General features: G+C 45.2%; 1 protein-coding gene across 1 annotated transcript; it reads right to left on the reverse strand.

Moving 5' to 3' along the window:
• Positions 1 to 13935: 13935 nt before the first annotated feature.
• On the reverse strand, positions 13936 to 43311 carry LOC143933690 (fish-egg lectin-like). Its single transcript, XM_077456672.1, has 4 exons — positions 43184 to 43311; positions 37160 to 37387; positions 16096 to 16429; positions 13936 to 14305 (listed from the first exon to the last, which is right to left on the reverse strand). Exons 1-4 carry the CDS (start codon positions 43233 to 43235, stop codon positions 14167 to 14169), a joined length of 753 nt encoding a protein of 250 aa, XP_077312798.1. The 5' UTR covers positions 43236 to 43311; the 3' UTR covers positions 13936 to 14166.
• Positions 43312 to 72089: the final 28778 nt, after the last annotated feature.

Here is a 72089-nt window from a genome sequence, read left to right on the forward strand (position 1 = left end):
GCGACTTGCAAATGACTTCTGTATAGAAGAAGTCAATGCAAGTCGCCTGAGGTCGCCCAAAAGTAGTACAGGAACCTTTTTTCTAAGTCGGAGCGACACGAGTCGCTCCTCTTAGAACGGTTCCGTAGTACAGAACGGGGGCGACTTGTCAGGCCGCGGCACGGCAAGTCGTGTCGCCTCGTGTCGCCCCCTGTGTGAACCGAGCCTTAAGCTGCATTTAGCAGCCTTTAGCAGTGTCAGATGATTTTACGTCATAACACTGAACCTTCAGAATAAGAATCACTTACCACTACACTCTGGATTCTTTCTTTTAGCCAGTTTTTGATCCATTTACAAACTGATCTTTCCAAGCCTGTAGACTTTATCTTACACATGAGCCGTGTGTGGGGAACTGTGTCAAACACTTTTGCAAAATCCAAGTATACCACGGCCCCCCCTCTGTCCAAGGTTTTACTTACCTCCTCATAAAAAGAAATCAGGTTTGTTTGACAACTTCTGTCTTTCATGAATCCATCCTGTCTGTTGCTTAACCACTTTCCGCCACCATATAGCAAAATGACGGCGGTAAAGTGGTTGTGATATCCTGACTGGACGCCATAGGATGTTCTCAGGATATCAAGCCGCTGTGCACCCCCAACGCGGTGATCGTTGTTGTGGCGTGTTAGTCTGACATACCGCAACTCCGATCTAGGTAAAGAGTCTCTGACAGAGACTCTTTACCCCGGCTGATCATGATGTAAACAGGAAGAGCCGCTGATCTGCATTTCCTCACTCGTGTCTAAAAGACGCAAGTAGAGGAGAGTCCATCGGCTGCTCTCCTGACAGGGGAGTCTGTGCAGATTGTTTATCAGCGTAGCCCCCCCCCCCCTCGGATGCCCGCCCATTACCAACAGGATGCCGTCAGGACCACCAGGTATGGCCACCACACTGGACCACCAGCTATGCCACCCTAGACCACCAGGGAAATGCCAATCAGTGCCCAGGCAGCTGCCAATCAGTGCCAATTAAAAATTCTATCCAGTGCCAGTGCCACCAGTGATGCCTATCAATGAAATCTATCAGTGCCAACCATCAGTGCCCATCAATACCCATCAGTCCTGCCTTTCAATGCCCATCAGTGCCGCCTATTAGTGCCCATCAATGCTACCCATAAGTGCCTTTAGGTGTCCATCAGTGCAGCCTATCAATGCCCATTAGTGCCACATATCAGTTCCACCTATCAGTGCCCATAGTCAGTGCCCATCAGTGTCACCTCATCAGTGCGTCTCATTGGTGCCACCTCATCAGTGCCACCTTATCAGTGCCCATCAGTGCAGCTTATCAATGCCCATCAGTGAAGGAGAAAACTTACATTGGGTACAGTGTAGCATGGCCGCGCAATTGTCATGTAAAAAGTGACAGCACTGAAAGCTGAAAATTGACCTGGGCAGAAAGGTGCGAAAGTGCCCTGTATTGAAGTGGTTAAAATATTTTTTTCAGCAAGAATTCATCTATGTGGTCTTTTATTAAACTCTCCAGTATCTTCCTGACTATAGAAGTTAAAATAACAGGTATATAGTTGGTAAAGACTTTAATCTCTTTTTAAGACACCACATTGGCCCTACGCCAATCCAGTGGTACTATTCCAGTCATTAAAGTGTTTCTAAAAATTAGATACAATGGCTTTGAAATGACAGAGCTCAATTCTTTTAGGATCCGTGGGTGGATGCCATCTGGTCCAGGTGCTTTATCCACCTTTATTCTGTTTAAATATTTCTGCACCATAACACTTTTGAGTCATTGTGGATCATATGGGAATGTGTGAATACCATCCCCATTATAGAAGTGGGCTTCCCCATGCTTCCTTGTATACACAGATCTAAAGAAATTATTTAAGAAATATGCCTTCTTCGTCCCCAGTCACCCACTCTAGATTATTTTGTAAAGGGCCTATATGCTTAGACCTGACCTTTTTACTAATAAAATATTGTAAGAATTTTTGGGGGTTTGTCCTGCTATCTTTTGCAATCTGTAGTTCGTTTGGAATTTTTGCGTCCTTGATTTCCTTTTAACATATTCTGTTATATTCTTTGCAACATTTAAACAATGCTAGTGTTCCTTCATTTTTATATTTTTTAAAAGCTTTCTTATTATTTATAGCTTTTTAACTTTGGCCATGAGGCACATAGGTTTTATTTTTAGCCTTTTAAACGTATTTGCCCATGGGAATATACTTTGCAATGAGTTTGCATACAGTCTTTTTGAAGATTTCCCATTTCTGTCCTGTGTTGATCAATGCCAATATTCCCTCCCAGTTTAAATCTTAGGCCGCGTACACACGCGCGGACTGTTCGCCCAACCTTGTTCGTCAAACAGTTTCAGCAAACAGTCCGCTCAAAATTAGCATGGACGGACATGGCCACACACGACGAACGAACAGTTTGCTGAAACCGTGCGCGATGACGTATGTCACGTACGACGGGACTAGAAATAGGAGGTCCAAGACACAGCAAAGCACCCTTTGGACTCCTTCTGCTGACTTTGCGTTAGTAGAAGTTTGGTTAGAGACGATTCGCGCTTTTCAGACTTCAGCTTAATTTGTCCGTTTACTGCGGCGCAGTCTACCTGTGAGGTTTGTATCTGTCTTTCGGTACGCGTGGATCAGTTGTACCTGTTATTAGGCGCTTCTGGTCCGCTCGTTTCTGGGTTTCAGGTCGTTCTTCATAGGTCTGGCTGTTCTTCAGTGCGTTCAGTTGAGCTTGTCTGTCCAGCCGACCGTTTCAAAGCCATGGAGTGTGGACGTACTCGGGAACGAGTTCGTGCTATATGGGGGCTTGGTGTTGGGGTTAATACTTTGACCCGAGCCCAGTCTGTGAACAGGGTGAGGAGGAGTTCATGGACAAAGAATTGGTTGCGCCAGCGTGACCAATTCTCTCATATGTCTTTACTCCGTGAGATCCGTGAGAATAATCCTGATGATTTCAGGAATTATCTCAGGATGACGGACCCCGTTTTTCACCGTCTGCTGGCTTTGCTGACCCCTTATATCAGCAGGCAGGATACCTGCATGCGGCAAGCCATCACTCCGGAGCAGAGGCTCGTCGCCACGTTGCGCTACTTGGCGACAGGGAGAAGCCTTCAGGACCTCAAGTTCTCGACAGGCATCTCCCCCCAGGCTCTGGGGATCATTATTCCAGAGACCTGTTCTGCCATTATTCGGGTCCTGCAGAAGGACTATATTAAGGTAAGTTTGTTATTTTAATATTGCATTGTATGTTTGTATTAATTTCATCATGACTTTTAATATCCATGACAGGAATATGATGTGAATGTCCCCTTTATATGAATGCATGCACTTTTTTTTTTATATTTTTTTTTTTGGTGTCATTTTTTTTTCTTTAAATGTATTTTTTTTTTTTTTTTGTGTCATTTTTTTAGCATTTTACCTTTTTTTTGTGTATACATCCTGTGTGTGGAGAGAGAGAGAGAGAGAGAGAGAGAGAGAGAGAGAGAGAGAGATAGAGAGAGAGATATAGAGAGAGAGATATAGAGAGAGAGAGATATAGAGAGAGAGAGATATAGAGAGAGAGATATAGAGAGAGAGATATAGAGAGAGAGATATATAGATATATAGAGAGAGATATATAGATATAGATATATAGAGAGAGATAGATAGATATATAGATATAGATATATAGAGAGAGATAGATAGATATATAGATATATAGAGAGAGATATATAGATATATAGATATATAGATATAGATATATAGAGAGAGATAGATAGATATATAGAGAGAGATAGATAGATATATAGAGAGAGATAGATAGATATAGATATATAGATAGAGATATGGATTGTCAACTCATTAATTTAATTATTCCCCCCACTCAAATTTGGTTCATGTGTTGTATACTTGGTAATTAGTCCCCCCCCCCCCCCCACCCCACTTACCCACCTAATTTATGTCCCCTGGTCCATCAGAGGGCTGATTAATCTGTGAATTGGTCCGCCTATTTTTTTTTTTTTTGGTGTCTTTATTTTTTCTTTAAATGTTTTTTTGTTTTGTGTCCCTTTTTTTTTCTTTAAATGTGTTTTTTTTTTTTTTTTTTTTTTTTAGCTTTTTACCTTTTTTGTGTATACACCCTGTGTGGAGAGAGAGAGAGATATATAGAGAGAGATATATAGAGAGAGATATAGAGAGAGAGATATATAGAGAGAGATATATAGAGAGAGATATGGATTGTCAACTCATTAATTATTCCCCCCACTCAAATTAGGTTCATGTGTTGTATACTTAGTAATTAGTCCCCACCCCACTCAAATTAGGTTCATGTGTTGTATACTTAGTAATTAGTCCCCACCCCACTCAAATTAGGTTCATGTGTTGTATACTTAGTAATTAGTCCCCCCCCCCACCCCACTTACCCACCTAATTGATGTCCCCTGGTCCATCAGAGGGCTGATTAATCTGTGAATTGGTCCGCCAATGTTTTTTTTTTTCTTGGCAGAAAACAAATTAGCAAGATTTCTGTTTAACTGTTGTTCCAAAATGTTTTTGAATTTTCTTTGTTATGAATTGTTTTTATTTAATGACTAATTTTTTTTTTTTTTTTTGTTTCAGCTTCCTTCAACGCCACAGGAATGGCAGACTGTGGCTTCCCAGTTCGCTGCCCGTTGGGACTTCCCCAACTGCGGAGGGGCCATCAACGGGAAACATGTGAGGATTGTGCCCCCACCCCATTCGGGGTCCTACTATTGGAATTATAAGGGGTTCCATAGTGTGGTGCTAATGGCGGTGGTGTCGGCACAATGTGACTTCCTTTATGTGGATGTGGGGAAGAACGGCCGGATGTCTGACGGAGGAGTCTTTAGGCAGACCGAGTTCTGCCACCGTCTTACCACTGGTGGCCTGGACTTGCCACCAGATGCCGAAAATGTGGAGGGGCTCCCGTTTGTTTTTCTGGCTGATGAAGCGTTTGGTCTGAGTGAACATCTCATGAGACCCTTCCCCCAAAGGACCCTCACCCCGGAGAGGAGGATTTTTAATTACCGGCTGGCCAGAGCAAGAAGGGTTGTGGAGAGTGCCTTTGGCATTATGGCCAGCCGGTTCCGTCTGTTGCTGACAGCCATCAACCTGGCAGAATATAAACTCAACTATGTTATTATGTGCTGCTGCATTCTTCACAATTTTTTAAGGAAATTTTCTGGTAACCAGTACCTGCAGCCTATTGGGCCTGAGGCCGGACTCAGGCTTCCAGAACTGACAGGGCTGGATCATGCCCTTCCTGGCTTAGCCCCCCAAACAGCACGTGAGGTGCGTGACCGCTATGTCAGCTATTTTAATGGTAGGGGGGCTATTCCAATGCCAGCTGACCAATAAAAAAAATATTTTTCTTGAAATATGTCTTGTCTGTTCAAATTTTTAAGTTTGGTTCTTGTTTGCTTTTCACGTTGCTTGTATCCTACATTGACCTAATTCAGGGATATGCAATTGGCCAACCTCCGGCTGGTGCAAAACTACAAGTCAATCATGCCTCTGGGTCTCATGCTTGTGGCTGTCAGTCTTGCTATGCTTCATGGGACTTGTAGTTCTGCAACAGCTGGATTTCCACTAATTGCATATTCCTGTCCTAGTGCATTTGTATAGCAAAGTGGTTTTTGACAATAGGAAATAAGGCCCTTTGTGACAGAAAACACAAAATGACTTTACAAACTAGTATTGAGTATTGAAAGAAGTAGACACACACATTTTTTTATTTTTTTTTTGATTTTTTAATAGTGCACATTCCAACCAGTGCCTCTTATTTAGATCTTTTTTTTTGTGTTTTTTTTTTTTTAATTTTTTTTTTGTGAAATTGGTTTTTAAAAATTATTTTTTTTTATATTTTTTTTTTGTTTTTAAAAATGTTTTTTTTTTTTTTTTTTTTTGGTAAACATATAAATATATCAAAAATACAATTATCACAAAAATTTAAAATAATAAAATCAGATTTTTAACTATTTACATAAAACAAGGGGTAAAGCCAAATTTTGAAGATGCACACCAAAAATTGGTAATGTCAACATGTGCTATGTACCATCATGAGTGATCAATGGACGTGTTTGGTGTGTGCAATCCCTTCCTCTCTCATACTAGAAGGAGGAAGGGTTTGCAAACACCAAATGCGTCCATTGCGATCCTCTGATGGCACATAGCACATGTTGACACACCGTGTGCATCTTCAAAATTTGGCCTCTAAAAATCTTGTAAAAACCTTAAAAACTTTTGGGCAAGGAAATGAAGGACATGATCGATTGTGGTTTAGGGGAAAAGGGGCTTATATTCTCCCTAAAACATCGATCATGTCCTTCATTTCCTGCCTCATAGGGACCAGCTGTTGTTGAATGCCCAGGATTCGTTGTTGCGTGGCCAGGATTTCTTGTTGCATGGCCTGGATGTTGCTCTCCATTAAGTCGATCCTGGCATTCCAGGCCATGATCTGCCCTATCAGCCTCTGGGCACTGTCCGCTGAAAAGGGCTCCGCAGCTTCTCCTACCACCACCAGATCATCACCTAAAAACATGTGTAGATAAAAAATTGGTTAAAATATACAGCCATTAATTGTTTACCTTAAGCTGGGTTGTCAGACACTCACTTTCACTTTGTGGGGTGTGTAACGCCACCTGCTCTTCCTCCTCCACATCTAGCCCTGGGCTGGGCTCATCCAGTGGAGCTACGGAGCTTGGTCCAGCGGAGGATACCGAGCTTGGCTGCTCCCTCGAGGACACTGGGCTGGGCAGCTCCAATACTGGCGCGGGGCTGGATGGCTCCATCACCGACATGGGGCTGGGGCTGGGGCTGGGGCTAATTGCCCAATCAGGCTGGCGAGGTCGGGGGGTCCTGGGCTGCTCCGCCTCTTGTCTGAGTCTTTGTTTCCCTATGAGAATGAAAAAAAAAAAAATACTTTTAAGCATAGTGATATTTGAGTTCAGAAATTTGAATATGAAACATTGGTTTGAAGTGGTGTAAAATTATTAGCTGGTTATTACAAGATCCTAGTTTAATACATCCTTAAAATGACTTTTTTTTAGTTAGGCTGTGTTCAGACTGCTGCGATGTGCGAACGCTGCAAATCTACTGTGGTTTCACGCATCGCATGCGGAGTTCGCACTGCCCTATGTGACCTGCTGGGAGTATCAGTGTAAAGTTTTATTGACACCTCCAAATTAGTTATCATTTCACAGTGCAATCTTTAAACTCGGACAGGAATCGGACCACATGGTGTGAACACCCATGTGATCCGATTTGGCTGTGGACTAAAAAAAGGGCCATGTACAAGTTTGGTCCGGATGCGATGTAAATTCAGCCATACTACATGCATGGCTGAAATCGCATCACACAGAGATCACATGTGATTTGCACTGCAGTGCGGTGCAAATCACATTTGATCTCGTACATTGCAGCAATGTGAACCTAGCCTTTAACCAAACTGTGATACTGTATATCTTTTGTCCAAGTTTCACAGACGGACACACTCGAATCAACGCCTGGAGTACCTGTGTGTGATTATGTCAAAAATGTTCTATGAAGGCCCAAACTACACTTATAAATGTTTCCTAGTCCAGATGTTGAACCAGCATTTTATCTATCTATCTATCTAATTTTTTTAATTGAGTCTACATTGCACTGAATAAATTTATGAAACTTTATTAAAAATTTATATCCTATAAACTGAGCGTGACAATTCAGTTTATCATGAACAAAAAAAAAAAAATAACTAATTAAAATCTAATCCAACACCAGATAAATTTACACCATACACAAATTCATGCTATTTACGCCCACATATACGAACAACCATATGCGCCATATTTTCATAAACTACCTACACGAACGATTACGATCTAATCCGCCAGATTTACACCGCCTACACGAACGATTAATATAAATCCGCCAGATTTCCAGTCACTATCTACATGAACGATTACGATCAAATCCGCCAGTTTTACATACACTATCTACACGTACGATTACGATCAAATCCGCCAGTTTTACATACACTATCTACACGAACGATTACGATCAAATCAAACGATTATGTCCGACAGTCACGAGAAACGCGGAGTTTACTCACTTTTTTTCAGGACCTTTTTGATGCGGTCATATTGGTCCGGCTCCCTGGACTTGATGTCCGACCATCTTTTCCGCAGCTGGTCCTTTCCTTTCCGTACCCCGAATTTTGACTCCAAGGCTGTGACCACCTCGTCCAAGATGGCGCTTTTCCTTATATTTGGTTTTGGGTAAGGGCCATGTTCCCCATCATAATCATCCCTCTTAAGGATAGCTACCATCTCCACCATCTCTTCGAACGCCATATTGGTGGCCTTATATCTCCTCCTTGCTTGGGGCCCATGGCTTTCCTCCGCGCTGCTCACGCTGCTAATTGAACTTGCATCCGCCATTTTCCACTCTCATACACCCACAGCGGAAGGAGGGTAAAAGGGGCGGGGAAACACGGTCGCAAGGAACGTCAGGGGCGGGCGACGCAGGCGGAGCCTGAGCGCATGCGCCGTATATAAAGCGGTACCACGAGGCCGTACGCTTGTCCGAACGGGAGCAGCGAGTGCTACACGCGACGGTAAGATAGTTATCATTTTATTTTCGGTTAATTTAAAGCCTGCGTTAGGGATATCCATATTGAATTTTATTCTTATTGATGTTTAATTGATTTCTATGTGGGTTGGTGGTTGAGTGGGCTTGGTGTTTTGTGTGGTAGTGTGGGGGTGGGTGTATAGGGGGTGGGGCTAGTGTGTGTGTGTGTGTGTGTGTGTGTGTGTGTGTGTGTGTGTGTGTGGGGGGGGAGTGTTTGTGTGTGTGGGAGGGGTAGTGTGTGTGTGTGTGTGTGTGTGTGTGTGGGGGGGGGAGTGTTTGTGTGTGTGGGAGGGGTAGTGTGTGTGTGTGTGTGTGTGTGTGGGTGGGGAGTGTTTGTGTGTCTGGGAGGGGTAGTGTGTGTGTGTGTGTGTGTGTGTGTGTGTGTGTGTGTGTGTGTGTGGGGGGGGGAGTGTTTGTGTGTGTGGGAGGGGTAGTGTGTGTGTGTGTGTGTGTGTGTGCGTGTGTGTGTGTGTGTGTGTGTGGGGGGGGGGTAGCGTGTGTAGTAGTGTGTGTCTCGCCTACATTGTCACAATATAGTGTGCATTTGGTCTGACTTTTTTTTTTTTGTTTTTTCTTTTCAGAAAATGAAAAAGTATACTGCAGACCCCTTTAAAGAGGAGGCCTTCCTCTCCACCTTTATAGATCTAGTGGAGTCCCACAGCAATCTGTGGGATACAAAACACCCCCAATACCCAATCCGTGCTGCCCGGAAGAAGACACTGGAGACAGTTTTGGCGTTTGTGAAAACCCGAGTCCCCCAGGCAGACACTGTCTTTGTGAACGCCAAAATTCAGAACCTGCGTAGCGCGTATAGGCGGGAGCAAAGAAAGATCCTAGAGTCCCAAACATCAGGAGCAGCAGCAGGTCAGGTCTATGTACCTAGGCTGTGGTATTATGACAGGCTGTGTTTTCTGGATGACACATCAGAAGCCAGGCCGTCACTTTCGACTCTTCCGTCTACCCGTCCCTCCACCCTTCCCTCCGCCTCAGGTGAGCCATCCCTGGAAGATCCAGACCCTTCCTTGCTGGACGAGGTTGATGCGCCCAGCTGGAGCCAGGTATATTTTAGTTTCTAACGTTTGGATTGCTCAAATATTAATGATGTCAAGTTCAATGTTTGAATTGCTTCCAAATCTAGGATTTCATCACAAATTAAATTAGATAGAAGGATACAGTAGTTTACACAAATGTGGCTCAAATCTTAATGAACTGATGGAAAAATGATGGTGTCAAAATGATAGCCTTTTGTATTTCAAGACAAATGTATTTGCAAGTGAGAACTGTAAAATTGTTAGTGATTGATGATTTCTAAATATAGACATATTTTAGTTATTGATTTCTTTGTTTTTTTACACAGGATGAGCTCACCCAGGAGGAGGCCGGGACCAGTGGTATGGAGGAGGAGGCCGGGACCAGCCACACACAGGAGCTAGCTGGGCCCAGCAGGAGTAGGACTGAGAGCCAGGTCCCTCCCCTCCGCCTAGCCAGCAAAAGGCCCAGGAGGATGTGCCGTACAGAGGAGGAGTCCTTGGTGCTGATACAGCGAGCCACCCAGATTTTGTCCAAACCCCCCAATCCGCAGGAGGCCTATGCCACTTATCTGGCTAGCAAGCTCCAAGAAATGGACAAACCCCAAAGAAACATGTGTGAGGCAATCTTCTTTGATGCCATACAACTGGGGCTGAAGGGTGAGCTCACACCCACCACGAAGCTCTACAAAACAGACCCTACTGCTCCTCCTCCTCCTCCTCCTCCTCCTCCTCCTCCTCCTCCTCCTACCACAACTCCACCACCAGAGGCACAGCCTCCAGCGAAGCGTGGAAGGAAGGCTAGACGGAAGAGTCGCAGGTGACTGCCTGGCTTCAGTCTGCTCTGAAAGAAGACGCAGGCTGTTGTAGTACCACAGTCTGGGGACATAGATCTCATCTGCTGCTTTTCCTGGTCTGTGGGATTCTAGGACCTGGTTGTGCTCCCTATGTACATGCTACGCAGGTTCGGAATTTTGGTGTCCACTCACTTGATGTGTGCCTGGGGGACAAAAGGCTTCACAAACGTCAAAATTGTCTCCAGTGTTGCCTCCCTTTTGTTTTTTGTTTTTGGTTCTGAGGAAAAATAAAAATTTATTATTTCAAAAAAATCTTGTATGTTTTCTTTTTTTTTTTATCAATATTTTTGTATAATTTTGGGTTAAAAAAACAAAGTTTATTTGTGAGTAGGCAGATACATGTCAAAAGACTCTGGGGGTTATTTACAAAACACATGTTCATGTAAATATGCTAACTTCAACTGCAATTTTTAAAGCACTGCAAGTGCACTTGGAAGTGCATTCGCTGTAAATTTGAGGCTTAACATTTGAAATGAGGGGAAGCTCTGCTGATTTTGAACATGCAATCATGTGTAGGCTAAAATGATGGTTTGGGTATCTATCTATCTATCTATCTATCTATCTATCTATCTATCTATCTATCTCTACTTGCATAGTCCTGCTTGGCCCAAAAAAATGCAAGTCCATCTTGTTTCAAACCCCCCACCCAAAAAAAAAAATAAAAAAATAAAAAACAATAGTAGTTCCAAAAATATATAGTAATAGATTTTTTTTTTTTTCTGAAATAAATAAATAAATAAATAAATAAATAAATAAATATATATATATATATATATATATATATATATATATATATATATTTATATTTATATATATATATATATTTTTTTTTTTTTGGGGTTGTTTTTTTTTTTTTTTTTATATAAATTGGGAATATATTTTTGCTATAATTGGAAGATTAATCATAGGATGAGGATGAATAAAAACATGTAGTATAACTCTGTGTGAATATAAGCAGCAAAGCTACTTCACTTTTCTTGCATTACGAAGAAGAAAAGAACGGGCTATATTAAAAAAAAAAACACAAAATTAGCAGCATGACGAATATGCTAGCTTCAATACGAACACTAGTTTTACAAGACCGAGCGCTTCCGCCCTGTAAATTCTTTCTGAGTATGCGCGGAACTTAGTTTGACGAACAAGCCTACACACGGGCGGACTGTTCGCTCAAACCAAGTTTCAGCGGACAGTTTTACGGAAATTCCGAAAAACTTTGTTCGTCAGACTGTCCGCTGAAACTGTCCGCTGAAAGCCCACACACGAGCGGACTGTCCGCCCAAACACTGTTCAGCGGACAAAGTTGGGCGAACAGTCCGCCCGTGTGTACGCGGCCTTAGAGAGCAGCCCTCATCCTTGGAAAATGTGCTCTCTTAACCACTTGCTTACTGGGCACTTAAACCCCCCTCAGTCCCAGACCAATTTTCAGCTTTCAGCGCTGATGCACTTTGAATGACAATTGCGCGGGCATACAACACTGTACCCAAATGAAATTTTTATCATTTTTTTCCCACAAATAGAGCTTTCTTTTGGTGGTATTTAGTTACAGCTCGGAGTATTATTTTTTGCTAAACAAACAAAAAAAGATGCAAAAAAAAAATAAAAAAAAAATCATGTTTTAATAGTTTGTTATAAAATTTTGCAAACGGGTCATTTTTCTCCTTCATTGAAGTGCGCTGATTAGGCGGCACTGATGGCTGCATTGGTGGGCACTGATGGGCTGCATTGGTGGGCACTGATGGGCTGCATTGGTGGGCACTGATGGGCTGCACTGGTGGGCACTGATAGGCATAGTTAAGGCGGCACTAATAGGCACAGATAAGGCGGCACCGATGGGCACAGATAAGGCGGCACTGATGGGCAAAGATGGGCACATAAGATGGCACGGATGGGTGGCACAGATGGGTGGCACGGATGGGTGGCACGGATGGGCACTGATAGGTACCACAGATAGATGGGACTGATGGGTACTGATAGGTGGCACTGATAGGTGGCTCTGATAGGTGGCACTGCTGGGCACTGATGGGCGGCACTGCTGGGCACTGATGGGCGGCACTGCTGGGCACTGATGGGCGGCACTGGGGTGCAGCACCTTTGAGGCAGATTGGGTGGCACTGTGGGTGGCACTGTGGGTGGCACTGTGGGGTGGCACTGTGGGTGGCACTGTGGGTGGCACTGTGGGCACTATGGGCACTGACGGGGGCACTTACTTTTGCGTTTTATTTTACTTCAGGATGGCACTGCGGGAGGCAGGTGGGCACTGGCAGGTGGCAGGTGGTCCCTTGTATTGATGGCCGTGATCGGGACTGATGTCCCGATCACGGCCGCCGGTGATCGGCTTTTTTTTTTTCTCCTCGCGCTGTCAGCGCGAGGAGGAATAATAGCCGATTACCGGCTCCGTTCTATCACATGATCAGCTGTCATTGGCTGACAGCTGATCACGTGATAAGGGATCGGGATCGACCCCTTGCACGGATCGGTGATCAGGCGAGTCTCACGGACTCGCCGATCACAGAGCGCGCCGCGCGCGCCCTTCAGGGTGCGCGCAGGCCGCTCGTATCCGGTAAATGTAGGTCCGCGCTGTTGCCGTCATTTGGCAATAGCGCGGATCTGTAGTGGTTAAAGTTAAGTGTCTTGATATTTGAGGAGGAGGGAGTGGTCAACCATATTAAAGGCAGCCAAAAGGTCCTTGATTTCCTTTTAACATATTCTGTTATATTCTTTGCAACATTTAAACAATGCTAGTGTTCCTTCATTTTTATATATTTTTTAAAAGCTTTCTTATTATTTATAGCTTTCTAACTTTGGCCATGAGGCACAAAGGTTTTATTTTTAGCCTTTTAAAGGTATTTGCCCATGGGAATATACTCTGCAGTGAGTTTGCATACAGTCTTTTTGAAGATTTCCCATTTCTGTTCTGTGTTGATCAATGCCAATATTCCCTCCCAGTTTAAATCTTAGAGAGCAGCCCTCATCCTTGGAAAATGTTCTCTCTTAAAGTTAAGTGTCTTTATATTTGAGGAGAAGGGGGTGGTCAACCATATATCAAAGGCAGCCAAAAGGTCCAGAAGTAGGAGTACAGAATAGTGTCCATTGCTTTTTGCTGTCAGTAAGTCATTTGTGAGTTTTAAAAGTGCAGTTTCTATAGAGTGTTGAGGGTGAAATCCAGATTGAAGGTAATCAAGGTTAAAATCCTCTTTATTTATTTAATCTGCACATGATTGGGTATTCAGAGTAAAGAGTGAAGATTCTCAACTCCTATAGAAAATCAGCCTCAGGGTCTGCTTCTCCATGTTTTACCTATTACACCCCCTTCTCCAGCTCCCCTCCAGACGTCATTCTTTCTGACTGCAGCTAAAACAGTATTGTTAGACAGATGCAACAAGATAAACAAACAATGTGTTTAACAATATTTTTCTGACAATGACAAATTACACAATTTTAGAGAAAAAAACTTTTATTTGCTCTGAAATATTTTTAAAACAATAGAGAGATGTGTGATGGACTGGAGATAGCATTAGATGCATTTAGCGGCAATGCAAAACATTGCAGAAATACAAGAATACACAAATACCAATTGGCAGATATGAATAGACAGAGCAGTCCATGTATTCACCTAGACTAAGATCACACTATAGAATGCTCTGGTTGGTCTTGTGTTATGGTCAAATCAGTTACATTGAACGATGTTATCATTATCGGTGATAAGCCACACTTTGCCATTGTCGTAAGTGATGTGTTTGACACTGAACCAGAGTCCCAGGTTTGTCCAGTCTGTTCCAGTTGGGTTGCTGCCACTGATTCCAACCCTAAAACAAAAATCTTTCTCAGTTATACAACATAAAAAAAACAATATAAAAAGTAATGTTTCCGCTAAGACCCCTTTTACACTGGGGCCGCAGCCACGCCAGTGCTAAAGCACCGCTCGTTTTGGCAGAACTTTAGCTGTTTGGCCGCTAGAAGGGTGCTTTTAACTCCAAAGAAGCGAGAGAGGGGGGATTTGGGACTTTAAAGCGGGAGTCCACCGGGACTCCGCGTTTTTTTTTTTTTTTAAAAGCCAGCAGCTACAAATACTGCAGCTGCTGACTTTTAAAATAGTGACACTTACCTGTCCAGCGCGCCTGCGATGTCGGCACCCGAAGCCGATCTCTAGGTCGTCTGTCGGGTCCTGCCGCCGCCATCTTGTGTATGGGAATCAGGAAATGGAGCCTTTCGGCTTCATTTCCCGGTTCCCTACTGCGCATGCGCGAATCGCGCTGCGCAATAAGGACGCTCCCCGCTGCCTCTGGGATCTGTGTGTTTCCCAGCAGGCAGCGGGGCACTTGCGGGAAGGGGCGGGCACTTGCGAAAAGGGGCGTAAGTTACGCCCCTTTCCGCAGAGAGCTATCCCGGAAGTGGGTGCAGTTACCTGGATTATCCAGGTAACTGCACCCCCCTCCCCCCTGAAAGGTGCCGATTGTGGCACCGGAGGGGGGGAGGGTTCCGATGAGCGGAAGGTCCACTTTAGGGTGGACCTCCGCTTTAAATGAAGCACAACCAAGTGCCTCATTCCCGGTAATAGGTACGTATAAAAGGGAGTTGGGACTTTAAATAAAGCACTTGGATAGTGGAGGTAAATTTTAACCATGTTTAAATATTTATTGATTGTAAAGTAAAAAGGCAGTAAAAAGTATCAATTTCATTATATGTAAAGGCATCAATATAGTATAGGCATGATATAAAGTATATACATACAACAGCGCATGACAATGATAAAGAAATAGTGTAGCATAATAGTGCCCATAACAGCATGCCCGATGTGGACAAATATACCCACATGGTAAGTATGCATCCACTAGATATAAAAAAGATTTTTTTGTATATAATTAAAAAAATGTATCTAATGATGAAATGAATATGGTTCCGTATAAAGTATGGCTGGGGCATCAAATCAAAATCTCGACGCGTTTCGTGGGTGTATCCCTACTTATCAGAAGCTGATGCGACCAAAAAGTTCCTATGGAATATAAATAAAAAGTATAATATACTAACCATATAGATAAATATATAAGTTAATAAACATTTAATGCGTGTAGATGGTGAGCCAGAACACACTCACCAATCCGGACGGCAAGTGCAGTGCACGGTGGTGGACGTAGGGTGGGCCAGGAGCATAATCCCTCCACGGGAACTGAGGCGGCATGAAAATGGCAGCGATATCGGGTAGAATATAGGAATACAAATATATAGCAGAGTATAACCAAAAATTGGGATGTGTTGTAGTTGTAGTTATATGCCCTCTCTCGCATATATATCGGGATGGAAGCACTTGGGTATATGGGATTGGCCAGCATTGGAATTACTAGGATAAGCTTTACAGACTAACCAAACGGTTGATGGATATCATTTAATGCCTATGTTGAGGGTTCAAAAAACACCATTTCAATTGAAAAGGGAACAAAAAGACCCAGAACTGATTGTGAGCATACATAGTGGTTGCTAAGTGATAAGCTGTAGCCTTGTCTAATTGGTTTATCCATAACATTTACTATTTCTTTACCAAAGTAACCCTTATTTACACATTACCCCAATGCAATTGCATCTATAGGTAAAAAATTACCTTCTGAACGCTATGCCTTCAACGTTGACACCATACACAGAACCATCAGTGCCAACCTCTATCTTCATCAGAGTGCCATCAATGCGCTGCCATTGGGTTCCCTGGCAGGATAATGAACTGACACCTTTGCGGAAGAAAATCATGCCTGCGCTGTTCACTCCCCAGCAGCCCCATAGCCCACAGCTGTAATAGTCTATTGACCCATCCAGTAGGCTCCAGGGTGTATCGGGAGAGCCTGAAATTGTGTATCTCTGTTTCAAGCAAAAGACGCGGTCTTCTTCATTCACTCCACCCAAAAACCGATTACCGCCAGCATCTACCTGCTTCAAGAGCCCTGTTGAAAAAACACAAAACAAAAATAGGCCCATTAAATTGAATGTTTTAACAGAAAGAAGAACAAAACAATTGTTACATGGGATTTTTGCAGGACAGGCAACAATTACACAAATGTCCTGTGCCACCTCAAGTCTAATGACATGTCCCAACGGACTGGGGCAACATTAATTTGCCACAGCAGGCAATCCATTTTTGATTGTAGTGGGAAAGTACCCTTCCAATCATTCCAGAACTGCAGAGATCCATTTTACAGGATCTAGTGTATCAAAAAAAATGACTTATGGAGTACAACAATTTCACTGAGGACCATTGCAATTGATGGTGGCACTGGAGAACCTGATTTCACCAATAGGGTGTAGCTTAAAGTAGAACTATGGCCTATTACAAAAAAAGCAGCACTCAATTTTTAAGTTTACCTGCATTTCCAGTTTTCTCTTAGTCCTCCTGCAAAGTCATACAAATATCTGTTAATCCTGCCAGTGAAGTCTTCCTAATGCAACTTACTGTGGGGATGACTGACAATGATGCTGCACTGCTTCTGAATTCTGAGATACGTTGCCACTTCCCTGCTTGCATTATAGTGGGATGAAAAGTGTTGAAGGGCGTTGTGACTATCAGCATTGTCACTGCCGATATACTGTACAAGTAGAGCCAGGACAAGGTCATCTAGCACCCGGGGCAAAGATACCAAACTGCGCCCCCCCAGACTTTTAAGCATTATGTGTCAGTAAAATACTCCTCAAGCACTACTAACCACCTAAGGATATATTACCTTTGCAAGCTAAAATTATCCTCAAACAAAAATCCCCCCTCTTTTCACTGCAAATCCCCCCCCTGATGAAATCTCCCCTCCCAGCATCAATCTTTGACCCCCATCCCCGCTCCCAGCTCCAAACCTTTCTATCCCAAAATCTTTCCTCCTAGCATGAATCCCCCCCCCACCCACACACACACCAAATCCCCCATTCTAGAACAAATCCTCTACCCCTCAAAATTTCCCTCCGAACACAAAGCCTCCCTCCCGGTGCAAATCCCTACTAGCACAAATCCTACCCCCCCCCCCCAAATCCTCCTTCAAAACACAAATGCCCCACAGAAAATTTCCTTTCCTAGTACAAATCCTCTCCCCCAATTGCACAAATCCCTCTTCCTTAACCAAATCCCTACCAAACAAATTTACCTTCCTGGTACAAAAGCACTTCCCCCCAAATCACTCCTCCTAGCACAAATCCCCCCAAATCCCCCACTCCAGCACAAAATGCCCCCGAATTCTTCCTCCCAGCACAAAATGCCCTCCCCAAATTTCCTAGCATACTACTTGCACACATACATATACAGTTGTGCTCATAAGTTTACATACCCTGGCAGAATTTATGATTTCTTGGCCATTTTTCAGAGAATATGAATGATAACAAAAACTTTTCTTTCACTCATGGTTAGTGTTTGGCTGAAGCCATTTATTATCAATCAACTGTATTTGCTGTTTTTAAATCATAATGTCAACAGAAACTACCCAAATGACCCTGATCAAAAGTTTGCATACCCCAGTTCTTCATACCGTGTATTGCCCCCTTTATCATCAATGACAGCTTGAAGTCTTTTGTGGTATTTGTGGATGAGGCTCTTTATCTTCTCAGGTGGTAATGCTTCCCATATCTCTTGACAAAAAGCCTCCAGTTCCTGTAAATTCTTGGGCTGTCTTAGCTCAATGATATCGAGGTCAGGAGACTGAGATGGCCACTCCAGAACCTTCACTTTATTCTGCTTTAGCCAATGACAGGTCTACTTGGTCTTGTGTTTTGGATCATTGTCATGTTGGAATGTCCAAGTACGTCCCATGCGCAGCTTCCTAGCTGATGATTGCAAATGTTCCTCCAGTATTTTTTGATAACATACTGCATTCATCTTGCCATCAATTTTGACCAAATTTCCTGTGCCTTTGTAGCTCACACATCCCCAAAACATCAGCGGTCCACCTCCGTGTTTTACAGTAGGAATGGTGTACCTTTCATCATAGGCCTTATTGACTCCTCTCCAAATTAAGCTTTTATGGTTGTGGCCAAAAAGCTACATGTTGGTCTCATCACTCTGAATGACTTTGTGCCATAAGGTTTGAGGCTGGTCTCTGTGCTGTTTAGCGTATTATAAGCGGGATACTTTGTGGAATTTGCGCAGTAATGGCTTTCTTCTGGCGACTCGACCATGCAGCCCATTTTTCTTCAAGTGCCTCCTTATTGTGCATCTTGAAACAGCCACACCACATGTTTTCAGAGAGTTCTGTATTTCACCTGAAGTTATTTGTGGGTTTTTCTTTGCTTCCCGGACAATTTTCCCGGCAGTTGTGCCTGAAATTTTAGTTGGTCTACCTGACCGTGGTTTGGTTTCAACAGAACCCCTCATTTTCCACTTCTTGATTAGAGTTTGAACACTGCTGATTGGCATTCTCAATTCCTTGGATATCTTTTTATATCCCTTTCCTGTTTTATACAGTTCAATTACCTTGTCCCACAGATCCTTTGACAATTCTTTTGCTTTCCCCATGACTCAGAATCCAGAAATGTCAGTGCAGCACTGGATTAAAGATGCAAGGGTCTGTTAGGAGTCCAGAAACACATTGGCCTTTTATACACACACACTAATTACAAGCAAACAGATCACAGGAGAGGATGCTTACCTTTAACCTCTTGCTGACCAGTCGCATTAGTTGTACTGCGGCAGAATGGCATGGGCAGGAGAATCACTGTTATGTTACGTCGCTCCTTCTGGTGGCCACTAGGGGCACGTGCACTGCTCGCCCCCGGAGCTGATGCGAGTGCCTGGAGTTCTCATTGACCACCGGGCTCCCGCGATCGCTCGTAACATGGTGAGAACCGGGATCTCTGTGTGTAAACAGAGATCCCGGTTCTCTGAGGGGAGAAGAGACAGATCGTTTGTTCATACAAAGTATGAACAGCGATCTGTCATCTCCCCTAGTAAGTCACATCCCCCCTGTTAGAACACACACTAGGGAACACACTTAACCCCTTGATTGCCCCCTAGTGTTAACCCCTTCACTGCCAGTGACATTTTTACAGTAATCAATGCATTTTTATAGCGCTGATCACTGTATTAATGCCAATGGTCCCAAAAATGTTTAAAAATTGTCCGATGTGTCCACCATATTGTCGCAGTCATGATAAAAATCACAGATCACCGACATTACTGGAAAAAAAAATAATAATAAAAATGCTATAAATCTATCCCCTATTTTGTAGATGCTATAACTTTTGCGCAAACCAATGAATACACGCTTATTGTGATTTTTATTACCAAAAATATGTAGAAGAATACATATCAGCCTAAACTGAGGAAAATGTAGCTTTTTTAAAAAAAAAAATGGGGATATTTATTATAGCAAAAAGTACAAAATAGTGTGGTTTTTTTTTCAAAATTGGCGCTCTTTTTTTGTTTATAGCACAAAAAATAAAAACCTAAATAAACCTAATAAAAAAAATAAAAAAATAAAAAAGAGATGATCAAATACCACCAAAAAAAAAGCTCTAGTTGTAGGAAAATAAGGACATCAATTTTGTTTGGGTACAGCGTCGCAAGACCACGCAATTGTCAATTAAAGCGACGCAGTGTCGAATCGCAAAAAATGGCCTGGTCATTCAGCAGCCAAATCTTCCGGGGCTGAAGCGGATAATAGCCATTCAAACCCCTTTGTGTCAACTTGTGTGCATGTTCTCAGGTAGTGATGGACGAACTTCCGACGGGACGTTTCGCGAACGCGAAACGCGAACGGGCACAAACGTTCGCGAAAACGACCGTTCGCCGCGGGCTCCATTGACTTCAATGGGAGGCGAATTTCGCAAACCTTTAGGTCGAATTTGCGGCCACGGGGTAATTATTAGGGGGTAGCACGTAGTCCCACCACCTGGACAATAGCATAATACATGTATGAGGTGAATTTGGGATCGATAACTACAAGCATTTTTTTTTTATTTGGGAAATTGTTCTGACAATTCAGGACTATGGAGCTAATGAAGGCAATGGAGGAGAGGGAAGGTCAGGGACCAGGGTAGGCAAACAAGAGGGTGCAGGAGATACAGAGCACTGACAGCAGCACCGTAATACAGAGCACTGACATCAGCACCGTGACATACAGCGCTGACAGCAGCTCCGTGACATACAGCGCTGACAGCAGCTCCGTGACATACAGCGCTGACAGCAGCTCCGTGACATACAGCGCTGACAGCAGCTCCGTGACATACAGCGCTGACAGCAGCTCCGTGACATACAGCGCTGACAGCAGCACCGTGACATACAGCGCTGACAGCAGCTCCGTGACATACAGCGCTGACAGCAGCTCCGTGACATACAGCGCTGACAGCAGCTCCGTGACATACAGCACTGACAGCAGCTCCGTGACATACAGCGCTGACAGCAGCTCCGTGACATACAGCGCTGACAGCAGCACCGTGACATACAGCGCTGACAGCAGCTCCGTGACATACAGCGCTGACAGCAGCTCCGTGACATACAGCGCTGACAGCAGCTCCGTGACATACAGCACTGACAGCAGCTCCGTGACATACAGCGCTGACAGCAGCTCCGTGACATACAGCGCTGACAGCAGCACCGTGACATACAGCGCTGACAGCAGCTCCGTGACATACAGCGCTGACAGCAGCTCCGTGACATACAGCGCTGACAGCAGCTCCGTGACATACAGCGCTGACAGCAGCTCCGTGACATACAGCGCTGACAGCAGCTCCGTGACATACAGCGCTGACAGCAGCTCCGTGACATACAGCGCTGACAGCAGCTCCGTGACATACAGCGCTGACAGCAGCACCGTAAGCAGCCCCAGGAGGAAGTCAGCACAGCACAGGGATGGTGTGATCCCCTCATAATAAGAACCCCCAGGAGGAAGTCAGCACAGCACAGGGATGGTGGGAGCCCCTCATAATAAGAACACCCAGGAGGAAGTCAGCACAGCACAGGGATGGTGGGAACCCCTCATAATAAGCAGCCCCAGTAGAAATATGACACCGCTCAACCTCTTCAAAGAGGAGGGTAGGGGCATATAGTACGGTGTGCTTTTTTGGGTCAGGGAAGTGAGCCAAATGAATTAAGAAGGTCTGTGTGCTTGATTCCAAAAATTGTTTATAGACATATACATGGTCTACTGATCACATGTGTTGAATTCCTCCGAGATCCATGCCTCATTCATTTTTAGAAATGTGAGGTAGTTAACACTGTGGTGAGCTAGGCGAGTACGCTTATCGGTCACAATCCCCCCTGCTGCGCTGAACGTCCTTTCGGACAGGACACTGGATGAGGGGCAAGCCAACAGTTCGATTGCAAATTGGGCAAGCTCTGGCCAGAGGTCAAGCCTGCCCACCCAGTAGTCTAGGGGTTCATCACTCCTCAGAGCGTCCACATCGGCCGTTAACCCAATGTAGTCGGACACCTGACGGTCTAGGCGTTCCCTGATGCTGGATCCGGATGACACCTGTCGATGGGTCGGCTGAAAGAATGACCTCATATCCGAAGTCACCAACACATCTTCAAACCGGCCTCTTCTTGCAGGCGCTGTTGGATTGGTACCCGCAAATCCTTCTCTGGGAGTGGGAATTGCTCCTCTGCCAGCGCACGCAAAAGCAGAATGCAGCATTTCTCGAAGCAAGGCCTGGAAGTGCTGCATTCTGACAGCCCTCTGCGACGGCGGTAACATTTCCGCCATTTTGTGTTTGTACCGGGGGTCTAAGTACGTTGCCACCCAGTACTGGTCCTTGACCCTCATGCTTTTTATACGGGGGTCCCTATTAAAACACTGGAGCATGAAGGCCCCCATTTGCACTAAAGTGGAAGCGGTGTGGTGGCCTGGCTCCTGCTCATCATCCAGGATAATGTCGTCCTCTTCATTCTCCTCTCCCCATCCTCGCACAACAGGGATCCCAGAAAGGTTTAAAGCATGCTCTTCTTGCTCCTGCTCATCCGCCCCGGCACCATCCTCCTCTGACTCCTCATCAGACTCCTGTTGTTGACTTGTCTCAGATAGAGTAGCCCCCCCTGGGAATTCATCCAGCATTGCGACTTCCTCATCTTCCCGCTCCTGCTCCTCCACAGCCTGATCAATGACACGACGCAATGCACGCTCCAGAAAGAAGGCATAAGGTACCATGTCACTGATGGCGCCATGGCTGCGACTGACCAGTTTGGTGATCTCCTCAAATGGCCGCAGAAGTCTGCATGTGTCGCGCATGAGCAGCCACTGGCGCGGTGAAAAAAAACCCAGCTCCCCAGAACCGTTTCTTTCGCAGAGTTCATACAGGTAGACGTTAACTGCACGTTTCTGCTGGAGCAGCCTATCAAGCATATAGAAGGTTGAGTTCCATCGCGTCGGGCAATCGCAAATAAGACGTCTGACCGGCAGATGGTGTCGCCGCTGAATGTCAGCAAGGCGAGCCATGGCCGTGTAAGATCTTCTGAAATGGGCCGAGATTTTCCTTGCCTGCCGCAAGATGTCCTGGACCCCAGGGTATTTGACAAGGAATCGCTGCACGACCAAGTTTAAGACGTGTGCCATGCACGGCACGTGCGTGATTTTGCCCTGTTTCAATGCGCTAAGCAGATTGGCACCGTTGTCACACACCACTTTACCAACTGTCAAATTGAGCGGTGTTAGCCACTCATCTGCCTGTGAACGCAAAGCTGAAAGGAGTGCCGGGCCAGTGTGGCTCTTTGCTTCCAGGCACAACAGACGCAGCACGGCATGGCAACGTCTCACCTGGCATGTGGAATAGGTTCTGGGGAGCTTGGGCGGTGCAGTGGAAGAGACGCTAGCAGCGGAAAAGGAGGAGGCAGCTGAGGAGGAGAGGGAGGAGGATGGAGTAGGAGGAGGAGAAGAAGAGTCAGGCCTGCATGCAATCCGTGGCGGTAAAACCAAATCTACACGGGTGCCACGGGTTACATGCTTGACGGCCGTCAGAAGGTTCACCCAGTGGGCAGTAAAACTGATATACCTTCCCTGCCCGTGTTTGCTAGACCACGTGTCTGTGGTCAGATGTATCTTGGCACCGACACTGTGTGCCAGAGATACATTCACTTGCCGCTGAACATGGCCATATAGCTCTGGGATGCCCTTCTCTGAGAAATACTTCCTTCCTGGGACCTTCCATTGTGGTGTTCCAATGGCCACAAATTTGCGAAAGGCCTCCGAGTCCACCAGTTTATATGGCAGTAGTTGGCGGGCTATGAGTTCTGACAAGCCAGCCGCCAACCGTTGGGCAAGAGGGTTATCCGGCGTCATCATTTTTTTACGCTCAAACATTAGGCCCACGGAAGCCTGCCTTTTTGCAGAAAAATGTGAGCTTGGCGTGATGGAAGGTGGAGTGGAGGACAATTGTGAGGAGAGAGGAGAAGGAGAAGTAGAAGACGAGGCTGGACGGTGAGAGCCTGCAGTGTGGCTTTGTGTGTTCCGTTGCTCCCACTGGGCTCGGTGATGGCTGCTCATGTGCCTTCTTAAGGCGGTCGTCCCTAGGTGAGTATTGGGCTTACCGCGACTAACGCGTTGACTGCAAAGATTGCAGATGGCAACGCTATTGTCAGCAGCGGACACGTTAAAAAAAGCCCACACTGCGGAGCCATGTGCCGGTGTCCTGGGAGCGCCAGATGTGACCGTACATGGTCGATGACTCGCTCCTGATACATTTGCAGTCTGCTTTGTCCCTGCTGTGCAATGTAAGTCATTGCTGCTTCTCCTCCCTATCTGCTGGTCCATATCTCCCTCTGAACTCCCCTCCTCTTCCTCTCTTGTGGGCACCCACGTGACATCACTAGACACGTCATCATCAACGTCACCTTCCCCACCGCTATAAGTAGAGTAGGCAGCAACACCGGGGACCAACCTCCTCCTTGGGCTGATCTGGGTACTGGCGTCAGACTGCTGAGTAGCGCTTGTTGCTACCTCCTCTTCCTGATCCAATACCAAGAGTGGCTGCGCATCAGAAATGTCCTCTTGATATGGATCGGAAAATAATTCCAGTGACTCAAGCGGAAGGTATGTGGTGGTGGTGGTGGTGGTCGTGTTGTTGGTGGTAGTGTCTTTGGGGGTGCACATAGCAGAGAGTGAAGAAGAGGGTGCAGATCGAGAGGATGAGGAGGGTGCAGAAGAGTAAGGCTGAGCGAGCCACTCAACCAAGTCTGGTGCATCCTTTAAAGTAATTGAACGCACCTTCTGCAACTTCCCACTTTGGCTCAAGCCTGTTGCTCCTGCCCTACCCCTACCACCCCTGCGGAAGGGCCTGCCTCTTCCTCTGCATGTCATTTTTTAAATGACCCTGTGACAAAACTCTTAGTCCCTATACCGCTGAAGGACTGCTGCAGTATAGGTGAGCGGTCAGCAGTGGTGCACGTCAACCCTATCTATTGTGGACCTATAGCGGTCCTTACAGAACAGCAGACTGTACCGCACTCAAGCCTATGTACCGTAGCACCCTATACCAAGTTACCAGTCCTTATAAGAACTTTTGTGGACCAAGCAGGTTGTGTATTAGTGTTTAGCAGACTGTACGTCAGTCCCTATACCGCTGAAGGACTGCTGCAGTATAGGGCAGCGGTCAGCAGTGGTGCACGTCAACCCTATCTATTGTGGACCTATAGCGGTCCTTACAGAACAGCAGACTGTACCGCACTCAAGCCTATGTACCGTAGCACCCTATACCAAGTTACCAGTCCTTATAAGAACTTTTGTGGACCAAGCAGGTTGTGTATTAGTGTTTAGCAGACTGTACGTCAGTCCCTATACCGCTGAAGGACTGCTGCAGTATAGGGCAGCGGTCAGCAGTGGTGCACGTCAACCCTATCTATTGTGGACCGATAGCGGTCCTTACAGAACAGCAGACTGTACCGCACTCAAGCCTATGTACCGTAGCACCCTATACCAAGTTACCAGTCCTTATAAAAACTTTTGTGGACCAAGCAGGTTGTGTGTTAGTGATTAGCAGACTGTACGTCAGTCCCTATACCAATGAAGGACTGCTGCAGTATAGGGCAGCGGTCAGCAGTAGTGCACGGCAACCCTATGTATTGTGGACCGATAGCGGTCCTTACAGAACAGCAGACTGTAACGCACTCAGGCCTATGTACCGTAGCACCCTATACCAAGTTACCAGTCCTTATAAGAACTTTTGTGGACCAAGCAGGTTGTGTGTTAGTGATTAGCAGACTGTACGTCAGTCCCTATACCAATGAAGGACTGCTGCAGTATAGGGCAGCGGTCAGCAGTAGTGCACGTCAACCCTATGTATTGTGGACCGATAGCGGTCCTTACAGAACAGCAGACTGTACTGCACTCAGGCCTATGTACCGTAGCACCCTATACCAAGTTACCAGTCCTTATAAAAACTTTTGTGGACCAAGCAGGTTGTGTGTTAGTGATTAGCAGACTGTACGTCAGTCCCTATACCAATGAAGGACTGCTGCAGTATAGGGCAGCGGTCAGCAGTAGTGCACGGCAACCCTATGTATTGTGGACCGATAGCGGTCCTTACAGAACAGCAGACTGTAACGCACTCAGGCCTATGTACCGTAGCACCCTATACCAAGTTACCAGTCCTTATAAGAACTTTTGTGGACCAAGCAGGTTGTGTGTTAGTGATTAGCAGACTGTACGTCAGTCCCTATACCAATGAAGGACTGCTGCAGTATAGGGCAGCGGTCAGCAGTAGTGCACGGCAACCCTATGTATTGTGGACCGATAGCGGTCCTTACAGAACAGCAGACTGTACTGCACTCAGGCCTATGTACCGTAGCACCCTATACCAAGTTACCAGTCCTTATAAGAACTTTTGTGGACCAAGCAGGTTGTGTGTTAGTGTTTAGCAGACTGTGCGTCAGTCCCTATACCGCTGAAGGACTGCTGCAGTATAGGGCAGCGGTCAGCAGTAGTGCACGGCAACCCTATGTATTGTGGACCGATAGCGGTCCTTACAGAACAGCAGACTGTAACGCACTCAGGCCTATGTACCGTAGCACCCTATACCAAGTTACCAGTCCTTATAAGAACTTTTGTGGACCAAGCAGGTTGTGTGTTAGTGATTAGCAGACTGTACGTCAGTCCCTATACCAATGAAGGACTGCTGCAGTATAGGGCAGCGGTCAGCAGTAGTGCACGGCAACCCTATGTATTGTGGACCGATAGCGGTCCTTACAGAACAGCAGACTGTAACGCACTCAGGCCTATGTACCGTAGCACCCTATACCAAGTTACCAGTCCTTATAAGAACTTTTGTGGACCAAGCAGGTTGTGTGTTAGTGATTAGCAGACTGTACGTCAGTCCCTATACCAATGAAGGACTGCTGCAGTATAGGGCAGCGGTCAGCAGTAGTGCACGTCAACCCTATGTATTGTGGACCGATAGCGGTCCTTACAGAACAGCAGACTGTACTGCACTCAGGCCTATGTACCGTAGCACCCTATACCAAGTTACCAGTCCTTATAAAAACTTTTGTGGACCAAGCAGGTTGTGTGTTAGTGATTAGCAGACTGTACGTCAGTCCCTATACCAATGAAGGACTGCTGCAGTATAGGGCAGCGGTCAGCAGTAGTGCACGGCAACCCTATGTATTGTGGACCGATAGCGGTCCTTACAGAACAGCAGACTGTAACGCACTCAGGCCTATGTACCGTAGCACCCTATACCAAGTTACCAGTCCTTATAAGAACTTTTGTGGACCAAGCAGGTTGTGTGTTAGTGATTAGCAGACTGTACGTCAGTCCCTATACCAATGAAGGACTGCTGCAGTATAGGGCAGCGGTCAGCAGTAGTGCACGGCAACCCTATGTATTGTGGACCGATAGCGGTCCTTACAGAACAGCAGACTGTACTGCACTCAGGCCTATGTACCGTAGCACCCTATACCAAGTTACCAGTCCTTATAAGAACTTTTGTGGACCAAGCAGGTTGTGTGTTAGTGTTTAGCAGACTGTGCGTCAGTCCCTATACCGCTGAAGGACTGCTGCAGTATAGGGCAGCGGTCAGCAGTAGTGCACGGCAACCCTATGTATTGTGGACCGATAGCGGTCCTTACAGAACAGCAGACTGTAACGCACTCAGGCCTATGTACCGTAGCACCCTATACCAAGTTACCAGTCCTTATAAGAACTTTTGTGGACCAAGCAGGTTGTGTGTTAGTGATTAGCAGACTGTACGTCAGTCCCTATACCAATGAAGGACTGCTGCAGTATAGGGCAGCGGTCAGCAGTAGTGCACGGCAACCCTATGTATTGTGGACCGATAGCGGTCCTTACAGAACAGCAGACTGTAACACACTCAGGCCTATGTACCGTAGCACCCTATACCAAGTTACCAGTCCTTATAAGAACTTTTGTGGACCAAGCAGGTTGTGTGTTAGTGATTAGCAGACTGTACGTCAGTCCCTATACCAATGAAGGACTGCTGCAGTATAGGGCAGCGGTCAGCAGTAGTGCACGGCAACCCTATGTATTGTGGACCGATAGCGGTCCTTACAGAACAGCAGACTGTAACGCACTCAGGCCTATGTACCGTAGCACCCTATACCAAGTTACCAGTCCTTATAAGAACTTTTGTGGACCAAGCAGGTTGTGTGTTAGTGTTTAGCAGACTGTGCGTCAGTCCCTATACCGCTGAAGGACTGCTGCAGTATAGGGCAGCGGTCAGCAGTAGTGCACGTCAACCCTATGTATTGTGGACCGATAGCGGTCCTTACAGAACAGCAGACTGTAACGCACTCAGGCCTATGTACCGTAGCACCCTATACCAAGTTACCAGTCCTTATAAGAACTTTTGTGGACCAAGCAGGTTGTGTATTAGTGTTTAGCAGACTGTGCGTCAGTCCCTATACCGCTGAAGGACTGCTGCAGTATAGGGCAGCGGTCAGCAGTAGTGCACGGCAACCCTATCTATTGTGGACCGATAGCGGTCCTTACAGAACAGCAGACTGTACCGCACCCAAGCCTATGTACCGTAGCACCCTAGACAGACCAAGTTACCAGTCCTTATAAGAACTTTTGTGGAACAAGTGAGTTGTGAATGATTAGCAGACTGCAGCAGAAGGGCAGCAGTCAAGTATAATATTCTTTCTATATTTGGAAGAAAGAATATTATACGTGTACAAGCCTATTACCGTACCACTGATACCAGTCCTGAAAAGAACCTTTGTGGAACTAATAGTAACAGCAAGTCTTTAAAATTATCCTCACTGCCTGACACACTGCTTCCTGCCTGTCCCTATACAAATTGGCAAAAAAGAGTAGGCTGGAACGATTAGCTGGAACAGCTCTTTTGTGGACCTGATAGTAACAGCTAATGATGATGATGATGATGATGATGAAGAAAGACTAATCTGGCTGAGCTGTCCCTAAAATAGCAGCATACAGCGCTCTGTCCCTTTATCTAAACTGACAAAAGAAACTCAGGCTGCTGACCTAACACCTATACCAGTCCTGAAAAGAACTTTTGTGTACCAAATAGCTAGCGTTTTCTCTGTCCCTACTCCACACAGGATCCTTTCCCTACAGTGACAGAAGAAAGAATGTAAAATGGCCACCGGATCGGGTGTATTTATAGGTTAGGGGGAATGTCCAAGTGTCCATGAGCTGTCATGTCTCAATTGGTTGTCCTGTAACACATGATAAACGTGTCACGAAAGGTTAAAGTTCTTGTATACATTAAACACGTAAGTCCGCCGGGGCGAACGACGGAAAAAGGCGTTCGAACCCGCGGACGGCGAAAGTCGGAAATTCGCCGCGAAACGACCGCCGGGCGAACCGTTCGGCCATCACTATTCTCAGGCCATAATCACCAGGGTATGTAAACTTTTGATCAGTGTCATTCTGTTGTAATTATGATTTAAAAAGAGTAAACACAGGTGATTGATAATAAATGGCTTCTGCCAAACACTAACCATGAGTGAAAGAAATGTTTTTGTGTTATCATTCATATTCTCTGAAAAAGAAATCATAAATTCTGCCAGGGTATGTAAACTTATGAAAACAACTGTACAGTATCTCAAAAAGTGAGTACACCTCTCACATTTTTGTAAATATTTTATTATAGCTTTTCATGTGACAACACTGAAGAAATGACACTTTACTACAATGTAAAGTAATGAGTGTACAGCTTGTATAACAGTGTAAATTTGCTCAACACACAGCCATTAATGTCTAAACTGCTGGCAACAAAAGTGAGTACACCCCTAAGTGACAATGTCCAAATTGGGCCCAAAGTGTCAATATTTTGTGTGGCCACCATTATTTTCCAGCACTACCTTACTGCCTTTCCAGCACTGACCTACCTATCTGACATACACTAACCTACCTGACACACACTGACCGACCTACCTGACACACAGTTACCTACCTGCCTGACATACACTGACCTACCTGACACATGCTGGCCTACCTACCTGACACACACTGACCTACCTACCTTACATACACTGACCTACCTGACATACACTGACCTGACACACACGGACCTACCTACCTGACACACACTGACCCACTACCTGACATACAAACACTGACCTTCCTACCTGACCAGGAGACAGGCTTCATGTTGTGTCCTGCAGCAGCAGCTCACCATTGGTGTGCGAGGCATCCAGAGGAGAGGAGGCGAGCCACCCGCCCAAGAGTCACCCACCTGAGCGCCGAGCGGGGATCGATGTGGCGCAGCAGCCGCATTGTAATTCCCCCCTTCTGGAGCCTGTAGTGCCTATGATGGATGTCACATGTCCCGCAGTCCCGCCGTTGGACCAGTGGGACATCCATCATAGGCGCTGCAGGCTCCAGAAGTCGGGACCTGCTATGTGACTCGGCCCCACTCGGCGACGCTCGGAGTCAGATCGGTCCCCGCTTGGTGGCGTTGCTCGGGGCTAATAATAGAACAGTACCACACCATTTTGGGGACCCACTCGGGGCTTCATTCACTGACAGCCCCCCCCCCCCCCCCCCGCTGACACCACTGAAGGGATATAATGATAGAAAGCATTTTGCTCGTTTTGGAAACTGCAGCTTTGCATTGCATGCCATTATTAAGCTTACTATCTACCAGAACACCTAGATCCTTCTCCACCATTGACTCCCCCAGCTGCTCTCCCCCTAGTATGTATGATGCATATATATGAATAAAAAGTAAAAGGGTAGAAATGGCGCTGTTCTGGGGTGAAATGTCTCACATCCCTAGCATGTGAAGAGTCCCTAAATTTGAAATAAACCTACTGAGTGGATCTCTGTTTCCTAATGTGATAACTGTGCAGATGCTTTTCTCATTAATTGCTTGGCAGCTTCAAGTTGAACTTGCTTCAGATTTGAATACGCTCTAGTGCTGAATTTGCAGACATTAAAATAATAGCGTAATAATCTTTTCATAGTTTCATTCTTAAAGCTGTTGCAAAAGACAAGAGCAGAATTGTAGCAACGTGACTTGCCTGCTGAGAAAGGACCCACTGGATATCGAGCAATACAGGGCAAGCTGAAAGGAGATTATTTTATGTCTTATGCTGCATACACACGAGCGGATTTTCCGTTGGAAAAATCTTGGATGGTTTTTCCGACGGAATTCCGCTCAAGCTTGGCTTGCATACACACAGTCACACAAAAGTTCGCTGAACTTTTGACCGTCAAGAACGTGGTGATGTACAACACTACGACAAGCCGAGAAAATGAAGTTCAGTGATTCCGAGCATGCGTCGAATTGTTTCCAAGAATGTGTAGGATTTGGTACAGACGATGGGAATTTCCGATCAAAAATTTTTCCGACCAAAAAATAGAGAACATGCTCTCAATCTTTTGCTGGCTGGAAGTCTGATGGAGCGTACACACAGTTGCATATTCCAACCAAAAGCTCTCATCTGACTTTTGTTGGCGGAATGTCCGCTCGTGTGTACGCGGCATTACACCGCAAACACATACGCAACCAGCTGAAGCAGGACCAGGTTTTTCTGTGTGCTACACAGTGGCGTGTGGGGTGAATGGTTCCAGTGAGTGCATTTCTTATGGGGCACCTTTAACCACTTTCAGACCGGACCAATTTGCTGGTCAAAGACCAGACCACTTTTTGCGATTCGGCACTGCGTCGCTTTAATTGACAATTGCACGGTCGTGCGACGTGGCTCCCAAACAAAATTGACGTCCTTTTTTTCCCACAAATAGAGCTTTCTTTTGGTGGTATTTGATCACCCCTGCGGTTTTTATTTTTTGCGCTATAAACAAAAATAGAGCGACAATTTTGAAAAAAACGCATAATTTTTTACTTTTTGTTATAATAAATATCCCCCAAAAATATATAAAAAAACATTTTTTTCCCTCAGTTTAGGCCGATACATATTCTTCTACATATTTTGGTAAAAAAAATCGCAATAAGCGATTATTGATTGGTTTGCGCAAAAGTTATAGCGTTTACAAAATAGGGATAGTTTTATAGCATTTTTATTAATAATTTTTTATTATTTTTTTTTTTTACTAGTAATGGCGGCGATCTGCGATTTTTATTGTGACTGCGACATTGTGGGGGACCCATCGGACATTTTTGGGACCATTGTCATTTATACAGTAATCACTGCTATATAAATGCAGTGATTCCTGTGTAAATGACACTGGCAGTGAAAGGGTTAACCAGTGGGTGGCAGTGTAGGGGTTAAGTGTTCCTAGGGGTGTGATACTAACTGTGGGGGGGTTGGGCTTTCATTTAGTGTACACTGATCTCTGCTCCAATCACATGGAGCAGAGATCAGCGTCACTAGTTGCTAGGCAGAATGGAAAAATTTTGTTTACACAGCATTTCCTCCATTCGGCCGCTCCGTGAGACGATCGCGGGGATGCCCGTGGCGATCGAGTCCGCGAGTCCCGCGACCGGACTCACGGGGGTCCCGACCAGCGTGGGAGCGCGCCGCCGGCGGCGCACTCCCGATGGCAGGGCGGCATCGAATATTGGACGTACCTGTATGCCAATATGCCTGCCCCTGCCATTCTGTCGACGTACATCGTCGTGCGCTGGTCGGGAAGTGGTTAAGAAGCACTGAATACAGTTTTTGAAGAGCACCTGTCACTTTTATTTTTTAATTTTATTAACATCAGGACTAGCATTTCCTCTAGTATCCACTAAAGGTCACCATCCATGAGAAGATACCAGTGTTTTGTGTTTGTTTATATGATGGGCGATGGCACTGTCGTTTATGCACGATATTTATACCTTTTAATAACACACCAGATTGTTGCATTAGAATCGCTTTTTTTTTTGCATACAAGGATTGCACTAATTATTGGTCGGGCTGTTTGTACATCTGCATCCCAGCAGTGTTGCACTAGACCAGGGATATGCAATTAGCGGACCTCCAGCTGTTGCAAAACTACAAGTCCCATCATGCCTCTGCCTCTGGGTGTCATGCTTGTGGTTGTCAGAGTCTTGCTATGCCTCATGGGACTTGTAGTTCTGGAACAGCTGGAGGTCCGCTAATTGCATATCCCTGCACTAGACTGTTGCAATAGTGCCCAGACCATTTGTATATTAATATAGCACTTAAGGAGTTGCTGGTAATTAATTGGGCCTGTTCTCTGCTCCTCTTCCCCTTGAGAAAATTTATCAACCCCCTTGACACAGCTGTGTAATAGTGTTGATATGAAATTCAATAGCAATAACAACCCAACAATAGTATCAGATATTGTACTTTTACCGTTACCTGGGTATTCGACTCTCCAGCTGCTATAATAACTGGACACAATCTCACACCAATTATATTTTAACCACACAGTAAGTTTACTGGAAACTGGTTTTGAGAAAATTATTGTGGGGCATGCTGGGACTGTGACACCATAGGGGGTGGGGTCACGGGTGACATCCCCTGGTGACCCCGCCCCTTATGCCTATATAAATCGATACACATCGTGTCCACCGCATTACAGTGGGAGAGAGCATCGTGTCAACCATGTACCCCATACTCATTCACATAGGGTGGGGGGCCAGGATCTGGGGGCTCTCGGATTCCGATAAGCCCCCTGCCCGCAGATCCCAACAACCAGCGGCCAGGGTTGTTGGGAAGAGGGCCTTGTCCTCATCAACATGGGGATAAGGTGCTTTGGGGTGGGGGGGCACCAGGACGCCCCCCTTCCCCAAAGCACCCACCCCCCATGTTGAGGGCATGCGGCCTTGTATGGCTCAGGAGGGGGGGGCGCTTGCTCGTCCCTACCTCCTTTCCTGACCGGCTGGGCTGCGTGCTCGAATAAGGGTCTGGTATGGACTTTGGGGGGATCCCCACGCTGTTTTTTTGGCGTAGGGGGTTACCCTCAAAATCCATACCAGGCGACGGGGCTCGCAAGGTGTCAATTTCACCGATGAAAGCGGTGAGATTGACCTCCTTCTCTAGTCCCATGGTACCTTGAGTCACGTTCAAAATGAATGGACTTTATTCCATGTGTGGGCAAGTCCGTTCATTTGGAGAGTCCGTCGGACCTTCGCCGAAAGTCTGGCGGATTGTCTTACGGCCTTACAGTCTTTCCATTACTCCAGTCAATTTCTGGGTAGTTCAAATCCCCCACTATTATCACTGTTCCAACCCTTGCAGCTCTTTTCATCTGTGCAAGGATCTCCACCCAGGGCCGGTGCAAGGATTTTTGACACCCTAAGCGAAACTTCATTTTGGCCACCCACCTCCCCTTCACAGACGGAGCACACAGGAGGGACACGACTCATGAGAACTGTGAAGTGTGAAGCTGCTCGGGGCAGACATGCTGGAGGTGGATTGGACGGAGCACACAGGAGGGGCAGGACTCGGGAGAAGTGTATAGCTGTTCAGGGCAGACATGCTGGAAGTGGATTCGACAGAACACACAGGAGGGGTGGGACTCAGGAGAAGTGTGTAGCTGATGTGAAATCATGATCTCAGAGCAGAGGGGGGGGATTGCTGGACACACATCAGAGCGCAGAGCGCCCTGCAACTATCCACCCGCGGCTACTGGTGGATAGTTGCAGGCTCTGGACAGTGCGGGAGTAGAATAACCAGCGGCAGTGCACCCTAGGCGGTTGCTAGTTCACCTAGTGGTAGCACTGGCCCTGCCTCCACCTCCTCATTTACACTGGGAGGTCTATAACAAACTCCAATGATTATATTTGAACTACGCACATCTACATGCAGTTCCACCCATAATGTTTCAGCCACATCACACTCTCCATCAACCAGGTCTTCATTCACACTCACTTTGAAATCACTTCTCACATAGACACAAACACCACCACACCTCCATTTTACCCTGTCTCTCCAAAAGAGTGCATAGCCAGAAATATATAACAGCCCAGTCATGATAAGAATGAAGTCAAGATTTAGCAATACCAATTAAATCATAATTTTCCTCAAGCACCAGAGCTTCCAACTCACCTATTTTGCTTGGTAGACTTCTGGCATTGGTGAACAAACACTTTAATGCATTATTACATTTTGCTCTGGCGTTTTGCATATCTTTGTTAGTAGTACAAATAGCAGACCCCCTTCCATTCAGGTGCAAACCATCTTTAGCCCAGTGCTCTAGTAACCCAAACCTTTCCTTCTTACACCAGATCTTTAGCCATGCATTCAGTTCTCTAATCTCCCCCTGTTCTTACTGTGTTGTGCATGGCACAGGCAAAATTTCAGAGAATATCATCTTAGAGGTCCTTCTGTTCAACTTGCAGCTTAGTTCTTGAAATTGCTTCTTAAGGAACCTCCACCTTCCATGTATTCTGTCATTGGTTCCAACATGGACTAAGGCAACTGGGTCATGCCCAGCCCCTCCCAGTAATTTATCAGCTCATTCCACCACATGCCAAACCCTAGCACCAGGGAGACAGCAAACCATTCGGTTTAGGCGATCCTGGGGACAAATTATTCTATCAATCCTTTTGATTATAGAATCCTCTATTACCACCAACTGTCTAGGCCTACCCGCACGACCCTCACCACCCCTATTAGATGGGCTGCTCTCCCAGCTGTTAGGAGTAGCAGTGATATCCAGGGCTGCTACCACTGTGTTTGCCACCTCCACATCTCTCAACTTGGCAAATTGGTTTTGGTGCAAAAACACAGGACTGGCCTTCCTTTTCTGTGAGCCCCTACCACTCCCTCTAACTACATTAAGCCATCTTCCTACCTGATAATCCTGACTTGCCCCTCCACCCTCCAGATCATCCCCACTGTCCACCTGCTCAGTGAGCATAGGACCGCTTTCAAGGTTGTCCTTTCTGCTCAGTGTTGCAACCTGCTCCTCTAGATCTCTAATATGACCTTCCAGAGGGGTAACCTACTCACATCTGTCACAGAATTAACAATCCTGGAGCTGTTGCACCATTTTTGCATACACACTGTGCACTGAGCAAAACCTTCAACCTTTCTAGCACTCATTTCCCAGTTACAATATAATTACTTGTACGTTTAGAAAACTCCTGTCTTAACTCCTGTTTTCAACTCCTACTGTTTAACTCTCCACTTTGGTTCAAAATTACCAGCACAATCCCCTCCCCCCTCCCAGCACAAATCCCCCTCCCAGCACAAATCCCCCCAAATCATCCCTTCCTAGCAAACTCCAAAATCACCCGATACACAAATCCCTTCCTTCACAACTCTCCCTCCTAGCACATAATACCCCCCCTCCCCACAACCTTTCACTAATCCTCTTCTCCTTCCCCCTTCCTAGCACACTGTCAACCCAACTTGCTCACTTTGTCCCCCTCCTCTCATGTCCCCAGTGTAATTTTCCCCTCCACACAGACCTCAGATTCAGAGCGGCAGATGGCTGTGAGATGTCCTTGTCCCCAGGCTCCCCCTCACCTTGCCACACCAGAGTTGAGAAGGAGTCATGGGTAAAGTGGGTATTCACCAATTCTGCCAGGCGGGGAGAGATGCCAGCTCCGGATGCGGGGTATGTAATCGCCGCTGGGGATACTGCTGACTGTCAGATCGGGACTTTATAGGTTTGCAAACTCTGCACAGTCCTGATCTGACAGTCCTGATGCAGGAGTGATCAGCAGCAGGAGGAGGAGATGGAGGGCAAAGGGAGCACAGTCCACGCCTCCTCATGGCTCACATCTGCTCTCCAGATTGAGCGTGTGACATCCTGAGCTAAACTGTATGTTACATCCTGCGCTAAGCTGCTTGTGACTCCCCCCCTAATCTAAAAGGAGTAGTGATGGTGCTGTCACTACCCTTGTCAGCTTTTAGCGGCAGGAACTCTCAAAGTGGCACCTCTCCACCTCACATGAGACCTGCCCTCAGGGCAGCTGCCCCTCCTGTCCCCTTGTCCCAGGCCTGTGCACAAGCCATCAGCTGTCAATCAGCACCTGGCCACACCTAGTCTCGCTTACTGCTTTCTGGACTGACCGCTCTGCCTTTGTTGCTGAAACACTCCCCCTGTGATCTGCAGTGTGTGAGAGGGAGAACATGTGAGACACACATGAATGTGGGTTTAGTTCAGTGAGGGAATTTACAGGCTTTTGTATCACACAGTAAGTGTATTTGGTACTTGTATAGACTCATATAGGATCCTTTAAATCTACATGTGCAGAAGAATAAATAGCAGAGAAGACACTGTAGTGCATGTCCTTTTTTTTAGGAAAGCTTCTATATACGTTCTAAAGTGAAAATGAATATCTCAATCTCATGTAGATTATATAAATATGTATTAGATATGTTCATATCTGGTGTGTAATTTATCAAAATTATTTTCTTTTACCTGATACAAGCATCCAGTCATTGTTCTGGAATTTAAAGATTTGGTTCTCTCTGTTCACACCCCAAACTCCAGCAGGTCCAACAGAAACATGGGTGAGCTCTCCAGGAATTTTTTGCCAGCCATTGTTTACCCAGCGGAAAATTTCATCATCACTGTTCACACCGTACACTTCACCAGCGCCGGCATCAATCTGTATAAGATTTCCAGGGATTGAGCTGCACCAAAAACCTGAATACAAGTCAATATAGATGCACAATAGAATCTCTCTCTCTTATATATATATATATATATATATATATATATACATGCAGTATCTCACACCCCTCACATTTTTGTAAATATTTTATTATATCTTTTCATGTGACAACACTGAAGAAATTACACTGGAAAAAAAGAATTGTTGCCCTACATAAAGATGGCCTAGGCCAGTGATGGTGAACCCTGGCACCCTAGATGTTTTGGAACTACATTTTTCATGATGCTCACTGTCAGGTCACCTTGAGCTGAGGTGACAGGTGCACACCGTAGGGATCCGGAGTGCACCGCAAGGTTGTGGACCCTACGGCTGACTGCTGCAGACGGGGGACAGATCCCACTGGGGTTAGAGCGTAAGATTCTCTGGGGCACGGAGTCTAAGAGCCAGCAGATCACCAGCGCCTCTAGTGGTGAGGATGGACTTGGCTGCAACTGGCTCCAGGTCGCGACCCCCCCAGGGTCCCCCAGCTCAAACCTACAGTAGGCAACAGGAGGATAGGGATGGTGAGGGACAAAGCCAAGGTCTGGGCCACAAACAGACAAGAATAGTCGGGGACACGCCAAAAGGTCAGGATCACAGGCAAACAGGGATAGTCAAAGACACGCCAAAGTCGGTAACGGAAAACAGTAGAAGAGCACACGGCAGGAAACAGGAAGCTAACACACAAAGGAATACACAATGGTTGATCAGCACTGATAGCCTGCAGTGCACAGGTTAATATAGGACTCCCTGATAGGGCCTGGGGTGGAGCCATGCTTAGAGGAGAGGTTATAAAAACCACCAGGTGGAAGTGGCTGGCCTCTTAGTCTGAACACATGAGGGGAGGTAAGCAAACACAGGAAGATCACTGCATAACCATGACACTCACCTACACTGCAGAGTGCATGAGCATCATGGGAAATGTAGTTCCAAAACATCTGGGGTGCCAAGGTTCACATCACTGGCCTAGGGTATAAGAAGATTGCCACGACCGTGAAACTGAGATGCAGCATGGTGGCCAAGACCATACAGTGGCTTAACAGGACAGGTTTCACTCAGAACAGGCCTCGCCATGGTCGACCAAAGAAGTTGAGTGCATGTGCTCAGCGTCTTATCCAGAGGTTGTCTTTGAGAAATAGACATATGAGTGCTGCCAGCATTGCTGAAGAGGTTGAAGGGGTGGGGAGTCAGCCTGTCAGCTCTTAGCCCTTGTACACATGGTCGGAGAATCCATCGGAATGTGTCCTATCGGATCATGTTGTCGGATAATACGACTGTGTGTGGTATGCATCGGACTGATTCCGTCGGAATATCCGTCGGACCCAATTTTCCAACATGTTGGAAATATTTTCCGACCAGCTGCTTCGATCGGACATACTCCGATCATGTGTAGAGAATTTTGATCGGACCAAGTGCCACGCATGCTCAGATCAAATTCCTACATCAAAGCTATTGGCTACTAGTCCCATCGTAACGAAATTACGTCATCACGTTCTGAATGATCGGATTTTTCGACAACTTAGTCCGACCGTGTGTATGCAACAGTTTCGGACAAGATCCGACAGGCAAAATCCGACGGATTTGGTTGGCAGAATGTCTGACCATGTGTACAGGGGCTTAGACCATACGCTGCATCAAATTGGTCTGCATGGCTGCACATACTGAGGCAGAGCATGATCCCCACCATTCCGAGACTGGGCCACAGGGTGGTATTCCAACATGATAACCACTAGTGATGGACGAACGTTTCGCCCGGCGGTCGTTTCGCGGCGAATTTCCGACATTCGCGGTCCGCACGTTCGAACGCCTTTTTCCGTCGTTCGCCGCGGCGGACTTACGTGTTTAATGTATACAAGAACTTTAACCTTTGGTGACACGTTTATCATGTGATACAGGACAGCCAATTGAGACATGACAGCACATGGACACTTGGACATTCCCCCTAACCTATAAATACACCCGATCCGGTGGCCATTTTACATTCTTTCTTCTGTTACGATAGGGACAGGTTCCTGTGTGGAGTAGGGAGAGATAAACCACTAGCTATTTGGTACACAAAAGTTCTTTTCAGGACTGGTATAGGTGTTAGGTGTTGATAGGTTTGCTGTGCTGCTGATTCTTGCAGCAGCCTGAGTGTCTTTTGTTAGTTTAGAGAAAGGGAAAGGACGGTGTATGCTACAGGGACAGCCAGATTAGTCTTTCATCATCATCATCATCATCATCATCATTAGCTGTTACTATCAAGGTCCACAAAAGAGCTGTTCCAGTAACCACTAATCGTTCTCTTTTTTTGCCAATTTGTATAGGGACAGGAAGGAAGCAGTGTTGTCAGGCAGTGAGGGTAATTTTAAAGACTTGCTGTTATTATTAGTTCCACAAAGGTTCTTTTCAGGACTGGTATCAGTGGTACAGTAATAGGCTTGTACATGTATAATATTCTTTCTTCCAAATATAGAAAGGATATTATACTTGACTGCTGCCCTTCTGCTGCAGTCTGCTAAACATTCACAACTCACTTGTTCCACAAAAGTTCTTATAAGGACTGGTAACTTGGTATAGGGTGCTACGGTACATAGGCTTGAGTGCGGTACAGTCTGCTGTTCTGTAAGGACCGCTATCGGTCCACAATAGATAGGGTTGACGTGCACCACTGCTGACCGCTGCCCTATACTGCAGCAGTCCTTCAGCGGTATAGGGACTGACGTACAGTCTGCTAATCACTAACACACAACCTGCTTGTTCCACAAAAGTTCTTATAAGGACTGGTAACTTGGTATAGGGTGCTACGGTACATAGGCTTGAGTGCGGTACAGTCTGCTGTTCTGTAAGGACCGCTATCGGTCCACAATAGATAGGGTTGACGTGCACCACTGCTGACCGCTGCCCTATACTGCAGCAGTCCTTCAGCGGTATAGGGACTGACGTACAGTCTGCTAAACACTAATACACAACCTGCTTGGTCCACAAAAGTTCTTATAAGGACTGGTAACTTGGTATAGGGTGCTACGGTACATAGGCTTGAGTGCGGTACAGTCTGCTGTTCTGTAAGGACCGCTATCGGTCCACAATAGATAGGGTTGACGTGCACCACTGCTGACCGCTGCCCTATACTGCAGCAGTCCTTCAGCGGTATAGGGACTGACGTACAGTCTGCTAAACACTAATACACAACCTGCTTGGTCCACAAAAGTTCTTATAAGGACTGGTAACTTGGTATAGGGTGCTACGGTACATAGGCTTGAGTGCGGTACAGTCTGCTGTTCTGTAAGGACCGCTATCGGTCCACAATAGATAGGGTTGACGTGCACCACTGCTGACCGCTGCCCTATACTGCAGCAGTCCTTCAGCGGTATAGGGACTGACGTACAGTCTGCTAATCACTAACACACAACCTGCTTGTTCCACAAAAGTTCTTATAAGGACTGGTAACTTGGTATAGGGTGCTACGGTACATAGGCTTGAGTGCGGTACAGTCTGCTGTTCTGTAAGGACCGCTATCGGTCCACAATAGATAGGGTTGACGTGCACCACTGCTGACCGCTGCCCTATACTGCAGCAGTCCTTCAGCGGTATAGGGACTGACGTACAGTCTGCTAAACACTAATACACAACCTGCTTGGTCCACAAAAGTTCTTATAAGGACTGGTAACTTGGTATAGGGTGCTACGGTACATAGGCTTGAGTGCGGTACAGTCTGCTGTTCTGTAAGGACCGCTATCGGTCCACAATAGATAGGGTTGACGTGCACCACTGCTGACCGCTGCCCTATACTGCAGCAGTCCTTCAGCGGTATAGGGACTGACGTACAGTCTGCTCACTTCCTTGACCCAAAAAAGCACACCGTACTATATGCCCCTACCCTCCTCTTTGAAGAGGTTGAGCGGTGTCATATTTCTACTGGGGCTGCTTATGATATCCCTGTGCTGTGCTGACTTCCTCCTGGGGGTTCTTATTATGAAGGGATCACACTATCCCTGTGCTGTGCTGACTTCCTCCTGGGGGTTCTTATTATGAGGGGATCACACCATCCCTGTGCTGTGCTGACTTCCTCCTGGGGCTGCTTACGGTGCTGCTGTCAGTGCTGTATGTCACGGTGCTGCTGTCAGCGCTGTATGTCACGGTGCTGCTGTCAGCGCTGTATGTCACGGTGCTGCTGTCAGCGCTGTATGTCACGGTGCTGCTGTCAGCGCTGTATGTCACGGTGCTGCTGTCAGCGCTGTATGTCACGGTGCTGCTGTCAGCGCTGTATGTCACGGTGCTGCTGTCAGCGCTGTATGTCACGGTGCTGCTGTCAGTGCTCTGTATTACGGTGCTGCTGTCAGATGCCTCTATCACGGTGCATGTGTCATTCCGGTATGTCACGCTGCTGGTGATCATCTCCTGCACCCTCTTCTTTGCCTACCCTGGTCCCTGACCTTCCCTCTCCTCCATTGCCTTCATTAGCTCCATAGTCCTGAATTGTTAGAACAATTTCCCAAATAAAATAAAAATGCTTGTAGTTATCGATCCCAAATTCACCTCATACATGTATTATGTCATTGTCCAGATGGTGGGACTACGTTTTACCCCCTAATAATTACCACGTGGCCGCAAATTCGACATGAAGGTTTGCAAAGTTCGCCTCCCATTGAAGTCAATGGGGCCCGCGGCGAACGTTCGGTTTCGCGAACGTTTGGGTCCGTTCGCATTTCGCTTTCGCGAAACGTCCCGTCGGAAGTTCGTCCATCACTAATAACCACCCCAAACACACCTCCAAGAGGACCACTACCTTGCAGAAGCTGAACCTAAACCCTATTGAGCATATGTGGGGCATCCTCAAACAAAAGGTGGAGAAGCGCAAGGTCTCCAACATCCACCAGCTCTGTGATGTCGTCATGGAGGAGTGGAAGAGGAATCCAGTGGCAACCCGTGAAGCTCTGGTGAACTCCATGCCCAAGAGGGTTAAGGCAGTGCTGGAAAAAATTGGTGGCAACACAAAATATTGACACTTTGGGCCCAATTTGGACATTTTCACTTAGGGGTGTACTCACTTTTGTTGCCAGCGGTTTAGACATTAATGGCTGTGTGTTGAGTTATTTTGAGGGGACAGCAAATTTACAATGTTATACAAGCTGTACACTCACTACTTTACATTGTAGCAAAGTGTTATTTCTTCAGTGTTGTCACATGAAAAGATAGAATAAAATATTTACCAAAATGTGAGGGGTGTACTCACTTTTGTAAGATACTGTATATATATATATATATATATATATATATATATATATATATATATACACACACACAGTACATACAGTCTATATGTATGTATGTTTATATATATTTATTATAGTACAAACAGGTGTGACAAAAATGTTTTCCAAAAATATATATATTTTTTTTTATTTAAAAATACTAAATTTGCAAATGATTAACTCCAACATAATTTAAATTATCATTACCTAAATTATGACAACATCCCATTTTTTTCATTTATAGTGGTCACTTAGAAGTTAAATAAGGCTCTGGGTTCTGATACCCTTCAGAATCTGTTCATATCTGTGTTTGCCTGTAGTGTAAAGCATGTAAATGCCAGGACTATTGAAAATGAATATCTGGATAAAACTTTGGATACTGCACAACGAATTGTAAGACCAAGGCATTGAGTAGTAACTCAATTAATGTAGCCTGCCCATTCCAAGATTTCAAATACTGAATTCTGATTGGATCTAAAATGATAAATGCAGACACCTTATAGTGTTGAACCTCCCTATTATGTGGAAATAGATTGGGAGGGAGAGAGGTCTTACCTGCAGAGGAAGAGATTCCAGTACACAGCAGGAGGCTCACAGCAAAGAACATCTTGGCAGGTGAGGATGGAGGTGGCAGGTATAGAGAGCAGGGAGAGTTTGTTCTTTATATATGATGCCTGGACTCCACCTATTATGGGAAGCTGGTCCACCATTGGCTGACAGAAAGAATTTAACAAAACAAACATAAAGTACATTTTTATTGTTTACTCTTTTCATCCCCTTCACTCCGACCTACTCAAGTATGCGGCCTCGGAATGAAAGGGTGATACCGGGATGATGCCTGCAGTTTTTTAGAGCAAGCGGTCAGCTCTTTAGGGATAACAACCAATGTGGCTAAAAGCTGCTCCGCTGTTATCACGAAAGGAGCATGAAAGGGATGTCCCCCCTCCCGCCACCTTCCGCCGCTCTTCCCGTGCCTCCCGTCCCATCGGGAGACTTGATCAACGATCCGACACTTCCGCCGGCTAGAGGGAGACTGAAATTAAGCCAGAAATGGCTTTGTAAACACACGGAAGCGACATCATAAAATCCCTCCTTAAGTGCAAAGGGATGTTAACATTCCTTGTGACAGCAATAAAAGTGATCAGATTTTTATTTATTTTTTAAGACAAAAAAAAAAAAAAAAAAAAAGAAATACATTTTTTTAATGTGCTCCAGTCCACTTGCTCGTGCAGCAAAGAAAATGCATATGCAAACAATGTTCATATCACACATATGAGGTTTTGCTGCTATCCTCAGAGTGAGAGCAAGGATTCTAGCAAAAGACCTCCTCTGTAACTTTAACCTGGTAACCATTATTATTTTTAGGTACCGTCGTTTGTCCCCATTCCACAAGTGTGCGCAATTTCAAAGCATGACATGTTAGGTATCTATTTACTCAGCGTAACATCATCTTTCACATTATACAAATAAATTGGGCTAATTTTTCTGTTTAGATTTTTTTTTATTCATGAAAGTGTATTTTTTCAACAAAAAAATGTGTTTGAAAGACTGCTATGCAAATACATGTGACATAAAATATTGTAACGATCACTATTGTATTCCCTAGGGTCTCTGCTAAAAAATGTTTATATATAGATATAGATATATATATATATATATATATATATATATATATATATATATATAAAATACTATAAAAATGCTATACTATATAAAATGCTGGGGGGTTCTAAGTAATTTTCTAGAAAAAAATATGGATTTTAACTTGTAAGCAACAAATGTCAGAAATGGGCTTAGGTGTCAAAGGGTTATAAACTGAATCTACCTTATGTATATCTATCTATCTATATATATATATATATATATATATATATATATATAAAACAAGGATGCAATCTCCATATATTGCAATATCTTTACTTGAAAATCAAATCGTCATACAAAATCCAACAAAAACGACTATACAGTTTCAAGCATAACAATTCTCTTCATGTATGAAGAGCATAGTTATGCTTGATACTGTAGAGTCGCTTTATGCTGGATTTTGTATGACGATTTGATTTTCAAGTAATGATATTGCAATATATGGAGATTGCATCCTCGTTTTCTTGATGCATATGCATTGTGGATGGAATGGGAGCTCCCTTTTGATGTGAGAAATTTGTGGCAAATTGGAAGTGACTCACTATATATACATACACTATATATACCGTATTTGCCGGCGTATAACACGCACCCCAAGTTTAGGAGGGAATTTTAACCCCTTCCCGCCGAGCGTACGCAGATCTGCGTACTCGGCTTCCGGGGGGTATACCGGGATGATGCCCGCACCTGCAGGCATCATCCCGGTGCCGTTTTGTTCAGCGGGCGATTGGCTTTCCAGCCATAACAACCGATGCGGCTAAAAGCCGCTCGGCTGTTATGCCGGAGGAGCGGGAGGGGACGTCCCCCCCTCCCGCCGCCTCTCGCCGCTGTTACCGGTGCTCCTGCTCGATCGGGAGCACCGATCAGTGGTCCGACGCCTCCGGCTGCTGCGGAGGAACTGGAACGAAGCCGTAATCGGCTTCGTTCCAGTCTCCTCATCGTAAACACGGAAGCGACGTCATGGCGTCACTTCCCGTTTACTCGGCTGCCAATGGCGCCGGTTTAAAAAAAATATCCGGTATTCAGAATCGCCGTTTTCGGCGATCTGAATACATTGAAGTGTAAAGGAGGGGTGGGGGGTCTTTTAGACCCCCGATCCCTCCATAAAGAGTACCTGTCACCACCTATTACTGTCACAAGGGATGTTTACATTCCTTGTGACAGCAATAAAAGTGATCAAATTTTTTATTTTTTTTTAAAAACAATTTAGTCGTTTTAAAATAAATAAAATAAATAAAAAAATAAAAAATTTTTTTTCAAAGCGCCCGCCGTCCCAGCGAGCTCGCGAAGCAAAGAAAACGCATACGGAAGTCGCGCCCGCGTATGTAAACGGTGTTCAAATCACACATGTAAGGTATCGCCGCGATCGTCAGAGCGAGAGCAATAATTCTAGCAGTAGACCTCCTCTGTAACGCTAACCTGGTAACCGTAAATTTTTTTTAAAGCGTCGCCTATTGAGATTTTTAGGTACCGTACTTTGTCGTCAATCTACAAGTGCGCGCAATTATAAAGTGTGACATGTTTGGTATCTATTTACTCGGCGTAACATTATCTTTCACATTACGCAAAAAAATTGGGCTAATTTTACTGTTTTGTTTTTTTTTTATTCATGAAAGTGTCCCTTTTCCCAAAAAGTTGCGTTTAAAACACCACTGCGCAAATACCGTGTGACATAAAATATTGCAACAATCGCCGTTTTATTCTCTAGAGCCTCTGCTAAAAAAAAATATATAATGTTTGGGGGTTCCAAGTAATTTTCTAGCAAAAAATATGGATTTTAACTTGTAAACACCAAATTCCAAAAATAGGCTTAGTCATGAAAGGGTTAAGGAAAAAACTTTTAGGAGGAAAGTTTAAGGAAAAAAAAACTTACATTTAAATGCCCATCAATGCAGCCTTATCAGTGTCCCTCTGAAGCCTTGTCATTGTCATTTGAAGCCTTGTCATGCACCCTTGTCCATCATTGCACCCTTGTCAGTGTCATATGCAGCTTTGTCATGCAGCCTGTCTGTCATTGCAGCCTTGTCCATCATTGCAGCCTTATCCATCGTTGTCCCCTTGTCAGTGTCATTTTCAGCCTTGTCTGTTTTATTTTCAGGTTTTATTTTTAAAAATGGCGTGCTCGGTAGTTCTTGGCCGCCTTCGGCCATTCTCGTCAGCTTTCGGCCGCCTTCGGCCCTTCTTGTCGGCTTTGGACCGTCTTCAGCCCTTCTCGTCAGCTTTCGGCTGCCAAAAGCCGGCAAGAAGGGCCGAAAGCCGCCGAGAAGGGCCGAAGGCGGTCGAAAGCCGTCGAGAAGGACCGAAAGCGGTCGAAAGCCGTCCAGAAGGGCCGAAAGCGGTCGAAAGCCGCCGAGAAGGGCCGAAGGCGGCTGAAAGCCGCCCAGAGGCTCCAAAATAGTGGAGAATGGGTTTATAACACGCACCCACGGTTTTCCCCTGATTTTAAGGGGAAAAAGTGCGTGTTATGCGCCAATAAATACGGTGTATGTATATATATATATATATATATATATATATATACTGTGGCAGAGTGATGCCCCACCCAGGTGATGTTAAGGCAAGCTGAGGGGCTCCATGGGGTTTGCCTAATTAGCAGAAAACTGGGTTCTCAGTTTCCTCATGGTTTAGAAAAATCTATTTTGTGACCTGAGATTTCCGGATTTTGTGAACCACCAGCACATTGGTAAGGTGTGTGGGCTATTAGTAGTGACCTGACCATGGTTCTGGGCTCCACCCTCCCAAAGAGTCCAAGTGTGCAAGAGAGATGCCAGGGAGGTGCATATCTGCTGGGAAAGACAGAGACCAAAGCCTGAGGGCTAGAGCAGCATTGTAGCAGTAGCAGTATATAAACAGTGTTGGCAAGGAAATGTTCTGTAGGAGACAGACGATGGCTTGAAGTGTAAGGCCTGAGCAGCACTTCTGTAGGTGTAAGCCAGGAAGCTGAATAACCATTTAGTTACTAAAAGTGAACCAGGAGGCTGGATATTTAATTTTTATGTTAATGATGAAGACACCCTGTGTGGGAAAAACTTTGTGTGAACTTAACTTTAAATAAATGTGGGCCAGCAACCCCTTAAATGAAAATATTTAGTATGCACTGTACCCGCTTGCGAGGCCTACACTTGAGCTCTAAAACCACAAACTTTACAATATATATATATATATATATATATATATATATATACACACACACACACACACACACTTATACACAGTGCTCAGCATAAATGAGTACACCCCTTTTAAAAAGTACAATCTTAATCAATATCTCAATGAACACAAGAACGATTTCCAAAATCTTGACAAAACTGCGTTTTATAGAAAATGTGTTTAATAACATAACTTAGACTACAAAATCCAGAGTTTTACTCAAATTAGTTGATGCAAATTAGTTGATGCAAAAATGAATACACCCCACAACAAAAATTTCTACATCTAGTATTTTGTATGACCTCCATGATATGTAAGGATAGCACTGAGTCTTCTAGGCATGGAATGAATAAGTTCCAAAAAAAAAAAAAAAAAAAAGAATTGTCATGAACGATCACCCTAATGTATGGGTTTGAGCAAGGAAGAGTAAGTAGTTAATAGTTAGTAAAAAAAAATACAAATGATTCTTCAACTGCCCAAATATAAATCATTCACCTAATTGTATGTAAATTATTAAAGTTAGGTGTGTTTCTCTGAATCAGATAGATGCACATAGAAAAAATTCTCTGGAAAAAAAGAGAGGGCAAACAGCCCAAAAGGGATTCTTCAAGGAGGAACAAAAACTAGCAAAATTAATAATTACTTTATTATAAATAATTCCACCATATACAAAATGTATTAAATAGAAGATACCTTTGCCACATAATAATATAACCTGATAACGTTATCAGAACATGGATAGCAATACCAATCACACATTCATTCAACCCAATCAAACAGAAGTCAGCTGATTAGTGGTAAAGTCTTATGCATTAGTGTGTGTACCCCAAAGCTCCAACACACATGCGTGTATATATATATATATTTAAACTATATTACCAAAAGTATTGGGCCACCTGCCTTTAGACACACATGAACTTTAATGACAGGCTGTCAGGGAGTATTGGCTATTGGGTAAGTCAATACACCGACAGTGGACATGAGGCCTGCATAGCATCAGTGATCTGCTGATTGCTGGTGCAATGCTTTCCAGGCTTCTGCAACAAAAAAAGAATAAATGCACATTTGTTTTATTGATGGGCACAGTGTCAGTTTATGGGTACAGTGGCTGCAATTGATGTTTTTTTTTTAAAGTTTGTTTACGCCCCCCCAAAAAATGTTGGCCCGCCACTGCTCCAATGTGGGCTGATGTACATTGGTGCCAAGCACCACGAGCACGCACCGATGCGCACACGGGCACATGCATGCACCCGCACACTGTAACGCACAACAGCGTACACAGGAGCGCGCGTGCCAGCACACACCGCCGCGCGCAGCACCGCGTCTATTATGGGGACTTCTCCGACAGTGCACCTTCCTCAAGGGCAGACTCCAGATGCCCAGTTGGGCCAGTCTGGTGCCATGGGAACTCCTGAAAGCCCATAAATGCTCCCTGGCATGTAAATTGCCTTCAGGCTCCCAGGAATTACCCCTTCCATTTAATTAGATGCTGGATTTGGTTGTGCCTTTTCCTACAATCCAGGATCGCTTCCACCTCAAATTGTTACTTATTGTTGATTATTATAGGTTCTGATGGACCGTTACTTAGGCTAGCAAAGGGATTAGTAATAACACGCTTCAACAGCGTCACATGGAAGACTGGATTGAATTTCAGAGTATCGGGCCAAGTCAAGCTCATAAGTGACATCATTAATTTTCCTCTTTAACGAGAAAGGTCCCATGAATTTAGGACCTAGTTTCCTTGAAGGACAAGCCCTTTTTAAGTTAGCCGTGGACAACCATACCTGGTTGCCGGGTTCCAGAATAAGTTCACCTTGCTTCTTTTTGTCAAACATTCTTTTGTTGTATTCCTGATTCTTAACCGTGGTTTCCTGTAAAAGTTTATTGTTAATGAGGAAGAGGTCCATTGTTTTTGAGACTGCAGGATTGGCACACTAAGGAATATAACTGGGCAGCAAAGACGGATGGAAGCCATAGTTGCAAAAAATGGCGTCTGCTGGATGGCAGAATGCAGGGAGTTGTTGTAAGGAAACTCAGCGATAGGCAGTAAAGAGACCCAGTCAAGCTATCTTGTGCCCTTACATGCAGATGGAGACAATTACATAGAGCAGTGATGGTGAACCTTGGCACCCCAGATTTTTTGGAACTACATTTCCCATGATACTCAACTACACTGCTAAATGCACGAGCATCATGAGAAATGTAGTTCCAAAACATCTGTGGTACCAAGGTTCGCCATCACTGCCATAGAGCCTTTTCTTATTCAGGATATGAGATCCCCTTGGAGTAACAGGAAGTTTTCTGAAGGGAGGATGGTGTCTGTAGGTAATGATTTCTCAGAGTGGTGGAACATGTGGGAGAGTGCAGCTGGTTTGATGTTTTTGGAGCCAGGTCTGTATGTGATATGGAACTGAAATCTGGAGAAGAAAAGTGCCCACCTTGCCTGCCATGGTTTCAATCTCCCGTTTTTAAGTACTCCAAGTTTTTGTGGTCTGTGTAGACCAAAATGGGATGTGCTGCACCTTCCAGTAGGTAACACCACTTCTCTAGAGGGGCCTTGATGGGCAGAATCTCCCGATCTCCCACATCATAATTCTTCTCTGCCGTGGAGAGTTTGCATGAGAAAAAGGCCACTGGGTAAAGAAGGGCCTTGGTGCCTTGCCACTTTGATAAGATAACTGTCAGGTCACCTTGAGGCGAGGTGACAGATGCACACTGTAGGGATCAGGAGTGCAAGGTTGTGGACCCTACAGCTGACTGCTGCGGACAGGAGACAGGACCCACCGGGGTTAGAGCGTAAGATTCCCTGGGGCGCGGAGTCTAAGAGCCAGCAGGTGTTCACCAGAGCCTCGAGTGGTGGGGATGGACTTGGCTGCAACTGGCTCCAGGTCGCGACCCCCAGGGTCCCCCAGCTCACACCCACAGTAGGCAACAGGAGGATAGGGATGGTGAGGGACAAAGCCAAGGTCGGGGGCCACAAGCAGACAGAAATAGTCAAGGACACGCCAAAAGGTCAGGATCACAGGCAAACAGGAATAGTCAAAGACACGCCAAAGTCGGTAACGAAACAACAGAAGAGCACACGGCAGGTAACAGGAAGCTAAACACACAAAGGAATATACAATGGTTGATCAGCAATGTTGGCTTGCAGTGCACATGTTAATATAAGGTTCCCTGATAGGGCCTGGGGTAGAGCCATGCTTAGAGGAGAGGTGATAAAAACCACCAGGTGGAAGTGGCTGGCCTCTTAGTCTGAACACATGAGGGGAGGTAAGCAAACAGGAAGATCACTGCATAACCATGACAATAGCTCCTACAGCAATTTCTGAGGCATCAACTTTGAGGACAAATGGTAAGGCAGGGTCCGGGTGTTTCAGAATGGAAGCAGAGGTAAATAACTCCTTAAGTTTTTCGAAGGCAGATTGCGCCTTGGAAGACCAACAGAATCAAGTTCCTTGCTTGGTCAGCTCAGTAATGGGAGCAATTATTGCAGAAAAGCCCCTGATGAACTTCCGATAAAAATTGGAAAAGCAAATAAAGCGCTGTACCCCTTTTTTATCTGAGGGCGCAGGCCAGTCCAGGATGGCAGACACCTTTTGAGGATCCATTTTGATGCCTTCGACAGAAATGAATATAGGTGAGTCACCGACGCAACAAATAACTATCATTTGTGTCAGAACACGTATAATATATAAAAAACCTGGTTGCTGCAGTCAAAAAATATATACATTCAATAAATGAAAGAAAAAGTAATGAAAATGGTGTTGGCTGCACTACCACAATATCATAATATAAACACCACTCTTTTCAACCGTGAAAAAAAAACAAAGAATAATAATAAATAAATAAAATAAAAAATATACCAGTCATGTATAATGGTGAATATCGTTCTTACACACTATCCACTCTTTAACATAAAAGTGAGACCAACATATATTTCAACATAACCTCAATATGAGCACTTAATTCACAAACATTGTGTATTTAATGTCCAATTTGTACAATGTGCCAGTATCCACTGGAAATCCCCATGTGAATTGTCCTCTGTAACTATACGATTCCTGTGCTTTTATTTTTTCATCCGTGATTTACTTGTGACTACTCCACCACTCAGGTGACAACACCACCACCACACGGATTGACCGCTCAGCATGATGATAAAAATGCGCCTTTGGTTCATTAGGAAGGGATAACCACTCCACTTTTGTTGTTTTATCCTTGCTGTCCCCAATAAACTACGAGCCCGTAGTATACGTCCTCATGAAAATCAGACAGCGATCATTGCGCAATGAACTTACACTTTTTATTTAAAACCAGATAAAAAAAGAGACTGTACACCCACATTCTTTAGTGCCCATGAGCCGACACCAAGCTTATCCAACAGTTTGGATGAGTGTAAAGATGTCGCCGTATGCTTCCTATGCCGGCGTGCGGTGTAAGCCTCATTTTCACTCGGCTTGGGGTTCAGACCTTGCTCTCGCTGGACCGGAAGCTTCTACGTGTTTCGCAATAATGATTGCGTCATCAGGAAGCTGCTTCGACAGAAATTACTAATTTACTTTTACACAATAAAATAAATAAATAAATAAATTATATATATATATATACAGTGGTGTGAAAAAGTGTTTGCCCCCTTCCTCATTTCCTGTTCCTTTGCATGTTTGTCACAATTAAGTGTTTCGGAACATCAAACCAATTTAAACAATAGTCAAGGACAACACAAGTAAACACAAAATGCAATTTGTAAATGAAGGTGTTTATTATTAAAGGTGAAAAAAATCCAAACCATCATGGCTCTGTGTGAAAAAGTGATTGCCCCCTAAACCTAATAACTGGTTGGGCCACCCTTAGCAGCAACAACTGCAACCAAGCGTTTGCGATAACGTGCAATTAGGATTTACAGCGTCCTGGAGGAATTTTGGCCCACTCATCTTTGCAGAATTGTCCTAATTCAGTTACATTAGAGGGTTTTCGAGCATGAACGGCCTTTTTAAGGTCATACCACAACATCTCAATAGGATTCAGGTCAGGACTTTGGCTAGGCCACTCCAAAGTCTTCATTTTGTTTTTCTTCAGCCATTCGGTGGTGGACTTGCTGGTGTGTTTAGGATCATTGTCCTGCTGCAGAACCCAAGTTCGTTTCAGCTTGAGTACACGAACAGATGGTCGGACATTCTCCTTCAGGATCTCTTGGTAGACAGCAGAATTCATAGTTCCTTTTATCACGGCAAGTCTTCCAGGTCCTGAAGCAGCAAAACAGCCCCAGACCATCACACTACCACCACCATATTTTACTGTTGGTATAATGTTCTTTTTATGAAATGCAGTGTTCCTTCTACGCCAGATATACTTGGACACACACCTTCCAAAGAGTTACACCTTTGTCTCATCGGTCCACAGAATGTTGTCCCAAAAGTCTTGGGGATCATCAAGATGTGTTGTGGAGAAATTGAGACGAGCTTTGATGTTCTTTTTGCTCAGCAGTGGTTTTCTCCTTGGAACTCTGCCATGCAGGCCATTTTTGCCCAGTCTTTTCCTGATGGTGGAGGCATGAACGCTGACCTTAACTGAGGCAAGTGAGGCCTGCAGTTCCTTGGACGTTGTTGTGGGGTCTTTTGTGACCTCTTGGATGAGTCGTCGCTGCGCTCTTGGGGTAATTTTGGGCGGCCGGCCACTCCTGGGAAGGTTCACCACTGTTCCATGTCTTCGCCATTTGTGGATAATGGCTCTCACTGTGGTTCGCTGGATTCCCAAAGCTTTGGAAATGGCTTTATAACCCTTTCCAGACTGATAGATCTCAATTACTTTCTTTCTCAATTGTTCCTGAATTTCTTTGGGTCTCGGCATGATGTGTAGCTTTTAAGGATCTTCTGGTGGACCTTACTGTGTCAAGCAGCTCCTATTTAAGTGATGCCTTGATTGTGAACAGGTGTGGCAATAATCAGGCCTGGGTGTGGCTAGAGAAATTGAACTCAGGTGTGGACAACCACAGTTATAGTATGTTTTAACAAGGGGGGCAATCACTTTTTCACACAGGGCCATGATGGTTTGGATTTTTTTTCACCTTTAATAATAAACACCTTCATTTACAAATTGCATTTTGTGTTTACTTGTGTTGTCCTTGACTATTGTTTAAATTGGTTTGATGTTCTGAAACACTTAAGTGTGACAAGCATGCAAAGGAACAGGAAATGAGGAAGGGGCAAACACTTTTTCACACCACTGTATATATATATATATATATATATATATATATATATATATAGTGACAAGCCAGGGTAAGATTCATATGGATTGGTTGGCTTTTTTTTTTTGGTGCATCATTTGTCCTGCCCAGGTGCCCTGCTCAGTGCTGTCTCACTCACCTCAATCTAGCAGGCTGCAGCTACTTGTCTGCAGCCCTCCAGGCTCTGCTAGTCCACTGCTTCTAAGACAGAGAGAGTCCGGAGGGGGGGCGGAGTGCAGATGTAGATCACTCCACCGGCGCCTGCGGGACCTGCAGCCGGAACCAGAGAAGCTGCATCTGCAAATGCGGCAGGGTTACTCCGTGGTTGTGGTCCTAGTTCCCTGCTCAATCACCTCCCACTCGCAGCACAGCTGTTTTTGCCAGGGACACAGGGACAGGACAGACATTTTGCAGGCGGTCAGCACTAACAAAAGGTGTGAAACACCAACAGAGCACAGGGATGATTAGGGTGTGCCTGGGCACACCCCGTGGGCACGCCTATCCCACTGAATCATTTCCACCCTGTTTTTCTTCAGAAATGCAACATTGGCCTTAGATGTGTGTTTTGGATCATTGTCATGTTGGAAAAGTGCACGATGACCAAGGGCACGTTGTGATGGTAGCATCTTCTTTTTCAATAAAGAGCAGTACATCTGTGAATTCATGATATCATCAATGAAATGCAGCTCTCCGACACCAGCAGCACTCATGCAGCCCCACAGAAGGACACTGCCACCATATTTCAATGTAGGCAGGCACCATGCATTTTTCTTTGTACTCCTCACCTTTGTGATGCCATACAGTTTTATTTTTTTTCAATACTATTTATTACAAAATTTTCTTGCATATTAATTTACATCATTTTTCATTTTGTTTTGTTTTAATATCTTACAATTTACATATACTTCCTATTTCATCTTCACCCTTTCTTAACTCTCATACCATTCCCTCACATACATACTATGGTCACCATTTTCTTCCATCTATTATTCACACTATACAGTATTTTCATATATACTTATATCCGTAGTTAAATAAGATCTACTCCATTTTGCCCATATATTTTCATATTTTTGCACATTTCTTGGTGTATCTGGACCATCTCTCTTCTTGTAATAATCCCAGTAAACATACTTCAATTGTGTTAGTAATGGGTCTATTTATATCTTTTTCCATTTTACTGTCAACTTTTTGCCAGTATCCCCCTATACTACCACAGTACCACATTAGGTAGAGAAAATCTGCACCCTCCTGCCCACATCATGTACAATTTGGCGCAGACATTCTCCTAATTTTATACAACCTATTTAGACCAAGGTAAGTCTGATTTATTATATTTGTACTCAGAGTCTTACCTATGGATAATATTGGAAAGGAAAAGAGAAACAGAGAACATGAGGTGTTCCGAGGTCACGTGGTCAGTATGCCTAAAAGGGGACATACCCAAGTATGAAATAAATGGAAAGGAAAAAGTAACAGAAAAGGGAATGGGTGGGTGGGACACGTGAGCCTATGACCACCAGGGGAGGAGGCAACAGAGGGCAGGCTTTATGCGACCAGACTCCTCCTACAAATACAGGCTGACCTGCGGTCAGCCTTACACTTGTACTCGGGGTCGTATCTATGGATAATATAAGAAAGGAAAAAAGAAACAGAGAACATTGACCTGAGGTGTGCCGGGGTCACGTGATCAGTATGCCTAAAAGGGGGCAAAAATAAACACAGTAGGTGAAGCTTAACAAAGATTTGTTATACACTAAATAACTATTAACTGGCCAAATTTAAAAAGCTTGCGACATCTCAAACAGTGAATCTGGGATATCCTTAGAGAAAAATGACGACCTCCACCAACCTAATTCCTTGACAAAATGAGCAGGGACACCTTGGCGAGAAGCTGCGGAAGCCGCTCCCATTCTGAATGAATGGCCAGAGTATGCTTTAGGGTCCAGACCCAAAAATTGGCCAATTGGGTATGGCAATGTAGCACAAATTAAGCTTCAGAGAGGGAAGCACTAGGGAAAGGCAACAGAAGACTATCTCTGGGTTTGTCAGACGTAGCACTGACGAGCTGGTCTAATACCAAAACCGGGCACCCTGCCTAGCCAATCTCGGAAAACCTGATGTCTTTGCTGACTCCTTTCTGCAGCGTCTTGCATGTTTGCAGATGCAAACCGAAGTTGCCGGGGTGCCTGACCAGCTGATTGGCCAAAAGTATGCGAGACCCTGACCGAGCACACGTAAACTCCCCCGGCCTCAGGAAACCGTAAAAGGCCAGATATATGTCTGCCTTGAGCACCAACCTAGGCATCAACCCAAAAGGAGATATGGTGAGCATGTCGGATATGTCCCAAAAAAAGTCACCTGTGATGGGAAGTCCACTGGGCATGGCCAGAGTGATACTCTTCTAATCCCTTTGAGGATGGCCCTGATGGGGTCAGAGGAAAAATAGAGGCCTATAGGGATCTTCCAAAAACATACAATGCTGAATCCCTGCCAGATATGTTCTGCTGGTGCTGTGGGCCAGTTTGTGCTGAAAAGTGGCAAAAAGCGGTAAAAGCCAGTAGGTACTGGATGTTGATGCTGTCAAAACTAGGTTACCCTGACCGGAAAGCCAGGAAACCCTTCCAGGCTGCGCCCTAAGCCTTCCAGGTATTCACAGACAAAGACTTATCGACCAAGGGTATCTAATCTCATCTAAAGAGTGCCCAATGGGAATCTAATCCATCATCAGTTGCAGGAAATGAGAAAAAGGCATGATGCGTCCGGCCTGCTGAGCCTACCGGTACAGGCCTAGGTATCGAGGGGGTCCCGGAATCTGCCGAAGCCCCTGGAACATGATCAGTGTAGCTCAGATATCACTTACTTAATACCATAACCTTTTCCCCACAACTCTTAACCCATACCCACCTTTATTCCACTCAAATGAACAGACCACACATTGATTTGGAGTTTTAAAAGGCCATAGCAGCCTTATTTTATTAACCAAAACTTAGATATTTCCAAATAACATTTGTAACGGCAAATTTATTAACATACAGCTTGTTGGTCTTTGACGGTACTACCACTTAACCATTATCCACCAATACATTGCGGGACCTTTTTCCATACAGGCCTCCAGCCATCTGCCAGCTCTGAGACAACCCCTTTCCCACAGTGCAAACATAACCGTATTCCAGTCTTCCATTCCACTGGAATACCCCAGAGAGGCCCATTCCACCGATGAGCCCCCCACCACTTCGATTACATCTGTTATCTGCCACCATCAAAGACCAAGGAACCGCCACAGCTTGCAAGAATAACCCCTTACCCTTAAGGGCCCCTCCACACCTGCAGGGCACGCTGGATCCTGCGCCCCAAAGATCAGTTCCCACGGCCAACAAATGGACTCCATCACCCGGCAGATATAATCCGACATTAAGCTCCAACACCGTGTGCCTGACAATTAACCCCCATTGCATGCCACGAATCTGCCAACCACTTTGTTTACCTTGATCCGCGTCTTTTTAAGCTTCTGACCGATCTCGCCATCCGCCAAGTAGTCAGAGCTACTATGTCAGACCACGTGATCACCATATCAGGAAAGGCCAAGCAGAGTGTCAGAAAATCTGACTTAATGACTGCAATTAAATCCCTGCTTGGTCTAACCCCCATATAATTTCCCCCCACGTGGAGAACCAAAACATTAGGAGGCCGCTCTAACCGTGCATAGCGCTGAACCTCCGGCACTACCCGACTCCATACCATCCCCGGGATGCCCAGCCACCGAATACTTGCCTCCCACCTTTATATGCTCAATTGCCCCCCATCAGGTCTAACCTCTGCTCTCCTTGCCCCCCAAAAGACAAAGAAGTGTCCTAAAATCCAGACGAGGCATGCTCTACCTCCATCTGAAATGACAGAATGACAAACCACAGATGACACCCAAACCAAATTTAATCACAACATCATGTATTTCCCAATACTCACCCTAACGATGCACCAATCACAATCCCCCTTAAAACCCCCTCGGTAACAGTTGAGGATGTATGTAGGAACTAAATATTTTATGCGCGTACACACAATCGGAATTCTCGTCGGAAGAAGCTCTGATGGTTTTCCGACTGAATTCCGCTCAAGCTGTCTTGCCTACACGCGGTCACCAAATTCCGTTCGTTTATAATGCGGTTACGTACAACACGTACGACGGGACTAGAAAAAGGAAGTTCAATAGCCAGTAGCCAATAGCTTCTGTCTCGTAGTTGAATCTCAGCATGCGTGTTTTTTGGCATGTCGGAATTGCATATACACGATCGGAATTTCAGATAGAACGTTTTTCTGTCGGGAAAATTGAGAACATGCTATCAATTTTTGGCTGGGGGAAATTCAGACAGCTAAATTCCAATGGAGCATACACACGGTTGCATTTTCCGTTGAAAAGCTCTCATTGGTCTTTTTCTGGCAGGAATTCCGATCGTGTGTACGCGGCATTAGATTTCCATCGTCAAATCCTCTTAATGGCAGCCTCATCCAACCCACACCGGGCAGCCTCCGTGGCTCCCCCGATACGGAAGGAGTGTGAAGCAAATTCCTTGCAATCCTACCCTGCCGCCCAAAGGCACTTCCTAAATACAGCCACAAACTGAAACCTGGATAGGTAAGACCTATCCCTGTGCACCAGAAACGGCCCACCCATCTGAGGACGAACTTTCAAAAACGCCCTTACCCCTTCCACCAGGCACACTGCAGACCCATAAAGGGGAACAGCTCGACCCGCTTCCCCTTACTCCCCTGATCAGTTTTAGATTTCTGTAACCACAATTCCACCCTGTCAGACCTTTCACCCACGTCCTGCCATAGAAAACCGCCCGCTACCTTGGTAGATGGGCTCACCAACTCTCCCACCCTAAAAGCCCCGAAAAACGCAAGCGAAAATAATGTTTTAAACAAAACCCTTTCAAAAACTGATGAACACACCTGCTCTAACCGGGTGCATATATCCAAAAGCATATAAAAGGAAACCGGCTTACGAGTATCTGTCTTCCGATGAAACGTCCCTGACCACCCATTCCAAAAAGGAACTAAACATTTCAAACAAGGCGCAGGAAATGGAGCAACCCATAGGCAAACATTGATCCACGTAGAATTTTCCTTGCCAACAGTACCCCAACAGGCTACAGCTGTCCGGGTGTGCTGGCAGCAAATGAAAAGCAGACTTAATGTCCGATTTTGCCATGAGCGTGCCCTGACCATAGCGCCTAACCCAGCCTACTGCCGCGTAAAAAGAAGTGTATGACACTGTGCAGGCATCCGGATCAAAGGGCAGCACAATAGTTAACGAACATGGAATCCTAAAACCTTCATAAAAACCCGACGACAATATCCCCACGCCTCCTTGTCCGGGTATCTATTTAGGAAAGGCCGCATCCTTACCTCCATCACCGGAGTCCTCCCTCTTGTTTGTAACCTCACCGGCACGCTTGCCTTTCTTGAAGCAAGGGGACGAGGGATGACTACCCTCGCACCCTGAGCACTCATCCTTGAATCTACATGCCCCCCTGAATTTACAGGACCCTTCATTAAATGTCCAGCACACCCCCCACTTCTTTCCGGCTGGCAGTCCAGAGGAGGGCGTACCCCCGGCCCCCACTTGAAGAAACTGATTCGGAGGCCGCGGTGAAGACATTAGGCGCATCCAAACACTAATGTCTTTGCGATCCCGCCTAAGCGATGGCCAAACCGCCCTCCTTTGCCTAAACTGCTTATCGTACCTGAGCCAGGTGGTCCCCCCCATACACCCTATACGCCTCCCCTATGGCATCCATGTAACAGAAGAGCGCTGAGCAGTGCTCAGGGCTCTTCTCGCCAATGACGCTGGCCATAATTGCGAAAGCCTGTAACCAGTTTGCAAATGTCCGAGGTATCAGGCGTTACCTCCTCTTCTCCTCGTCCTCCTTCTTGGAGTCATCTGGCTTAACTCTATCCAGATTGAACTTCTCAAGCGGAAGGATAATTTTTCAACATACTCACCTTTTGTAATCTTATCCCATACCTTGTTTCAAGTGAGCCCCCAAGGGGCCCTCAAAACAAACGTAGACTTCGCACCTGGCCCCATCCGCAATTCTTACCACGTTCACCCTGACAGAGGACGCTGCGCCCCCACTCTTCTCCCCTTCTCCACTCATTGACACCCCCCCAGGTGTGACCACCGCACTGACCACCAGAACCGCCAGGGTAACCCCATCCCCCACTTTTTCAATGTTACCCCCGACCCACGGCACCACCAGTGGCAGAACCCCTTGCCCTGCGGAGAAGTGTTGCACTAACTCCCTTAGCCCCCTCATTAGCTCCTGCAACTGCCCCGCCAAACCAGAGGAGACAGGCAGACCACCCTTCCCCCCCGTGCCAGCCTGGTCCCCTGGCTGCACCCCCCACATGGCTGCCCCAGAACCTGAGGTCTCTCCTCCCCCTACACCCAACAACCGAGCATCCAAGACATTTGCAACACCCCCAGCAGATTTACCGAGCTGACTGGGTGGTCCCCCCTGCGGTTCCTGTTGGCTCGGACTCCTCCACCTCCGAGCCAGAGACCTCTCCCTCGGATCTGACGTCCCTGTCTGGCATCCCAGACGCACTCAGCTCCCCAGGTGTAGCAGGCCTGCAAGCCGCAGCTCCTCTCCTGCTGACTCCATGCTCCTCCCAGCTTGGCCCAGCCATCTCCGCACCGCTGCCCCTACTGCTGCCTCTGTCTCCTCCCAAAGGCCTGGCCACCTGTCCTCCATCCACCCTCAGGCTACGGCTGCTCCGACGTGCCCCAAGACCACTGGCCGCATCTGGTGACGGCCCGAGTGGTGCACCCCTGCTCCTCCCTCGCCAAATCTCACCCCTCTGAGGCATCTTGGGAGAGAGGGGGATCGTGCTCCCTCTTGGCTACCAATGAGAATGCGAGGCACACGCGACATTGCAGCCTGTAGCCCCGCCCCCTGGGCTCTGCCAGCAGTGTGCGCTTCGCTGGCGGGGCTAACGGGTCCACGAGTTGGCTCCTGGGATGGTGCTGAGCCCCAGCAGAGGGACCGGGGGAAAAACGCTCCGGAGGTCGAGACCTCCGTGCGCGTGTAGATGCCTCACCCCCGGTAGCAAACCCCTCCACTTGGTCCTGGATAAGTCCCCAACCGGCCTCTGAAGCCATTCCGGCCCGTATGTTGTTGCTGCAGCCCTCAGGCATGCCAGGATGGTGTCCACAACTGCCATAGTTACAGAGCAGCGTGTTAAAAAACTGCTTCCTTCAGCTTCTCCTTTCCGGACTGACCACCCCTGACTCTGCCTCTTCTTTTATACTGCTCCTCCCCTCCAAACACTTTCTTGTTCAGCCTCTTCCCATTCCTCTTTCCCCTATATTTTAACCCCTAAGTTGCTTTACTTGCCACCTTGTCATGCCCGGCCCTGCACTACATGTTCCTCTTGTCTTTTTGTTCTGGGCCTCACTGTAGAAGTTCCTGAAGCTGAACTCGGCTGACTCTCCAAAACCTCAATTTTGCTATGCAACTCTCACCAGGAAGTAGCCAGGGAACTAAGGGTAGTGTGGATTTGAGACAGGGAAGAAGCCACTATCCGAAGAGTAACATGTTCCGGACTACAGCCTGAAGCACAGGGGAACAGCAACCTGAATAGCTCAGCTTTCCCTGCTGCAGCAGGGTACGAAATACCCCTGCACTGCAGTTCTGCCATAAGCCTCGGGACGGTCCAGGTTCTGAGAGAGGACGAGCTACCTGAACCCCTAGGCAGAGAAGGAGGGATGGATGCAAAGTCATCAGTATCTGCTGCTAGTGACATGACCTGCATAAACCGATAATAAAACTGACATAAACAAAGGAACGTAATTAAACTTCCCCACAACTTATCTTTGACAGACACAAACCCAGGCCTTGAAACCTGAAAACGTGACAGGCTACTGATGTGAATAGTCAATGTTGAACTATGAAACAGAAACCGAGATGGAATTGTATGTGACACGGTCAACTTAATCCGTGCGAACCTATAATGAGATAGGTAATACTGCAGTGGAGACGCCATGAACTAATCGTGAAGATATGATGCAAAACACATGTAACCACAGAAAATAAACATGAGAACACCATCAACAGTATCCAGCCAAACGATGTAAGTGCTAAAACGTGTCTGCGTGAGAAAGATCATAACATAACTGGGTGAGGAACACAAGCTGCGTGATACACGTGAGTTGCCTGAGAAATGTAAGCTGCGTGAGGAACATAAGCTGTGTGAGAAACGTAAACTGCACGAGAAACGTAAAGTGCATGAGAAACTAAGCTTCCTAAGGCCGCGTACACACGGGCGGACTGTCTGTCCAACTTAGTCCACTGAAACGTGTTTCAGCCGACAGTCCGCTCGTGTGTGGGCTTCAGCGGACTTTTTCAGCGGACTGTCTGGCGGACTAAGTCTTTCGGAATTTCCGTAATATTGTCCGTCCAACTTTGGTTTCAGCGGACAGTCCGCTCGTGAGTAGGCAAGTTGGACGGACTAAGTATGGCGCATGCTCAGAAAGGATTTACACGGCCGAAGGTTGCATTGCAGTGTATTGGACGTTGGACGCTCTAGTCCCGTCGTACGTGCTGTACACGTCATCGCGCAAGCTTTCAACGGACTGTCTGTTCATCGTGTGTGGTCAAGTCCGTTCATTCAAAAGTAGGACGGACTGTCTGTCGGATTGTCTGACGGACTTAGTTGGCCAGACAGTCCGCCCGTGTGTACGCGGCTTAAGAAATGTCAGTTTCATGACAACGTAAGCTGAATGAGAAACGCCTCTGCGTGATAAACGTAGGCTGCGTGATAAACGTGTAAGGTATGGATGGACTCAGTAGATATAGGCAGTCATCCCCACCATTAAAAGAAAGATTAAGGCATATCGCGTAACTCCGTATGGAAATTTTAATACATGAAGAGCAAAGGAAATACACGTGTTTAGCCGTAAAATCAAGCGCGTGTATAAAAGAAGACAGTGGTCTCAGCATATCCTTCCGACGTGTTTCGACTTAGAAGTCATCATCTGGGGTTAATGTTCTCAGATGATGACTTCTAAGTCGAAACGCGGTGGGAGGATATGCTGAGACCACTGTCTTCTTCTATACAAGCGCTTGATTTTACTGCTAAACACATGAGTGTATTTCCTTTGCTTTTCATGTATTAAAATTTCCATACAGAGTTACGCTATATGCCTTCCTCTTTCTTTTAATGGTGGGGCTGACTGCCGATATCTACTGAGTCCATCCATACCTTACACCTGTTTGGAGGTCTATCTGGAGGTCATTTCTGGATAGAACTTATCCCGTTGGTATATTATACCAAAAAGCTTGATTGACTGACTAGGTGTATACCTATTTGAGTTCAATCCCTCTGGTAAGCAGCTTCTGATGTCTTTGGTGGTGGATCTACTATCAACTGTTATTACATCATACATATTTGAAGTTAAAGACTGTTACTATATCATATCCACATGTGGTTGAGGACCATCATCACACATGATTGAAGTTTGTCACTGACTTTTTTTTGGACACCTCACGTCCAAGTTCCTCTATTTATAGATATCACATGTCATAATAGAGGACTGCTTGGAGTATTTTTTTTTTTTGAGTCAATAGTTTTTTATTGGTATAATAGAAAGGGTATATAGAAAGAAAAAGTATACAAACCTGTATACAAGGATATACAAATGTATAAAAGGTTAAACAAATACGGTACACAGGAAATGCAAACATTGAGGTATACAGTGGTGTGAAAAAGTGTTTGCCCCCTTCCTCATTTCCTGTTCCTTTGCATGTTTGTCACACTTAGGTGTTTCGGAACATCAAACCAATTTAAACAATAGTCAAGGACAACACAAGTAAACACAAAATGCAATTTGTAAATGAAGGTGTTTATTATTAAAGGTCCAAACCATCATGGCCCTGTGTGAAAAAGTGATTGCCCCCTAAACCTAATAACTGGTTGGGCCACCCTTAGCAGCAACAACTGCAACCAAGCGTTTGCGATAACGTGGAGGAATTTTGGCCCACTCATCTTTGCAGAATTGTCCTAATTCAGTTACATTAGAGGGTTTTCGAGCATGAACGGCCTTTTTAAGGTCATACCACAACATCTCAATAGGATTCAGGTCAGGACTTTGGCTAGGCCACTCCAAAGTCTTCATTTTGTTTTTCTTCAGCCATTCGGTGGTGGACTTGCTGGTGTGTTTAGGATCATTGTCCTGCTGCAGAACCCAAGTTCGTTTCAGCTTGAGTACACGAACAGATGGTCGGACATTCTCCTTCAGGATCTCTTGGTAGACAGCAGAATTCATAGTTCCTTTTATCACGGCAAGTCTTCCAGGTCCTGAAGCAGCAAAACAGCCCCAGACCATCACACTACCACCACCATATTTTACTGTTGGTATAATGTTCTTTTTATGAAATGCAGTGTTCCTTCTATGCCAGATATACTTGGACACACACCTTCCAAAGAGTTCCACTTTTGTCTCATCGGTCCACAGAATGTTGTCCCAAAAGTCTTGGGGATCATCAAGATGTGTTGTGGAGAAATTGAGACGAGCTTTGATGTTCTTTTTGCTCAGCAGTGGTTTTCTCCTTGGAACTCTGCCATGCAGGCCATTTTTGCCCAGTCTTTTCCCGATGGTGGAGGCATGAACGCTGACCTTAACTGAGGCAAGTGAGGCCTGCAGTTCCTTGGACGTTGTTGTGGGGTCTTTTGTGACCTCTTGGATGAGTCGTCGCTGCGCTCTTGGGGTAATTTTGGGCGGCCGGCCACTCCTGGGAAGGTTCAAAACTGTTCCATGTCTTCGCCATTTGTGAAAAATGGCTCTCACTGTGGTTCGCTGGATTCCCAAAGCTTTGGAAATGGCTTTATAACCCTTTCCAGACTGATAGATCTCAATTACTTTCTTTCTCAATTGTTCCTGAATTTCTTTAGGTCTCGGCATGATGTGTAGCTTTTAAGGATCTTCTGGTGGACCTTACTGTGTCAAGCAGCTCCTATTTAAGTGATGCCTTGATTGTGAACAGGTGTGGCAATAATCAGGCCTGGGTGTGGCTAGAGAAATTGAACTCAGGTGTGGACAACCACAGTTATAGTATGTTTTAACAAGGGGGGCAATCACTTTTTCACACAGGGCCATGATGGTTTGGATTTTTTTTCACCTTTAATAATAAACACCTTCATTTACAAATTGCATTTTGTGTTTACTTGTGTTGTCCTTGACTATTGTTTAAATTGGTTTGATGTTCCGAAACACTTAAGTGTGACAAACATGCAAAGGAACAGGAAATGAGGAAGGGGGCAAACACTTTTTCACACCACTGTACATATAGATCAATAGGTGATGGTACAAACTAATAGGTGGTAGAACAGACTATTAGAACAAGCTATTAGAAATTGATACCAACTGTTAGATATTAGTGCAACTGTTGGGTGTTCGTACCACTATTACCTATTGGTGCACGTTGGATCGTCAGTAGAAAAAACCAGAGTTATAAGTATATTGTACGGATTTCATCATTATGTTAATAGTGGAAGGATCTTATATTATGTCACGTTTTAGTTCTAGGTCGGATGGTCTAGTTAAGCGTTGGTGAGTTTGTTACCCTACTAGTCCATATTTCCAATTGTTTATTAAATTTTGCACAAGTTAGGGAGTTGATGGTTAGTATGTTTTCATAGGTATAATTTTGTTGTACTAAGTAGGTTACCTCCGAAAGGTTGGGAGAGATGTCAGATTTCCATTTTCTAAGAATGATTGAGCGGGCAAGTAGGATGTGTGTAACCACACTTCTATCCGAGGTGGGGTATAGATCTATACCGATATTAAGAAGTGCCAGGCTTGGAGTAGGTGGTGTTAGTATGCCATTCACTAAGGAAATAAGTTGAAATACTTGTTTCCAAAGACTTGTTAGGCTGGGGCATTCCCATAGGGTGTGCAACAGGTGACCTATTTGGTCGCAGATTCTCCAACACTTGGGTGAGGAAAAGTTTGAGAATTTGACCATCCGGTATGGTGTATAGTACCATCGGTGTGTAATTTTAAGTGTCATTTCCAAATGCACAGTGCAATGTGTTGCTTGATAAATTGTTCGAAAGGATTTTTGCCATTGTAAGGGAGAAATTGTGGAATGCAGGTCTTTTTCCCATTTGATCATTGTTGTGGTTTTTTGAAAGGTGTTTTTGCTTTGGAGGATATTGTAAAAAATGGAAATTCCTCTGTTTATCATTTTTTGTGAGGTATAGAATTCTCGAGCTGTGGGGTGTATGTTAAATGTAGAGATGGGAGTTTTAGTTAGGAAGTGAATAATGCGAGCACATGTGAAACTATGCTCTCTTGGAAGATCATATTCTGTTATTAGTGCTTCCACTGTTTTGGGTTTTTTACCCTGCATAAGATCTGTGATAGACTGTACATCCCGTTGTGGTAGGCAGCTGAGGGATATTTTGGGATCTAGAGTTTCTAGGATGTGTAGAGAATAGTCAGTCAGTTGTGGGTCCATTTGTGTATCCGATTGTCAGAGTAGGTGTCTCCAAGCTAGCATCGATGCTTGGGTGGGTTCAGTCAGTACAGAGATATTCCACGGTTTCCATAAGTCACATTCTAGTAGGGTTCTTAGGTTGGAGGTAGGGGCTAGTGCTGTTTCAATTTCTGTCCAAAGTGTAACGTCCTTGTCTCTGAGCCAAAACTTTGATCCAAATGGACTGCCCAAAAGTAGTTGTGTATGTCTACCACTCCTGCTCCTCCAACTGATCTGTGTTTGATCAAGTTAGAATGTTGAAATCTTGGTTTTTTGTTGTCCCGTAGAAATTTATGAAAAAGACTCAACAGGTTTTTAAAGTAGTAGTTAGGTATGTGAACAAGCATGGCCCTAAATAGGTAGAGAATTTGGGGGAGTATGGTCATCTTGAAGGCTGCTAGTCTGCCCAACCAAGATAGTTCATGCTGTGATATGCGTTGTAACTGTTCTTTTATCTTGATTATGAGTGGGTTTAGGTTGGCTGCAACTAGGGAGGAAATAGTATGTGTCAAGGTAATGCCCAGATATGGGATTTCTTTTGAGCTCCACTTGAAGGGAAATTTCCCTTGTAGGGCTCGTTTGGTCACTGCACTGAGGCCAAGATCTAGAATCAGGGATTTTGTATAGTTGACCTTGTAGTAAGATATGGTGCTGAATTGTGATACAATTTTGTGGGCATGTGGGAGTGAGTTTTTAGGATCGCATCATCAGCAAAGAGATTTATTACATGTCGGGAAGGATGAAAATTGAAGCCTGAGATTGAAGGATGTGTCCAAATCATTTCTGCTAGGGGTTTAATCGTTATATTGAAGATAGTCAGTGAAAGTGGACAGCCCTGTAGAGTTCCATTAGAAATGTTGAACGGTTTGGAGAGAAGGCCAGAGGTGTAGACATGCGCTGATGGTTGTGAGTATAAGGCTAGAATAGCCCATAGTATATTACCTTGGGATCCAAATTTATGTAAAACTGATGACATGTAGTGCCAGTGTACTCTATCAAACGCCTTCTCTGCATCTATGGAGAGCAGCAGAGAAGGCGTTCGAGTTTGTTCTGCATAGTGCACAATATTAAGGACTCTTCTTGTTGCATGAGAAGTCTGTCTGCCCCTTATGAATCCCATTTGATCGTTTTTGATTTAAGATGGCATAATATCCGTAAGGCGCTTGGCTAATATTTCGCATGCATTTTGATATATGTTTATAAGTGATATTGGCCTAAAATTGTCCGGTGTCGTATTATCTTATCCTGGTTTAGGTAATGTGACAACATAAGCGGATAGCATTTCTTTGGGGAGGGATGATGAAAGGGCTGCTTTTGTTTATACTTGTAGTAAGTGAGGAGATAAAATGTTGTTGAAGACTTTAAAATATTCATTGGAGAAGCCATCCGGGCCTGGAGATTTCCCATTGGGGAGTGATGTTATATTGTTTTCGATTTCCTTGTTTGTAAAGCTTAAGCAGGTGTGCTTCTGAGAGGGTTGGGAGGTTCAGTTTTAGTAGGAAATCTTTGATGTTCTCTTCTGAGGGTTAGGGAGTGTTTAGGTCATCCTTCAGGTTGTATAAAGCCCCATAATAGTCAGCAAATTGGTCTGCTATATCCTGGGAGTTGGTTATTTTGTGGCGTAGGGTGGGGTGAATTAAGTGTGTAATTCTCGATTTAGCTTGGGCTACTTTTATCCTATTGACCAGGTATTAGCCTGCTCTGTTTGTGTTTGCATAAGAATTTGCCTTTAGACGGTGGAGAATTTTGTCATATTGCTGATTTAAGAGGTTTCTTAATTCCTCCCGTAATTTGCTAAGGGTTATAGACGTGTGGTTGGTGTCACGTTTGTTCAGGGATTCTAATCTATGTATCATAGATATAAGGGAATTAAGTTTGAGGTTATAACATTTTTTTGCCCTAGCACCTAGTTGAATCAAAATACCTCTCATGTATGCTTTATGAGCATTCCATAGGGTGTAAGGGTCGTTGACAGAAGATGCATTAGTATGAAAGAAGTCATTAAGATGTTGTGTGATAATTTTAGAGCTGGTGGGCTCTTGTAGTAAGCAAACGTTACAGCGCCAGATGGGAACAGAGGGGGAGGCATGCTTCTCTGCTATAGTTATGATAATTGCAGCATGATCGGACCAGGTTATATCGTATATCCTGGATGAGGATATCTTTTGTAACAGCCACTTATCAGATAGGAACATGTCGATACGGGAATATGTACGATGTCTGGGAGAGAAGTAGGTGTAATGTTGGCACCTTCAGACATCGGACAGCTCCTCTGAATGAAGCAGTTGAAGTAATGAGGCATTACGGCCTGTCACCTGAGAGCTATTGTCTAGGTGAGGGTCTATTGTCAAGATAAAGTCCCCACATATTAAAAGTTGTCCGTATTTCACAGAGGCGATGCATCTAGAGAGTGTTCATAAGAATTTAAGTTGGTGAGAGTTTGGTGCATATAATGCCACCAATGTATATGATTGTGCGTTGATGTCGCAGGTAATAATGATAAACCTGCCTTGTGGGTCCAAGATGGATTCCTTTAGATGAAAAACAAGGGAGTTTCGAATGGCTAGGAGAATGCCTTTTTTCTTTTCTTGGGCACATGCCAGATACATGTAGGGATAGTCTTTATGGGAGCATTTGGGAATGCTGGAGGCTTGAAAATGTATTTCCTGGATGCTGAGTATGTCAGCTTTGTGCTTGTTTGCTTCCTTTCACATAGAGAAATGTTTAGCGGGGTGGTTTAGGCCCCTAGCATTGAGTGACAGGCAAGTAAAAGACATGTTGTAATGTCATGTATGTGTGTGATGATGTAGTGCTGCTACTCACTGGGACGGCGAGTTTATGGTGTTCACTAGTTTGCTCCTAAATGCCAGTTTTTGTCTTTGGGTGGAGATTACATCCAGAAGAGTTTATCGGCTGTTTTCCAATGTGCTGTATACCGTATCGGGGATAGAGAAACAAAATAGTACAAAAAACAGTAACCTGAACATAGGTAACAGTAAAAAAGAGGATCCTTGGTTAGATCAGAGAGCAATAAATGCAATTGATGTAGGGGGGGGGAACAAGAATATGGAAACCTGGTGCTTGAAAGTACCCCTAGGGATTTACATCCAATAGACCAAGCAGTAGGTAAAATATATATATATTTTTTATTAGTTTACAAGATACACAGGTAGGTAATGCATGTAGCACATAAACAGGGTACTTGACAATGCTTGATATAGAGCAGGCTTTAGACGATATGTACAGTAGAGAATATTGCTGACATTTTTCTGACTTTCCGTCCTTTTTCTGAGGCAAAATAAACGTCTCATAAATACGTAATCAAGAATGTAAATGTACAAAAAGAGTAAGTATAAACAAAGGTACAAAAATATAAGCACATTTGACCACATTTTAACCATGGTGATAAAACTGATATGGATTAGTATTACTTACAGGTCTAGCACAGCATCAGTATTCAGCAGCAGAGGGTCAAATGTTTAAAATAGATGCAAAAACTGCCAACAGGGCAGGGTGTTGGCGGTGTGGATGTAATATACAGGCCTGTAGATGGTCAGGCAGATATAAATATGCAAGCTCCAGGTCGATTGTGGGTGCAGGAGCTCAGCTGTCTGGTAATAGAAGCCCAAACAGCAAGCCAATGGCATCAGTGTGCACAGAGAAAAGAGTCTGCCAAGAGATCAAAATAGAGTATAATAAAATGCGGCAATGAAATAAAATAAACCTGACTCACCATCATTCTGCACATATATTTCTTGTTTGATGTAGGGGGGAAAGGAAGGTATGGATAACTTTCCTCCAACCGGGGGGTTGTGCTTGCTTGGGTGATATGTGGAAGAGCTATGTTCCACCATTATGTTTTTTAGTGTTCCTTCTGTGTGATACCACCTGCCAATCTGATTGCACGGTCATTGGCGGTATTGGTTGGGTCAGAGCGGAAGAAGATTCAGGAAGTATGCCCCATTGGCGTAAGGCAGCCAGACCTTCTTTTAGTGTTGACACTGTGGTTGTTATTCCATTATGGGTAATGGAAAGTGTAGCAGGGTATTTCCATTTATGTAGAATCCAATGGTTTCTTAGCGCTTTAGCGATTGTTGCCAGGTTTCGTCAGCGTTGAAGGGTGTGTCTGGATAAATCAGGTAGGAGCTGAATTGTTGCATATACATCTGATATTTGCTTTCCAGAATGATGTCATCAATAATTCCTTCACGTGGTAAAAATGTACTCTTAAAAGCACATCCCTGGGTACATCAGCAGCTAGAAAAGATGGCTTAGGTTATCTGTGGATCTGATCGATCGTTAGATCATGTGCTGACAGTGTTGGCGCCAAGGAGGAAAATAGTCTCAGTACAAATTGTATGCAATTGGTTGGGTGGCAGACTCAGGGATGCCTCTAAGTTTGATGTTATTTCTCCTGGATCTGTCTTCCAGGTCAGAAATCTTGTCTTTTAACCATGTAATATCTTATTTTTGTGCATTATGGGAATCCACTAGAGTATTAAAGGATGCTTTATAAGAGTATTCCCCTATGGTGTATTCCACATGGTCTATTCTACCTCCTAAAACCTGCACTTCCACTTGCCATTGTTTCACAGTGGACACTAAGTCAGCCTGCAGGGATGCCCTGAGTGACAACATCATCTCCTTCAATACAGTATCTGATACAGGCTGGGGTCTGATGCTGAGGTGTTACTTTGGGGATTCTGGTGATCACTCACCTCCATGTTAGGGGCCACTGGTTCTCCGGGTGAAGAGTGTTTGCGGGCTTTTGATTTCACTGGACTCCTTGGGGTCGGGCTGGAGGTGTTGGAGGACGTGCTGCTGTGGCCCTCTGTGTGACCCCTGTTATCGATATGCTGACCGCGGCCTACCGCCTTAAAGTTATACATTTACAAAATAGGGGATAGTTTTATGGCATTTTTATTAATTGTATTAATATTTTTTTTTTTACTAGTAATGGCGGCGATCAGCAATTTTTATTGTGACTTCGACATTATGGCAGACACATTTGACATTTTTGGGACCATTGTCAATTATACAGGAATCGGTGCTATACAAATGCACTGATTCCTGTGTGACACTGGCAGTGAAGGGGTTAACCAGTAGGTGGCAGTGTAGGGGTTAAGTGTGTCCTAGGGGCGTGTTACTAACTGTGGGGGGCTGGGCTGTGTGTTAGTGAACACTGATCTCTGCTCAAATCACAGGGAGCAGAGATCAGTGTCACTTGTTGCTAGGCAAAACGGGGAAATGCTGTTTACTCTTCTTAAGCGAGACCCCTGCCCTGAACATACCTGCTAGATGAGAATGATTCGCTACCCTAACGAACATAAAGAGAGACCGCCAGCAGTCTGCTCATGAGCCCTGAAAGGGAAGGGGCTGCATGACTACTTCCTGGCCCCAGCAAGTGACAGTAAAAGGAAAAAGTCTCAAATGAAACCCAGCATTCCCCCTGAACTAAGGCTGCCCCTTCAAACCGCCCTTCCCCAGCATGCAGACATGTGTCAACTACATAGCAAACTGCAACACGATAAATCCACCATCACAACCAACAGACAGAGACGGAACATCGTGTCACCCTGCGACATCCCCTGAAAGGACCCCCAAACACAGCCACCCCACCCTGCAACCCCAGAACATGATGCTACCTGAACCCCAAGCCGACCGGACTAAAATGGAGGGAATAACACTTCCCCTTTAGCAGCGCACGAAAACCTTGCCGCTGCCGAGACCTGCCACAAGCAGAGAGAAGCCGTCGAAGGTCCTCCTCGTTTGATCCATTACCCAGAAGTGACATCAGAGTCGCCCCAAAATGACACTGACACATGAGCCTACGACCACAAGGGGAGGAGGCAACGGAGGGGAGTCTTTATGCGGCCAGACTCCTCCTACAAATACAAGT

This window comes from Lithobates pipiens, unplaced genomic scaffold, assembly GCF_037356315.1.
Source record: "Lithobates pipiens isolate NorthernLeopardFrog02 unplaced genomic scaffold, aLitPip1_a1.2 Scaffold_27, whole genome shotgun sequence".
Classification (NCBI taxonomy): Eukaryota; Metazoa; Chordata; class Amphibia; order Anura; family Ranidae; genus Lithobates; species Lithobates pipiens.

Excerpts from the sequence above, each read along its gene's own strand:
- LOC143933690 (XM_077456672.1), bottom strand. The coding sequence starts at position 43,235 with ATGTTCTTTGCTGTGAGCCTCCTGCTGTGTACTGGAATCTCTTCCTCT. Across the intron at positions 16,430-37,159 it reads TGACTGGATGCTTGTATCAG|GGCTCTTGAAGCAGGTAGAT; the intron begins GTAAAAGAAAAT and ends TTTTTTCAACAG. Across the intron at positions 14,306-16,095 it reads GAAGGCATAGCGTTCAGAAG|GGTTGGAATCAGTGGCAGCA; the intron begins GTAATTTTTTAC and ends TTTTTGTTTTAG.